The sequence below is a fragment of the Sinohyriopsis cumingii genome, chromosome 7 (genome assembly GCF_028554795.1).
Source record: "Sinohyriopsis cumingii isolate HCF-2022 chromosome 7, ASM2855479v2, whole genome shotgun sequence".
NCBI lineage: Eukaryota > Metazoa > Mollusca > Bivalvia > Unionida > Unionidae > Sinohyriopsis > Sinohyriopsis cumingii.
This window is the reverse complement of record NC_142967.1, coordinates 107,600,309-107,672,397: the sequence shown is the minus strand read 5'-3', so window position 1 is coordinate 107,672,397 and position 72,089 is coordinate 107,600,309. Positions and strand designations below refer to the sequence as shown.

The window sequence follows — 72,089 nt, the reverse complement described above, 5'->3', positions numbered from 1 at the left end:
TGAACAATAAATTAGAACTTATGTTACTGTTCATTATTGTTATTGTCTATGTAGTGTTTGTAATATTACTTTAATACGCAAAACAGATTGCATTTGATAGGGACGATTACGACTCATTGCATCATTAGTACGTTGTACTCTCGCTCGATTCGCATCAAAATTCACTTGTCCATTTCGTTCATTTCTACTTAATCATAGATTTGAATGTACAAAAAAAGACTAAAAATTAAAACGCACACCACGGGCATTGAGAGGACAACTTAATTCTATCCAAATTTTGTGTTCAGAGGCATTTTAACATGCAGTTTGAACAGTTGACTTGGTTACTGTCATGACGAGTACTGAGAAGGACAAGCTTTGATTGGCTAACTACGGTCATGTGATGTGAATCGGCGTCATTAAAGATGAATGCAGACAATTCAGCGGCAGATAGCTGTCAGAGCAGCAAAGTATGAACATCTAAGTAGGAAAGAATTTCGGCCATATATTCTAAATCCAATCGAAAACCATCGATATTTATTTTACATCGCCGATATTAATTTTGACACTATAAAATTCCTAAACTAAATCAAATTGTTATGATAAATTTTAAGTAGATTTATTACATGATAGCCATTGCATTTAAATACCTTATAATTATTAAGTAATAATTCTTTAAAAAGTCGCTGCTTTCACCCACCACACTGTTCAAGAACACTAGCACTTAAGAGATCAGCAACTATTCAGAATTTGTTACAGTCCATATATTAAAGTATATGTTATTATGCATAGATATTAAATAGTACAATTAATTTCACCATAGTATGGTGTATTATATTGCTGCCTTTTGGCTTCTGAAGGAACAAATCTACTTTATATTATCAGAAGCATTTAGTGTTGTGATGAACACTGTGTTGATGTAAAGTCATTATGCAGTGTTGAAAGGCATGTGCTATCTCACCTGTGTTATTTATAAAAATCATTTAAGTCCTGAACTCTGGACTTTTTGATATAACAGACGGGGTGTTACAACTTACTTTTACAACTATATGGTCATAAACTAAATAACATAAAGAAGCGAAACCAACATGTTTAAAAAAAAATTAACAAAGAATTTTTTATTGTCAAACTGATAAATGAACATGTGAGAGGAACTTACATTATTATAATGCGAATATAGAATAATCTTGATAAAGTTCTTTGAAAGTCCTAAATGAAGGAAAATTTCTATATGAAATTCAAAACCGGAAATGTTCTAAGAATGGTGACGTTTTCAAGATGGCTTCGTTCAGAACACATTCAAGTAATTCACAACAGTTCCAGAATATTTTGGCCAAATAATGAGCACCTTCTGATTTCACTGAACAGTCTAAACAAATGCTTTTCATCTCGAATAATATCTAAGTACAACATAAAACACGTCTGCAGACTTACAAAAGGAAAAAAGGAAATGAGGATGATTCCAAAATCAGAATGAATTTGATTGCTTAGTTCTTTCCTTATATACACCAACTATTGCAACCGAATTTCGTAATATACCGCACGCGACGGATCTTTATAATTTTGCATCGAATGTGCCTATTCCTGTGACCCAGACCAACCAAATGGAAGTTACTGAATTTTTCTAGAAACGTCGAAACCCCGTCAGCCTTTGAGAACTTAATTCAAAAGTGCCATTAGTCTTATTATTAAAATTATGATTAATAATTGTCTACATATACGTAAACATCTATTTATAGATTGCGTAATCCTTTGTAATTTTTACTCATAACAAACTCGGGTCACGTCGGCAAAATCTAATTATTGGTATTCTCTACAATTTACGACCATGAATATAAAAAAAATAAAATTAAATAAAATCATGTAAAAGGAGTTACAAAAATATAGATATGCATAACAATACCAACCTTGCATCAAGTCTTTTGACCAAACAAATTATGTAGTACACGTACGAAATTTGCATTTGTATTTGCGATTCGGTATGCGTGTAAACAAGGTCCAAAGAGTGCTTGAATTTCGAAAGCACGCTTGGAATGTACCGCATATCCAGATGAATACAGACCTACGCACAAAGGCTTGGATTGTACCGCATATCCAGATGAATACGGACCTACGCACAAAGGCTTGGATTGTACCGCATATCCAGATGAATACGGACCTACGCACAAAGGCTTGGATTGTACCGCATATCCAGGTTAATACGGACCTACGCACAAAGGCTTGGATTGTACCGCATATCCAGATGAATACGGACCTACGCACAAATGGCACCAGTGATTTTGAAAATGACTTCTTCAAGTTTATGCGCAATGCTGAGTTTGGAAGAAGAAAAAAGAACATGTAAAATCTGCTTAAATGAATCCTTGTAGGTCTTGTCCTTAATAGTGTGCAAGACAAACTTCGAAGCCTTAACGCTTACTCGGCCTTAGTAGTATAGTAAAATGGTGGTTCTGGACCACTTTTATAACAACGTGATAAAAGAGTGGTAGAGTGTTCCCATGGATCTATACTACCGTGGTTCTTGACCTCTCCTCACTCTCTGTTTTCCATAGCTCACATTTTAAGTCTTTGTGCCCATGAGCGAGTGTATGAATGTCATCGATGGAGTAACGTTTATTATCAAATGGGCATAATCCTCTTTTGTTATTGAGTGTTACGAATAGCTGGTGTCGTTGTGAACGGAAACTTCTCATAGAGTAGTACTGGAAACATCCAAGCAGTGATTGTGTGTAATTTTGGATGGTGGTTATTTTGGTAGTGACGTTATTTTTCTTCTCAGTCCTTTGGCTTTTTTCATGATGATGCCATCGTCATGGATGATGCAGTACATTTAGTGAATTTAGTGATGGGAACGCCATGAATCTCATCTTTGAACTTTCCCAGCACCTTTTATTTTGTCCTCACAGTGGAATGGATAGTCTCGTGGATAATCGCTGAGGTCGAATAGTTCACAATGTTGATACATGCCAGCGTAGACGTCGTCGGTATGAATCTCGTAGACGAGCGAGTCGGTATCAGTCATGAGCAGCGTGGCTTTATAGCCGTACTTATGTTTGATGAAATCGTAATGAAACGTCAGCATGAGCATTTTGGAGAGACCGAGAACGGCTGTACCGACGTAGTTAGGTTTGTCAAGCAAGAAATCAGTTTTTTTTTTAATTCGATGGCGACTAGTTCTTCGTCAAAGATTTCCGTGTTGACAAAGGCATCTTTGGACACGAGCTTATCTCGTCGACGTTGGTTATTGACGATTTCGATGTTGTTTCGATATCTGATGTTTTTCATGGTTTTTCCGAAGACACTATTGCTCATGAGTTAGAAGAAATCTTTCTCAAGGTCGGTGGTGGATTTGGCGCGTAGTGTCGTGTTGAGGTCGATGTAGGATTTCATCCACGGAGAACGACGAATGTTGAGAGCCCGATAAACTTTATCGAGAACGAGTTCGTGCTTTTGAGTTTGTTCGAACAGTCGGTAATGCATCTTGTACTGGGTTTTGTGGGTGACATTGGGTATGAGTTTTATTACCTTGGCATTTCCGAGTCTGAACTGCTTCTTTTGTTTCAGCTGCTTCGGAGAGAGCATCTAGTTGGTGACAAGAATTTGTTCAGCACAGAAGGAATAATCGTTATGAGCGTCGAGGGATACATAAAATCAGGTTCCACAAAATTTCCCCAGTCACCATCATATCCTGCCTGTCTTTCTTGTAGGAATTGCTTTTCGCTGATCCAGTGAAAATCTCCCTCAGTAAGGAGTTGTGCCATGGCCCAGTCACAGAGATTATTGGTGTCATGTTTTGGTTGGGTCGTATTGTTTCATGTATTTGTGGTTGGGTATGGTGTATTTTTTGCTGATGATTGATATACCTTCTCGTACCATTTGCTCTGTGAACATAAACATGTCTGGAATGGTGAAGAGTTTTAGTGTCATACCGGTTTGTTTCAGCATGGTGTCTCAGGATAGTTCTGATGATGAGAAATACCAGAGTGGATCGAGTTGGTAATGACTTAAGCATGTGCATCTGAAATTTTCAAAGACGTCCGCGAGCAGGAGCAGATCCGTTTTGAGATAAAGTTCGTGATAAACTACCAGTATTTTGCAGGCGAATTCGTTCCATGTCTTGTTCGCGTACTTATTTTCATCATTGGTGATTCCTGTCAAGCTTAGATGGGAATAAAAGTCTTTTTGGGATGGTAGCGTTGTTTCGTCAAAGCATGAGGTGGAATCTATGTATTCATAGAGATAGGATCCCTTTTTGCTTGAGAAGATCGGTTTTGTTGCCAAATTTCTTTTCGAGTTGTGTGAACTTAGTTCTTCCAGCGATCCCGGCATAAAATGGATTGAATCAATGAATCGGAAAGTTCCAATCGTGAACGGCATGTACTTTTCGAAATTGTTGGGGATGCATTTGATCGGTGTTCCCACTTTAGCGAGAATCTGTTTGATGCGTGAATGATTGAGCGTTGCCACGATGAAATGTTTGTCGTATCCTCATAGATTATGAGCAATCACCGGGATGAAACCTGGATCTTTGAAGCGCAGTTTGCAATCCGAGTGGGTAGCTCCTTGATATTGATCAGTGATGTGGTACTGGTCACTGACTTTTTTTCTTCATGCGGCTTAAAGTACTCTTCGGACATTTGGCATCGTTGAGCTGACTTGTGTTTCCGCAGTTGTTGTTGGATGAGTGAAATGATCTTTGCTGAATTTTTTCGTAGGGCTTGGATGCATTCCAATTCTGCTGTGATTTGCTCAAAGAACCATGGGATGCAATCATCGCCTCGATGCTGACGATACGGAGAAGACAAACGTTCATAGACAGAACAGCAGGTTTTATAGCCAATCGAGCACGGGACATGTTTATGTTCCACCGGGGTGAAATAATGGTTTCCATCTGGAGAGGGTCCCTCTACCTTTTTCTCGCAGTCAAAAGGGATATTAAACTTATGCGCGTATTTTTGTGGCGATCTTCAAACGTCTCATAGCGTGGCATCTGAACAGTTTGTAGCTCTTGGCAGTATCCTGACTTGATGTGATAGTGCAATTGTTTCTGTTGAGGAAAGTATTGTATAAACGACCAGGTGATGTGGACGATGTTACTGAAATTGTCACTGTGATACGCGATGAGCGATTTGGCTCTGATCCACACGTCGATGCTCTTGTGTTCCTTTGCCAAATGAACGTTGAGAGCTTCTCCAAGTTTGATGGCTGTGTGTGTGCGCAGTTCTGTTTTTATGGTAGCTTGTAGAATGCGCTAAAGTTTTTTGTCGACTCCACGCTGAAGTACGTTGTAATGATCGTAAATAAATTCGTTATCAGCGCCTCCATACGCTTTTTCGGTACGTCTGGGGTTCGGAAGACGCGTGATGTAATCTCGTTGCCGTTGAAATGCTTGTGGATCGACTTTGGGCATGTTTTTCTGGATACCAGCTCACATAGACCTGCTCATGATTTCATGCTGAAGTCGAAGTAATTCAGAAGGATGAGCAGTATAAGTGCTTTGTATTTGTCTCGCAGTTGTTTTCTGTACTGCTGTGTGGCTAGGATATCTCGTCCCGCCTGTGCTTTGTATTCATTGACGTGCTTCAGGAGGACAGTGTCTCTTGGCATTGTCTTGAGGTCTAATCTAACTCATGTAGAGCGCCATTCGATCTGGGATACGATGTGTGGGTACCTTGCAGTGATTAAGCGATGATCCTGAGTCGACGAGAAATATCATACTGCAGAATAAACTCTTTTCCTGAAACTGCCATGCTCAACATTCTATGTTATATTGATAATGGGCAAGATTCTGATGTATCCTTGCGATGATAGAGATGCTATATAATACATACACGTGTTTTATTTCTTTAATTGCTTGTTCATTTATAATTTATTTAATTGCATAGCAAAAAATTAGTCTATTTAATCTATTATATAGCACAATGCCTCTACATGAGAACATACGTGTTTGTGGTTGCCTCAGGGCAGCACGAAAAGTGTAACAAGTCCTGCATGAGAAAGTACTGCGCACTTCATCATGCTCTTATCAAGCGTGGAAACCCATGTATGAAACCCTGTCTGGGTTGTCAGAAAGGTGTTTGAAGTCAGCTCCAGGCGTGTCAACGCTGCGGTGGACGAAACATCAGGACGACTAAATATTACTATAAAAAAGCGAGAACTACCCAAAGATCCAAAAACCATTTAGCGGTGTTGAACTAGTTCTTTGCTAAGATTAAGCATGATGTGGAAAGTTCATCTCGTGTTTAGTCGTTACGAATCAAACACGGATTGAGAGGTGCATAGTGTAATCAGGAGATCAGACACGTGTTGAGGTTTAGCCCTACTGGTAACTCCATCGTTGATACGTTTGTCAATGGAGTTAGGGCTACGATATACCGTCATCGTTTTGTGTTTGAAGCTCAAAGAGGAGTCGATCCCATCGGATATTCCTTCTTTCATCTCAACGGAGATACTTCCGATAATAGGCTATGTAACTTGGAGATAAGACCTGACGGATAAAACAAAATATTTGAGAAAACCATTAACAATTTATTTTTACTCTGCTGATCTGTACAACAACTGGAGGAGTTCTTCTCGATGCATGCAAGAGATGCAGTGTATGAAAAGGAGTTCTTTATTTTTGACGATGCTGAACGCGCAATTGTCCTAAAGCTCTTTTTGCAATACGAAATCGTTTCCTATTCCCACTACTCTTGTGATCGCGAGAGTTACTTTGATGTCCATGTTGAGAAGGAAAGCATTCATGATGGCATCCTCAAGATCTTTCCGATTTTCGACGATGATGGGCTTTCCCGAAGCATCATTGAGCGTGTAGGTGACTGAGATGGTATTTAAATGTTATCGACGACAAAGGCTTCGTCAGTGCTGTTATCCCCTTTCGAAGGTATTGTTTTTTTGTCTACTGATTCTCACGTGGTCACCTACTTTAAATTTAGATCTAAACAATAAGGCGTATGTGACTTGCTGTTTTTTTGTCCACTAAAGATGCTTCCGAAGGAGGCATTTTAATGTTGCTGTGCCATATATGTTTGTATTGGTCAACGATTTCTGGGAAAAAAAATCTAAGTATCGGTTGGTATTATCGTTGGTGAATCTCTTCCACGTGCGATTTTTGAGAGTTCTGTTAAACCGCTCTTTGAGGCCGCTTTGATTTGATTGTGTGTGCTGTACAAGACAATATTATTTTTTTTTGAAGCCAGTCTGAGACGGTTTTATTATAAAATTCACTACCATGATCTGCTCATAATTTATTGGGTCTGTATTAACTAACAATGCTATCAAACGCTTCATCGATAGAATTTCCCTTTTTGTCTTTCAGAGGAACTGCCCATGCATATTTACTGAGCACATCGATGACCGTCATGAGATATTTGAAACGATCGTTGTACACACTGTAATCTCTCATGTTGACGAGATCTGCAGACGATATATCGTCTGCTGCGACCGCGACTGCGTCTTAGAAAATGTATACGCGCAGATTTATGCAGTTCTTCTGCTAGCGTCGTCAGTGCCGAAAGATCTTCTACCTCAGCAGACTGTTTCATTTTACCTGACACGCATATACCCAACATATGTTTAGTTCCTATGATACCACCTACAACAGCCCGGTCTACTCGCTGTCTGAGCTTTTTTGGCTTGAGTTCTCTTAATTCCCTTGGCATCACTTTATTGTATTCAGCTTTGTCGTCGATATGATCTCTGTAACAGATATCATGTCTCATCGCGATTGTATCTACTTCGTTATAGGCTTTCTGACGAGGCAACTTCTGGTCGTTTTCATCCAGTTTTTTCTAATGGCTTTCACGGTCCAGTATATTTATGTCCTGGTAACGTCCATCCTCTGCAAAGAATTGGGAGTTTTGCGATCAGTGCAGGGATATTCACAGCGCCACCGAGAATTTGTAGGTGTCCACATCATTTACAGTCTCCCACGCACAGAGTCCTCTCTACGCAGCTCTGGTCCAGTTTGCAGTATATGCAGTGCATATTTTTATGCAGAGAAATGACACTAAGTAGTCGTTGATGTCTGTATCGCTTTACCTGTGACAATTTGTGATTTGTTTTAACCATTTACTGCACACCTCGATTTAATCATGAGGCGATTATGTTTGGCCACCACGTCTGTGGGTATGATATCCCCCGTTCTAGTTTTACACTTGAGGCACCTGAAGTTCATGTTGGCTGTTATATGTTATAGTTTACACTTTTTTTTTTAGGAAACTCTGTTGTCCGAAGCAAGTGATGAAATAGTCTTTAGAAATGTTAAACATTTCCAAACAGTGACATCACTGTTTTCAAAGTGATTAGATGATTTTCCACTGTATCTGTGTTTGATGTAATCGATGCAATACCATCCACAGGTGCTGTAGTTTGACGTTTTGAAGGGGTATTGATTTGTAGACTGCATCTTTAGATGGTTGCTGCATATAAGGTATGATCAGGAGGAGGTAAACCAAACGAATCGAAACACTCGACCTCACCGTAGTGTGGATCGTTCACCACCAGTGACCTCCAGATCCATCATCATAATTTTGCAGGTTAATCACACTGCTCTCGTTGGGTGCTATTTGATCAGGAAGCTGATTTTCAGAAAATACACCCCTGAAATATTTGACGCTCGGTGCAAAATTTTGTTCGATGTCAAGGTTAATGTGGTCAAGGGAATGTGGTTGCCGGAAACGTTGTTTCATCTTTTAATTTATTTTTCGTGAGAAACGCCCTTGTCCCATGTGGTTCCATGAAGTTGGAGTCCTTTTCACAATCCTGGAAGTAACGTTCCTGCGATTTCTGCTAACAAGGGTGCTATGAATCCTTCTTGCTTGGACACCTGTGACGCCGACAAATTAAGAACAATTCCTTTTCGTGCTACTGATGTGGCTTGACGATGGATCAGCATAAACCTATCAGGCTCTATTAACGCCGACGATTAAAGTTTGATCGATATGGACATTTTGTGTGTTGCCGCCACAGCAATACTTTTCTTTTGCTGCAGTGATAGCGTTAAATCTACTGGCAAATATGACATTGTTTTGTTGAATATTAAAACACATGCTATTATTATTTTCTTCTTTTGATTGGTTTATTTCGATAACCTGTCAACGATGTCACGATGGCAAGTTTTTGACGAGAAAGACCATTGTCCATCACCGCTTTATGTTTGGATCCAGTAATGGTCCCTGTCGCCGCAACAAGTCCAAATGTTGCAAGAACCGACGCAAATATTCTTGGAGCCATTTTTTTCACGAATGGAACAATAGCGCTTGCAATAGAACCACCAGTTGTGGTTCAAGAACCACCTTGTCGCTTGGTTAAGGAACCACTGGTACCATAACCATTCTAGCGTGACCTCTGCTTTTTTAGGCATTGTCTAAACAATGATGTTCATTTTTCCATTCAGCACGTCCATCATCATGCATCGGTCTGATGCCACTCGGACGTGACACACGTATCGCCAATAATCCACCTGATTTCGATATCAGAAAGTGAATCTTTGAGGCGTTCGGAATGTTTAGATACATCGAAATGGAAAATAGGATAGAAATTGGAGAAATCACCCAGCAATACCTGCGTGCCCGTATCCACATCCTGGTATTTTTGCATGGCTTCCATGATTAGTTTCTTGTAGCCACATCAACATTACATTCGAGTTCTCGTTCTGGATATTGTCTAGAATGTATGCTGTCGTGTATGAGAGATAAACTCAAATTGTCAAAAATGTGCTTGTTTCCAGTTTGGTTTTCTCGCCGTGCTGATAATTGAAATTCCACGGATACATGTCTTGGAAGTTTGCTCCCCGGATTGGTTGCTACACACCACAATTTACTGAGCCATCACAAACTGTTGCATGTAAATACTGTCTTGCTCAAAGTAAAGTTTTTTGGTAAATCCGGCCAATGTGAATTCTAATTCGAGTATGTGAGCAGTTGAAGGTGTACTTTTTGTCATCCACAATGAAAGCCACGTCATAGTGAACTGTCCATCGGCTGCAGCTCCGGCTACAGCTGATCTATACATTTCCAAGAGTATGCTTAACCACTCTGAACACGGTACGAATATCACGACACACCCAAAAAATATATTGCTCAATGGAAGAATCATGCAAATATTGCGACTGGAATCCGTGAGAGCACGTCGAACAGCGAATCCCATATTGTATGCTGCGTTACGAGCGAAAGCAAAATGAATTCTGAAACGCTCTCTGGTAAGTTCAGTAGCATTAGCAACAGCATCCACAGTACGCATATCAGAATCGGCAGGGAATTTAGAACTCACAACAGCTCCAATGTTTGTATCTCTAAACCACCATATGTTGATGGCGCACGTTCGCATGTAGTCACCGCTGAGCATGATCAGATTCAGGATCGTGCTGGCTTGTGGTAAGTGGCCATTGATTTCTTCCACAGACTGATTGTTCAGCTGGTACTGTATCAACTTAAATAAGGACCATCCCTTGATTTGGAGAGTGACTCGAGATCCTGCAGCATAATCTCCTCCGCAGGTTGTATTTTCGCTTTATGAGAAAGCAAGTCCACATCTTACTCATGCGTCTAGATTTATTCTACGCGTGCTCGCATTGAGGGTGGTGATGTTTGTGTCCTAATATTCAACGTACTCGTACTCCGTCGTGGAAACGTTAAATGAAGTGTCATCTTTCAGCATGGGGTAATCGGGAGTAAATCTCGAGTACATGGTTTTTTGTATACTGTGAGAGTGTTATTAAAATGGCACAGATATAAAAATACCTTATATTGTTTTGTCACCATAATCTTTTTAATCCATAACCAGATATGATTGCACCATTGGATGCCATTGGTGGAGCTCATACACCACTCACTATCTCGCAAGATACTGTAAAATCTTTTCTGATCTTGCACTGAGAACTTTCGCATTCTTTGATCAAATCCTTTTCGATATCGTTCAGGGACCGTTTCCGCTTTGCGATGAAACATTACAAAATCATGTTTGCATCCCTACGTCGGAACGGCGTAGATGTCTTTGAATTCTTTCGCGGTGATGCCTCTGCAATAGTCTCTCGCGATCGCTTGAATGTTTCTATTGTCAAGACGGAAATCAGCACAAAACATCCCGTGATACGACGAATATATTTAGGCACATCGTAGTACGACTGAATGAGATAAATGCTGTTACAGTGCTTGTTTTGGTACAATGAAAAATACTTTCAAAGTTTGTTCATTTTATCGCGGTCAATTTTAACATCGTCAAACATGATGTTTTTATGCACGTACGAATCCAGCTCCTCCACGGGCTGTATCTCTTTTTGGATCTGCTATGGTAAATATTGAGTCGGTGCTGTCAGAATTTCTTTCAGGGAATGGCTGACATCGCACAGTCCTGTATTTATCCTGATGATGATTTAACGTATAAATGATCACCACGACCTGTCGGACCCACTATCATGTGATGGCAATCCGGCATCAAAAAATGAAGCTGTTATTTTTTTTTGTTTTCGTTCTCATGTCGAATGTCGAAGTTCATGATGTTAATTTTCTATATAAATAAGGTGCTACACTTCGATTGGAACGCTTATCAGTTCAGACAGTTCCGATTCTGCCAGTTAGGATGAGCCGGATAAAAAAGTCGATCGCGCCGGGGACTCAATGCAGGGTAATCACAACATGAACGGTCATATCATCACCAATCACCGACACCGCGCTATGGTCGCACGTAAATAGACTAGCAAAGACTAATTTGTCGCTGACCAGAGGAGAAATGACAGGAAATACTCTCATGGGAGGACACATTTTGTATGGTTTACCAGCTCCAATAGAACAGGCTCTTGTATCTTTTCAGGCCGCCTCGTCAGCAGATCTTGATGTAGCTACCACTTATGATAAAACCGGTAGTGTGATACGTGAAAATTTGTCCCTGACTGGCCAAGTTACTAGCGATCTTTACATGTCCGTCACCTCCACCTGGAACAGCATCGAAGAATTCTAGTCGAGTTGGAGTGTATACCGGGCTTAACACGAGAACGACTATGATCTACTACTTTGGCACCATGGATCGTTTTATTAGGAGCGACCAAAATGCCAGAGAAAACTATACGCCTTTCGTAGTCCAGACCATTGAAGGATTCAGAGTTAACAATGATGGTTATGATCAACGTTTGACCATCAATAATACCAAGATTAGCTTGTACATTAGTTTGTACAAAAACTGATTAGAGAACTTATTTTTGCAGACGACGACGCCCTTGTTGCCCACACGGAAGCTGCCTCACAGCGCGTAACATCCTGCTTTGCAGAAACTGGCTAGCTCTTTGGTATTGAGCTCAGCCTAAAGAAAACTGAGGTACTTCACCAGCCTGCTCCCAAGGAAGAGTACCAGCCACCAAGCTTCTTCATTGACCAGACAGAGCTGAACGTAGACCACCAGTTCACCTACCTGGGCTGTGTGATATCCTCTGATGCCAAGATCGACAAAGAAATAGACAACAGACTGGTCAAGGCAAATTGCGTCTTCGGCATGCTCCATAAACGAGTCTGGTATAACATCAGTCTCAAGAGAGATTCAACGATCAGTATCTACATAATCCTTGGTCAAATACAACCGCCACCTCCGCCTCCTTGAACGCTTCGTCACCAACACTGGAGTCCTCAAACAAGCAGGGATCACCAGCGTTGTGGCCACGCTCATTAAGATAAAGCTACGCTGGGCAGGGCACGTGTCCAGGATGGAGGATCATCGCCTGCCAAAGATCGCGCTGTATGGTGAGGTGTCAACTGGCCACCGTGAAGAGAAGCACAACGAAAGAGATATAAAGACTCCTTGAAAAAGACCTCACCACTTGTGGCATCGATCACCGCCAATGGGTATTACAAGCTACTGCCAATGAAAGCTGACGACGTACAGTTCACCAGGTCACTAGCACTTTTGAACGAAACAGACGGGTCATCTTGGAGGAAAAACTCACCACAACCCAGACATTCCCCTGCAGCCTCTGTGGACGGACGTGCCTGTCACGTATTGGGCTTGTCAGCCACCAACTCGTGTGCAATAGACATGGACATACCCCTTCCTAATCTTTGCAAGCGAAGTCAATCAAATAAAACAACAGCCTGTACAGAACAACATCGATGGAAAACCAAATATTATACGGACTTCCTATCACTTGGCCGATGACGGATAACACCCAGACGATATGGTTACCAGGCCTATCATGTTTTTGCAAATCACCTGCGGTGTCCGATGCTGGAAACGAGTGGGCCACGGCTGCAATTGCATCTAATTTCTGGCCTGAGGTGCCGTTACCTGCTGCACTTGCCATCTTGAAATTTCAAGTACATGGGCGCAGCTCTGGAAAAGCGCATTCTTACGTGGAGATTAGATGGAATAAAACCAGATAGCACTGCTGATGATCTTTATTACGGTACCTCTCCTATTGGTTCCACAACGCTTGAATTTTACATATCCATCGCAAGCATGAAGTATTCCACGTTTAAGTTCACTGCGCTCACTACAGATCTTTCTAATCTTGGGTTAAGTTATTTCGAAATTTTTACAGTCGACAACCTAATATAAGTCGATTTTGTTTCATTATCCAACTAATATAGTTTAAAAGTGGCGGAAATTGTCCGAATAGCTATCGAACTTTACCAATTGTGGTTCGACGATACTTAGAAGAGGACGGGCTCAAGCAGACCACAGGGATTTACTGGGATATCAATCTGGAGAGAAATGTGTCTAAAAGAAATGTGTCTAAGTTATTAGTAGAAAATGCACAAGAACAGTTGAAACACAATGAGATAAAACTGTCTTATATTTCAGGTGGACATAATGCGACATCAGTTCAGAGAAGTTAGAGACAAGTATTTTGTCATATTTAAATTTTGTCGCACGGGAGAATCTACAGGGCTGGCGAAAAGCATCGAAGGAATTGTTCACACGATTATCATAGAACTGCATCCAAATCTAGTTGATGCCATAGTGAAAACTGGATACATTTAACGACGACGATTTGCACGAAAGGAAGATGATAACGTGCACAGAATAAAAGATCACGAGTGCATGGACAAAATAGTATCCAAAAAGTAGCTGCCGTCCTTAAATGAAATTTTTTCAACATGTCGGAATAGACGTGGATGTCATCATGAAAGTGATGGCCCTCGAAGAACGATCCCGATCAACCGATGTTTGAAATCAAGGCCATGAAAACACTATTTACGTTGATCATGTATAATGTGCATGGAAAATATCGTTCCAGATGTGGCTACGGCGTTATATACATATTTGTAAAAAATTTCACCCTGATGCAATTGAGCAAAGGCATCTCAGGAACTTCTGGATAAAAGTATTGATCGAAAAAAGTACTGGAGTTAGTGGGCTTTCAGGAACAGAGATATTATGTTACTAACGATAAAAGACTTTGAAAAAGCAAATATCGACGTGGAAACAATCGCCCTGTCCTTTTATTCAATTTACAAATGTCATGGAGAAGTACATTATTCCGCTGAAGATTTCAAGCTGTTACATGTTTTAGAAACATAGCGATATCTGGACCATCTTGAACTGAAAGCGACCCCTGACTCGTTAGCAGACCTTGTAAAATTAAATCAAATGACGAAAATCGCAAAATGATTACATAGATATAACGTTGGGTTGTTGGATAGTGAAATTAAGGTCAGCAAGGATAAAATTAACGTGCATGTTAAGTTTTTAAGCGAGCGTTTATCACAGCTTGAACTGCTGATGCAAAGTTTAATCGACGAAGAAGCACAGAGTGAAGCCCATCATGGACTTTAATCACATGGACGAGAATTTGTCGAAGAGGACCATCGTGAACTAGAATCGTATTACCACTATTACCACCAAAAAGTATACCTGTACAAAATAACGCGTACAGACGTTATAAGCGGATTTTGAGATTTAAGTCAGTAGCACCACTAGCGGTGACCGCCGCAGGTGTAGTGTCCACTGGCGAGCGGGCCAATCGGATAATACTGATTCTGCCCATAGTCGGACTGGCCTTACAAGCGATGGTAAGGCGCATCGAACCTAAACTGTAGGCAAAATAAATAGCACCAAACAGCCATGATGGCGTATCAGCAAATACAAAATAAAATTCGTTCCTATTATCGTGGTGCTCAACTTGATATCTCGTTGTTGATTTGCGAAATGAGAACCGTCTACGACCTCATCATCGATATGGTCCCGGTGTCACTCAGCCGATTTGAAAAGTTCTACGACAAAAAATACAGGCCTGGTGTCTCTTCGTATAAAATATGTCTTATCAGGATGACGACAAGGTATTCGTAACCGACGTGATTATGCAAAAACACAGAACCACTCGATGACGCTATTGCGACGGTGATGAGAAATAATGTTCGTGTGGCGCTAGAACTCATCGCGACGAAATATTTAGGAACAGCATATATTGCTCACGCGAGCAGCGGGAGGAGTTATCAGAAACAACATCGTTAGGATCATGTGCGACGAGAACCTCATCAGACAGCACTGTGTGGTATTATGGGCAGACGATACTTTAAAAAACTCTTAAAATTATCTCAGTCCTGAAATAGAGGAAACATGGCTGACCACAGAATAGTCAATGAAGTTGACCTGGTGAACCCAACCAACACAACTGATCATACGCGATATCTCATCCGTGGAAAAAATCGTAAAGATCTCGAGTATGCCATCGTGAACGCATACCATCATAACATAGACATAAGTGTGCATCTCGCGCTCATCAAAGTGGTCGGCATAGGATCAGACCTCGTATTACTCTCAGCATCACAGCAAAAGAGCTCTACGATAAAGGCATGCTCAACATGGTCTACGAAAAAGGCCAAACACATCATCTCTTGCATTCATCGAGAAGAACTCATTAAACTCATACATGGATAAATAAAAAAAAAATACAAGCACAAACACATAATCACTTATTTTTTTCCCACCCGATCCACCACGTGGACTACGTGGTCGAAACACGTATTTGGTTTTACATCCAGCAAAAAATTAATTTAAGGCTGTTTTACAATCTCTGAATTGTCAAATCGGTTATCCAACCCTTCCTCGTTGAGATGAATGACCATGTATCCGATGGGAACGATGCCTCAATTAGCTACAAACACAAAACGATGGCGCTACATCGTAGCTCTGATACCACCTACGTACAATGGAGTAGCCAGTTCTGCTGCATCTTTAAAGACGAGCATCTTTTTATTGTGCACACTACCCACATCTCCATTAGTGTTAACTTCGCAACGATTAAACACTGGATGAACTTTCCAATTGTCGACATGCGATTGCACCATTTTTAATCTGCCTCATATATTCGTTGATCACGGCTTTGGTTTTCTTGATCTTCTGCTTGTTCTCGCTTTTTCGTAATGATATTTGGTTGCTCTGATAATGGGACCAACACAATTTTTACACACGGATAAATCACCACGAACACCTACTCCACACCCTATACAATGTTTAAGTCCTTTACTTCTTTTTTATAATGACATTATGTTGCGCACAGTACTTTCCTCTGCATATCTTATCATACCTCTCCGTGCTGTGCTGAAACGGCCCCTGTTCTTTCCTCATGGAGGGATTCCATATAATAAGGTTAATAATTTTATCTCTGATTAGTTGAAAACAACAAGCTGTGTCTCCAGCAAAAATAACAAGCAATTAAAGAAATAATCGACAGCCTATATATATATATATATATATATATATATATATATATATATATATATATATATACGAGATTAAAAATGGAGAAAATAAAACTTCGCTCTAAGATAATGCTTGATCCAGGAATTTTTTAAATCCTGCGACACGAGCTCGTCCGCAGAGATATCTACGCCAGGATCACTGAAACAAAAGCACGTTATCCAAGATGCAGCACTACATGAATTTATCGAACAGGTCAAAGAAGAGACCATCAAAGCACTTTCAGGCGTCGGTTCGTCAATCAATACAAAGCAGTGGCTGGACGAGACATCATTACGACGCAAGAGTACGCGAATCAGCTACTTGATTAGTATAAAACACTCATGGGAAAAACTGCTCCATTCTCAAAGCTTCTGTAACTGTAGCACGAGATCATGAGTCGATCGAGGCGAGCTGACTGTCATGAAAAACTATTCAAAATCGAAACAGGCTATTCGACGCTAACGTGACTTAGTCATGCCAATGCTGACACCCCGACGAATTGAAAAAGCATACGGAGGTGCCGTTAAAGGATTTGTTTACGATCATCCTCATATGCTTCAACGAGGAGTGGATAAAGAACTTCAACGTATACTAAAACCTACCGTCACGCAGAACTGAAAACACTCAAAGCTATCAACGTTCATTTCACGCGAGAACCGAAAAAAACATCGACGTGTGGCTCAGATCAAAATCGCTGATCGTTTATCCAATTAACGATTTCAGCAACATCGTCGATATTGCGTGGTCGTTTATCCAAAGTCACATCGAAGAATATCAACACAACGATGACTTCTGTCTCGTCTGGGCGTTCCTTTCCTCGTTACATCCCTCTGAAGATAAAGCCGATCGCGTATACAAATACAAACCATCACCACCATAGGTATATCCTTCCCAGCACAAGTCAAAGACGTACCTAAACTTGAGGTAATCAACAATTTCTAAAACATTTTCGGACTAGAGAACAATAAATTGGGCGATAAACAGTTTGTGATCTATCCATTGCTCATTTCCGAAAAAGCGTCATAACGCAATATCAATTTAGTTTATTATCAACATTATTTCGTGCACATCAAGGATTTTAGCAGATTATGCCGATCGCAATACATACAAAACAAAAGTCCTGGATATTTATGTTATCGGTGTTTACAATGCTTTCCCAAACTCGAACCATTTAATTACATCGTCACGTCAGGATACTGTCAAGAACTACAGACCATTCAGATGCCACGCGATGGAAGATTACAGTTTGAAAAAAGATACAAAATAATGCGCCCAGACATTTCATATCGTCTTTGACTCGGAGGCGATCCTGACTCCTGTAGAAGGACATGCACCTGATCCTGAACATTCTTTCACCAAGGTGGAACTAAAATACTTACCCTGCGCGATCGGCTATAAAACCGGCTGTTCACCGATGGAAGTTTGTCATCGGAGTATACACAACATTGCGGCGAAGATTGAGTGTTTTGGTTCTTTACACAGCTCGTCGCAGAGTACTAACGCATCACCGAGGTCCAAACAAAACAACAACGATGATTCCACTTACCCCACAACAACTGTGACAACACAAATCAGCACAACGATGCCACATCTGCGAAGAATACTTTAAACCGCATGACAAAAAAGTCAGAGATTGCCAAATCACGGGACGTTATCGATGAGCAGCTCACGCTGACTGTAATCTACGTTTCGAATATCCCGATTTCGTTCCGGTGGTCGAGCATAATCTAAGAGGGTACCATGACATTTTATCGTCGCAACATTCAGTCATCCTCACGTCAAACAACTTCTGAAATGCATCCCTAATAATTCTGAAAAGTATATGTCGTTCTCGACTGGACGTTTCCGATTCATCGATGTATTCAACAATTTCAGAAAAACGTGCATGGACCATTACCAAACTCGATCCACTCTGGTACTTCTCAGCGCCAGGTCTCTTATGGGATGCAATCCTCAAAAGGAGTCAAATCCAACTGTTCACCGATCCAGAGATGTTTCTATTCACCGAACACATAGTTCTAAGCAATTTCCGTCGTCAGCAAACTCACACCGTCGCCAACAGCAAATTCATGACCAACTACGATCCTATAAAGCTGTCCACGTACATTATTTACCTGAATCTCTATGGATGGGTTATGTCATTATCCCTTTCCACAGGCGGATTTCACTGGATCAACAGAGAACAGTTCCTTCAAGAAAAAAGAGCAGGATTCGCCGCCAACGTAGGCTATTTCGTCTACGTCGATCTCGTTTATCCAGAACATCTCCACGATGCTCACAACGAGTATATATTCTGCGCTGAACGACTTCTTATCACTAACGAAATGCTCTCTGGGGAACAGAGCGAACAAAAAAACTAAGTTTGGTCTGGGAGTGAAAAAGTACACAATCTCATCAATAAAAACAAGCACGTTTTGCACCATCATCTACTCGAATAAGCTATCCAACACGGACTCGTGGTCGATAAAGTTCATCGCGCTCTCAAGTTTCAATAATTATTACGACTCTATGGTCACAAAGTTAAATAAAAGAAAAGAAGCAAAACCAACAAGTTTAGTAAAAATAAACAAACGATTTGGTTATTAAAGTGACAAATAAAAATATGAGAGGAGCTTACAGTATAATGAAGTGAATCCAAATTTGTCCTTATAAAGGTCTTTGAAAGTTCTAAACGAATGATGTTGTTCTTAACGCCATTTTTCAGAATAAGATAGGCTATACCCGGGAAAACCACTGAAAGAACCACCGACCCACGAGAAACTACCGGCAAGCTTTCTCACATACCCTTATTAGCCGAGCACGAGACTCGAACCCACGCAGACAGATGTGAGATGGCAGTGATCTGTAACGGTGAACGCTTTAGACCACTCGGCCACTCGGCGCCCCCTTAGGCAATGAAAATTCCCATATAATTTCTATACCGGAAATGTACTGGTCCTCCAAGAACCGTGACGTTGTCAAGATGGCGTTGTCCAGATTCCTTTCTAATAATTTATAACAGATCCAGAATAATATTATTGTCCAAATATTGAGTACTTTCTATTACCACTGAACAGTCCAAACAAATATTTTTCCTCTCGAAAAATATCGAAGTAGAACTTAAAATACGTCTGCAGACTTACATCAGGAATTCAAAGAGTATGAATGACTCCTAAAAATCGCAATGAAACTGAATGCTTAACTTCCTCCTTATATACACCATAAATTGCGACTGTATTTCGTAATGGACAGCAAAATGACAACATACACTATTGATTTACGACATACTAAGTCACGACGACCTATATTCACATGACCTCACGCAACCGATGGGGAAGTCAAAGAATTCTTCTCGAAACTTACATATCCCATCAGTCACTGAGAAACTACGGTATAGGTGCCATATTAAGTCTTATTGCTGCGATTATTATTACTTATTGTCAACACGTAGGTAAAACACTATTTATAGATCCTACGTGATTTGTGTTTTCAACAGAGGCAAATAATGCACACAGTTTTTAACGAAAAATATTCTACACGGTTTAAGACCATGAATAAAACTTACGAATGGATGAAAGCCTACATCGACTTTAACACGAAACAAAGGGCAAAAGGTACCACAGACTTCGACAAAAAAAATTCCAAACTCATGAAGAGCGTTTTCGGAAGAAAAAAACAACATGGAAAACATTCCACATCGTAAAAAGATTGAAATTGTTAACAGCGCCAAACGACCAGATAAAAACTGGTCGCCAATGATGCCTTTCTCCACATGAAAATCTTTGATGAAGATCTAGTCGTGATCGAATCCAGAAAAACTAATCTCAGACTCGATAAACCCATCTACGTCGGCGCTGCCAAACTCGATCTTGCGTACTAGTTACATTATTATTTCATCAAAAACAAACACGGAGGTAGCGTTACTCTGCTCATGACCGATACAGACTCGATCGTGTACGAAATTCATACCGAAGATTTTTGCCAAGGCATGTTCGACCATTATCCCATGCAAAGTCCTTTCCACTGCACCGACAACAGAAAAAAGTCATGGGAAAGTTCAAAGACGAAACTAATGGAATATCCATCGTCGAATTCATCGGTCTAAGATCCAAAATGTACTTCATCGCTCGCGACGATGGCACCGGGAAGAAAAAAGCTAAAGGTGCCAAAGAACCTGTCGACGGTAAAATCACTACCATCGATCTCTACAAACAAGCACTACACGGACATCTACACTATTACACCATGAGAATATTCAAATCACATCAACACAAAATATCCACACTACTCATTAATAAAACAGGACTATGCCCCTTTGACGATAAACGATACTCCACCGATGGCATTCACACATTCGCCATAGGACACACACATGCACATAAAAACGAAAACCTATATAACATACACAATGACACAGAAAACACACACTCTCACGCACACACAAAAAAGCTGAGGCAGAAACCCCCACACCCTGGTAGCATATACTGAAGGGAAATCTCACTTTTTTCACGCATTGGAAAAAGTGAGACAGAACCCCCATTTATATATACCACTTATATGAATTTAGTTTGACATTTCTAATAGGAACATTTTCTGATTTATGTTTTTTGCATTCAAATCGACCACCATGAGCGGCACATAAAGGTATTTTTCCACGAAAGCCAGTATGGACATACTTTACACGGAACGTGGCCATCTCCCTTTTTAATTCTGTCAGCGTGTATCCAAGAGAACTCGCCGACACATTTGTGATCACAAAATGTTGTCTTCCTCATATGAAGCCATTCACACTTGTTTTCTTTCCATTAATAGTTATATAACTTGTAACTTTCTAATTAATTTTATCGAGATGACCCAGGGCGAATCTGGTACCAACACGTTACATTGGTCGTAAGCTAATCAGAGACCACGTGGAGTTTCACCGGGAATCGTGCTTGGGTCAAACAGAAGATCATTGGCCTGTGTCCGCTCCCACTGATAGGTATAAATGTCCTGGTATCCTACACTCCTTGCTGCTTATTTTGTTTATTGATTATATCACGCGACCATCTTAATACAAACTGTAACATATTAGCTTATATATGTATAATTTAACACAAGATTGACCGTTGATTGCCTGAACACTTTAGAAGACGACAGTTTAGAATACGCTAATGACAAGTGCCCTTAAGATAGATTTAATGGTATTTTAAGTTTTAGATTACTTTTGGTCTTAACTACTCTTCATTATAGATGCGCTTTTAGTCTCTATTATATATTATTTTAGCGTTATAATATTACTCTATGTGAAGGCCAAAGTACCAAATTGTTCGAGTCAGAACAAATGATGCATATATCTCCATTACTTTAAGGGCAATTAATTTTTTCTTTAATTCCTTAAAAATTCTCTCTCTCTCTCTCTCTCTCTCTCTCTGTTTATATGAAACAGCAAAATGGAGATCAGACATCACAAAAAGAACGAAACATTGAAAAGCGACAACTCTCTCTCTCTCTCTCTCTCTCTCTCTCTCTCTCTCTATATATATATATATATATATATATATATATATATATATATATATATATATATATATATATATATATATTGCTCAGCTAGACATGTTTGGACCACATATAATGAACACTTGTAGGTTCCCAACAGCTTAATGTATCTGTACTTGATCCCGACCAGGACATTTTAATAAATTACCCACTAAAAAATCCCCAATTTTTCTTTCTAGTGCATTTTTCTAAGCCAGCAAGCATTAAATTATTTATGACTGATATGTTTTCTATTATTTGAGGAGATACGCGTAACCCGGTGTTTCAGAATGTGGTAGCAGATCTGTTAGAGTGTCCTCCCTATTTTCCGTATACACTGTCATTTTAATCTGATAATAAAAAGATCTATTTAAGTTGCACGTGCAAATTCCTCCGACCATGTATCACTGAATCACACTCTACTTTTGACATTTTCGTTCATTGAATATTACATATTTTACCTATTATTACTAAAGTAAGCAATTTATACCAGACAATAAACAAATGCTTTTATAAAATCAACAAAAAATAAACAAAAACAAAAGCAAAAAAAACAAACAAAAGGACCTAAATTAATATAATGATGTATCTATCCATGCAATGTACAAATGTAATCAGCTATCGACATAGTTTTCATAAAACCAGCTTTAAGAAATATTATTCTCCATCCAATTATGGAATCTTTATATGCAGTGACATGAAGCAGTGTATAATGATACCAGGAGGAGTAGTACGACTACATTGTTTACACGATTTTTGTATGAATCGGATAAACAATACCGTTAGGATAAATGTCTGGAAAGCAACAAGTATTGAACATGAAACTACAGTTATAGAGTAGATATGGTTCACAATCTCTACCTGAAGCCAACAGTTTACTACATAGATTATCACCGTAATTGTTTTTACCATTCTTGAACTCTTTCATTGCTCTTTTCAGTTCCCCTATCGAAATGGCAATATTTTGTTAATTTAACCAAATTTTCACGCAACAAAAATAGATATTTCAGCCGTCTCATTAGTATAGTACATTAAAATGCTTCAACCTACCAGTGCGTTTTGACGGAATCCAGATATCATTGCAATGCTGTCCAAATATTGTTGTAACGCTAAATTATATTGATGCAATAACGATAAATACAGTTGCAACTAAATTTTAACATAAGTGCGACATTACGTTTGTTGTTGCAGACATTTATTTTATCGTTGCAAATGTAATGCTACTGATGAAACTCAGACATATAATTTTGGAGTTGTCACCGTAAATAGTACATATACTGTAGTGGTATTAACTATACAACAACAAGATAAACTATTGCAATACAAAATTAGCACAACTATAGTTCTTGAAATATTTTCCAACAAGATGTGAATATCATTGGAAATGGAATATCATAACTGCTGCAACGACAAATGCTTAAACCAAAATATAGTTGCAAAAATGACTGTTCCATCTATTTGCATGTTGTCGATAACTGAATACCATCCTAAAGGGAAACGGTAGTTTGTCATTTTCATATGGTTACAATTGTTATGAATTCATTGCATTTTGTGTCCTGTGTTTGGCATAAAGGGACAAATGATATTGCTCTGTAATTGTTAAGACACGGGTAAAATATGGGGCATAGTTTTTATTCTGAGTAGATTTTCCGTGTTTGGCGATCAAGCGATGTCTCAAGCAACAGCTTACAACATCACAATAACGTAAACAACAACGACGCACACATATATGTGTATTATGTACGTGTACCTTCATTTGCTGTTTTAATTCTTTTTAATTTTTCCACTATTCCAGACCCGTGTTTCCCAAACAACACTATTTGCTTGTCTTATGAACACCTGCTGAATAAGGTTATCTAAATCACTAAGCAAGGTATCTTATTTGTGGACTTGAAGATGTTCTTTTTTTTACTCTGGAGAAGGTCATTTACCTGTATATCTCAAATTGCAACTCTAGGTGTTAACATCCAGCATTTCTAGATTTGAGATATAATTTTAAAAAATCAAACATGGCCAAAATTTTGTTTTTCCTTTTCTGTATTACTTGTACTCTCATCATAATAAATAAAAACTAAGACTGTATACAAAGAGGATGGTAATAATCAAAAAACTACTACTGGTAAAAGTACGTCCAATTATACAGCTAGCTGTTCAACCGACTCGTTACTAGCGTGTCGAAGGCAAATTTATCATTTCATAGGAACAAACTTGTTCTGTGCTACCTATGTAGTATATTGCTGGCTGAAATATATGCAGCGAAACCAAATCCAGGTCCAATAACCTTCAAGTTTCCTTGCGGGATCTGGAACAAGGCCTGTAAATGGACAACACCTTGTGTGAGCTTTGTTTCATATGAAGTATTTTCTCATTAAGACAACAAAGGTATGCCAAATGCAGTGTTGAAAGCCCTCTCCAAAGTAAGCTGAAAATGCGTTTAATGTGGAGTGCCAAATTTCTCTACCGCTTTATCTATACCTCTTTCTTTGATACTAGCAACAGCTACATCTAACCAACCAGACAGTGATATAAGATTAAGCAACCCAACTGCTATTTCATCTCCACAGATGCATGGCACATTGATGATAGATATGCATTGTCTTTGATAAATATTTGCAAGGCAGAAAACAATAGGACAGATCAGATATAGATGCTTTACTACATATCATGAGCCCAATGTTTAGAGTAGTATATATTCAACCTTAAAAGGTTGGTCACACTGAGCAAGACCATCAACCTAAGAAGCAGAAAAGATTTTGAAATTATATCAAATCCCTAACTTGCCCGCCCCCCCCCCCTCCACATCGCCTCCGTTTAAAGAAAACGAGAAGCTACATTTAAAGGTTTAAAATGACAACTAGACGTAGGGCCTTGAATGACTAGATGTTAGGGAAATGTACCTGGGGCATGATCATCCACCCCGAGAAATCTGGAATCCTTCGAATTTGCAGGAGGAAAGCACCAATACTGTATGACTTTCCAATGCTGTACGACTACACCCTACAAGGGGGAAAAGCTAGCAAATAGAGACGCAACAAAGTATATTGGGGTGAAATTTTCTAAAGAGCTCTCATGGACATACCAGATAAACAAGATGGAGAAGAAGGGGAACAGCACCCATGGTTTTCTTTGAGGCAGCTTGCTAGTCCACAATGAAGAAGACAAAAGTTCCACATATTTCTCTGTTGTGCGACTTGACATTCAAAACTGTACTAGAGTGTGATATCCGCATATCAGGGCACAATAAACAAGATAGAGATGGTTTAACAGGAGGACTGCTACATACTCTTTCAACAGATATTGGAACACTAGCAGCATCAAAGTCAAGCATGATCATCTCCAGTGGGAGTCGCTCGAGTCCAGGTTAATCAAGGTCTAATTGAAATGATGTTAAAGATCACCAGCAACCTAGTATACATATCCGATTAGAAATATCTGACCCTAACAGCTGATTCATCCAGGTATTATCACTGCAGAAGGTTACGACACATATATGCAGCTGCAAATTATTAGTTGTTCAGCTTCTGCAACATAATACAAGGACATGGAACAATCTTTCGACCACCTTTATGTGACATGGTATCCTATACTCTTACGACCACCGTTACGTGACATGGTATCCTACAATCTGGAGCTACCCATCATCATATTCTAAATGTAGTCGTCAGTTGCAAATAGAGTCCTAGTGATTCTCAATGATATGCTGGTTGAAGTACACTTACTTCTTCGCAACTACAAAAGCCAGGTTAGTCTAAATTTTAATTGGAGAAATGTAGCATGACAATCGTTTCACATTATTTCTACCTTTGATATTCTCATTATTGTACTTACCCTATCACTACTGTAGTTATCATTAAATTGACCGAGCACCACCTGCTGCTTTACAGTCATGGATGAGTAAGTTAACTTATGATGTAGATGTAGAAGCAAAATTAGCACTTCAATAAATAAATAACCATGATCGTTTAATAGTAACCAAATTAAGCCTGATAATTTCTAGTGCTGCTTAGTAAATGTGTGTTTCGTCATTTAATTGCAGAATGGATGGATTAATTTTGAATTATAAGAAATATTGCTCAGAACACTCTGATGTGAACCGTGATGACAGTCACACGGCGAGATCTTCATAGCTTTAAAGTCATATGACAGATCGATGGCCATTTGATTCACCTGACTAAATCCATCAATCTGAATTCGCATCTTATTCATTTATCAACATTGATAGCAGACTTAGAAGGTAGACTTACTTTATTCCTCTAGGATTTCCAGCTTGTTAAACATCTATTCTCGTACTAATATGCATATTTCAAAGAAGTTAATTAGCATGCATCGTTCTTTAGTAACAGTAGTTTCGTCAGTTGTACAAATTAATAAAAAATATTATGTTCCACTTTGTCTTAATTATTATATCAAAATGAACATTGCTTCCTTCTCTCTCTCTCTCTCTCTCTCTCACACACACACACACACACACACACACACACATTCAAACACACACACACATTAAATACAGTGTCTCTACTAATGTTCTAATCAATCATCTTTCCTCTTTAATCAGTAAAATAATAAAACATCAATGCCATAATAACGATTGAATGATCGCCGAAAGGATAGACACATTGACATTATAGCATTTTGGACTGATTTTCACTTCTGTAAGTTTGTATTTATAATGGTGGCATTTACAATAATCATAATAAGTTGCAGTAATTTTGACAGTTCTTTCATGCTACTAAACTCCGTTCCAAATACTTTCCTTCCGTTTGATACTTTTCCATATAAGTTTATAAAAGTTGTTTAAGGGTCATACACGCCTCTTATTTATATGTTTAAATAACTTTACGAGCTGCTTCGTAAGATTTGATTTAAGCATTTGGTTGTTCCTATCCTTGCCCGTCCTTCTTCCTGTCTGTTTTATTTAATTACATATTCTCTCTCTCTCTCTCTCTCTCTCACACACACACACACACACACACACACACACACACGCACATGCACACGCGCGCACACACACACATATACGCGCGCGCACGCAAATAGATGCACACATATATCAGTTTCATCACAAAAATCTAAATTAAATGGCATGCATGAACGCGATCCTTAAATGCCATTTGGAAATGTTCTTTAACTGGGACCAACCAAAATATACATAGGCATAAATTATTCCATAATCAGTCGATGAATGGACAGTGTCACAAAGCAGTTTTCAGAGTTTAAACTGTTTCAAAGCAGAGACATTTTGTCGTTGGTTGCAGGTGAAAGTTGGATAAATTTTGCGTCATTTCTGGACCTATAAACTGAGAATGAATTATCTGACTGGCTGACTGAAATGGCCAGAAATAGTGTTAATTCATTTCGCAGGAAAAGGGATTTAAATTTATAGAACTGCTTTAGAAGTTTTCGACTGGGTGGTTTATCTGCACTGTTGTCAGTGTTGTCTTCATTTCTCCAGTACACTATTTATACATGTCAGATAGAGAATTATTGGTTCATTTGGTATATATGTTGATGGAGCGATTCTACATGAAGGCATTATTTAATAACCACAATAACGATTAGTAGGGAAATAACAAGAAAAAGAAAATTATGTCTTTAATAATCTTTGGGAAGTGGGTCGAATTTAATATATACTCTCTTCTGATGAGCCTTTGTGATGCTGCGTGAAATCAAATTTGGCGTACTATCCTACTAATGCAAGAAAGCTAATTACATTCTAGGTGTTTAGAAATGAGGCTTTCTTAACACTGGGGAAAAGGCACAAAATAAAATATGCTCAGGAATAGCCGTTAGTATTGGGCAGATGTTACTATAATTAATGACAAAAAATTCCGTCAACTCATAAATCATCCGACGAAATGGGACGAAGAAATACCACACGCCAATATGATAGAGACTACACATTTAGGAACCAGTCTAAATGAGGAACATCGATACCATACAGTTGTTCATTGTATATTTAACTGCTTGTCTGGTAGAACCATTATATATATATATGAAAACTACAATGACGGATACAACTACATTTTTACAGATAGATGTCTTTTCAAAATTAGCTTTATTTGAGAAAGTGAACGCAAGGAGGCAGATGACACGTTCGATACTTTCATAGAAGTATTATCCGGGGCAAAACCTAGAAATTGTTACAAGGATGTGAAATATTAGTGTGTTTAAAATGCAATGATTGAGAACTCTTCAACTAACTCAGAAAAAGAAATGAATGTGGAGAAAACGTGTAACAGGAACAAAAACTAGAATTTTAAAGTGTTTTACTTACAAGGAAATCAGAAAGAATTCACCTTTTGAAGAAAATGATTGAGTAACACAACGCTATTCCACACATCGATGGATATGAGACTAGATGAAGAAAACATTTAAAGAAGCAGGATTAATATATTCGTTTATTTTTTAATTGAAACATCTGGAGCATCTTAATTCAAAATTGCCAGAATATAAATACCTTTAACCAATAACAATCCATTAAAATTATATGAAAATAACATTGATGTGAAATAATTTAATGCGACTTTCATCACTTATATAATTCAGCCACATCGTTAGTTGAGATACCTCAAAAGAAAAGACAAATGCTTAATACAAAAATAGGTCAGAAGAACACAAAACAACTGTTTCAAGGGTTTACAGAACTTATGCTTGCTATCATACTAGCTGCTTAGCAAAGTAGATGTTTTTACTATAATGACTCAATTAATTTGTCAGCTGATGAAATAGTAAACAAAGACCAGCAGACAGATTAGATATATGTTTGCAAAAAGATCATTAACTTCCAAATTAAAGGAATCATTAGGTTCAATGAAGGCACAGGTCTTATATAATTAATGTGTTCTTTAGGCGTATATTTTGAAATTGGAAAACCTTATTTCGACAACAACAGACACTGTCCAAAAGATAATGGAAGTATTAAGTTAAGGATATCACAAATCTAAGGTAAACTTTTAGCTATGCACATCAAATTGAGATCAAAATGTTATTTTTGGTGAATGTGTCTTGCTGCTACCATGTTACATAGATATAAACATGGACATTACCGTTTCATACAACAATTTTCCGTACTTTATATATATATATATATATATATATATATATATATATATATATATATATATATATATATATAGAGAGAGAGAGAGAGAGAGAGAGAGAGAGAGAGAGAGATAATGCAAAGTGAAAAGTAAAAGAGAACTTAGGGTATTGAGAATTAAATTCCAAAATAATCCTAGAATTACAGACACATGTGTAGAATATAAAAGTTCTGAACCAATTTTAGTAGAATCAACATTAAATCAGGCGATGAAATTGCTGATGTGCATGTAATAATCTGTATGATGCTGATATGCCAACTGTCTTTTGTTCGATGACAATAATACAGTCCGAGAATATATCCCTTTGTATATTTTCTTTACTATATATCTAAGTCTCTATTTCTAAGAATGTTATCAGAGCACTTTTATATTTCCAGAGAAAAATCACTTACATTGAATGATTTGAAGAAATGATTTGCAGCTCAAATGAACTTTTGGAAACAAAAATAATACAAATTGATTCTGCTAGATTTTAAGCACGAATGAATGATCATTCCAGTAACAAGATTATATAGTCTTCTACTTGACCTCAGGTCACAATTAGCATTTTCTATTTAAAAAATTTACTTAGTGGAAACAAACCTTCTTGAAAGTGCTTAATATTTACGAAATAAAATGTTAGCCATAATTAGCAGAAATGTTAATATTATAATATAAAATGTGTAGTAAACAATAGGTGACCTTAGCAATTCATAAAGAATTTTCCAAAGTTCAAAACACAGATTGAGATAAACATAGTTACTACAAAACCAAAATCAATAATTTAGATCAGGTGGAAATTGAACTTAATTTTGTACAATGTCAAGTCTATCATACAGTGTTATATTATTATAGTATATAATGAATAAAAAAAATTGTAACTATAGACACATCGTTTCTCTACAATTCTGTCTAAACCTTTCACATAATGGAAATATTTGTCGCATTTTATAGTTTATTTTCACCATATTCATCTCCAACTGCGTTGAATATCAATCTACCTGCGCTTTGATCATTTCAACCCCTTCAGAAATGTTCTGGTAGTGAAGTCGTTCTGTTTCGGTTCTTTTATTTGCTGATGTCAGTTTTAGTTTTGACAGCATTTACTCAACATCCCAATTCTCTTTTCGGTATGTGAAACCTTTATGGCTATTTTACATGTTCACAAAACGTTTATATGATATATAAGAGCTTGCTGCTCTATTTTAACTGCAGCCTTTGCAAACTAATAGGTTCCGTTAAATATTTGAGTTCCACATTATTGCAACCATGATCCATAATATCACAAGGAAGTACTTCATTTGATCCATGCAAGTTTGATGGGAAATGCTCTTTTAAGTACTACAGTGAAAGTTACGTAAATTTGTTGTTACCTTCATGACAAATTTGAATAATTGTTTTCTTAATGTTTTTAACAAAAACGAGTCTTGTTTCGCATTCAAAGGTTGTTTATTCCAAATCAGTACAGTAATTCATTGGTGTCAATCATTTTTTATGTTTTCTAGAATGTGACAGGATATACTGGTTTCGTCACTTAGAGCAACATCTTTGAAACGTCAAAAAAACCTTGACATACAAAACCTCGAGAATCAAAAGGACCATCAACTTTGTGAATCTTCATCATAATCATTGTAATCAGGAACCTACGTTTCTATTTCAAACTCAAACCTTAAACCGTGAGAATGGCTCAAAACCTAATCATTTATGTGTTTTGCAAATGGCGACATCTTTCCACAAAAAGCTAGGCCAATAGGGACAACTCCATGTTTGATTTATTTAATAAGTGAAAGAAAATGGATATACAGTTACAGTCTGAAAAAGGACTATGATTTAATCAAACCAAAATCACTCCTTTTGTATCCAGACACTAAGTGCACATTTAATTTTATGTAGCTGCTGACAATGCAAAAAAGAAATAAATCGATAAATCATATGAAATCTTTGTAAAAGCTTGAGCTATTCAAATTTCCTAATCATTAATTGATTATGTAATTTTGCTCCGTGACGTGAATGCTAAGTAGATTTATTCTAATCAATATCTTGGAAAATTTGTAAATTGAATTCAACGCTGATTACATGCTGTACTGGATTCTTGCTTGTAATTGTGGACCAACAAGGTGTTCTCCACATATCCATTTTTTATATGACTAGTGGCTACCAACAATCGTTTCACAAACAAAAAAGAGGCAGAGAGCAACTAAAGGGTACAGTCTTTGCAAAGCAAGAGACCTATATTGTTTTCTCCCTGATAACGAACATATTTTCAATCCAATTAATAGAAAAAATGATAAATTATCCTTTTCATTACAAATGCTTCTAATAAGATTGAATGAACTCAGAAAAGCTTGCTACAATGTGAACTTTATATACAAAATGTAAAGACTGAATGACTGGAAAAGGCACAGATGACGAAAGTTTTATGTCGAGTGTTTGAAACAGGCTTAAAAGTTTCACTCAATGAAAAGATATTTACATCGTTCTCATCAACAACAAAAATGATAAATACTATACAGAAACGAGCCGAATCTAATGCAGATTGTGTTTTTTTTAAAAAAAAAAAAAAAAAAAAAAAAAAAACATCTGAACATGTCCGTCAGTCAACAAATGTATGTTGATGTATATTTTATTTATGCTTCACATATGTTTTATCAGTTAATTATGTCATTGTTAATTTAAACTTTGTTTCATATAACGCTAATGGCATTGCAACCAATTACAAAGGCGTACAATTAATATAGCGAATATCAGCATCACACGACGGAATATATGTCTAAAATGAAAATATAAATAACAGGGTTCGAGCATATGATAGAAAAAATGTCTCCTTTCGGTCTTAGCGTGCTCTTACCTTTGGCTACTGAGTCATGTATACATGCATATATTTGATTGTCAGTTTGTATACATGTCTGAATGTGTGTAATTTGCTGTATATGTATGTATGTATGCATGTATATACGTTTGTTTGTATGTTTGTATGTGTGTGCGTGCGCGTGAGTCCATGCATGCATACAGGTAGGTATGTAGGTAGGAAGGTAGGTAGGTGTTTTGTGCGATATTTTACGTATGCATCTATGTTAAAGTCTGTAAACTTGCTCCAGAAGGCAAATTTTTCATAATATAAATTCAAGCAGACTCCAAATGAAATTTATTATGCCTAATTTTCAATGTCATGCCAACGTGGTTCTTAGATTAAGTTCCTGGGTTAAAAGTTGGAATGTGCATAGTATTAGCGTTCCATACCAATGATTGTACACTTATAGTGTTAGCGTTCTATACCAATGATTGTACACTTATAGTGTTAGCATTCTATACCAATGATTGTACACTTATAGTGTTAGCGTTCTATACCAATGATTGTACACTTATAGTGTTAGCGTTCCATACCAATGATTGCACACTTACAGTGTTAGCGTTCTATACCAATGATTGTACACTTACAGTGTTAGCATTCTATACCAACGATTGTACACTTTTACAAACATGTACTTCAAATTTAAAATGAAAGAGTAAAACGTGATATAGTAACGGCCATAATAATGCCCAGCAAGTGTAGATAATGTAAAAGGCTTTTCGTTGCACAATTTAAGACACAGAGGCCTTTGAATCGCAATCTTCCAATCCTGTGATTCGTTATTGTTTTCGTAATTCTAAAACTAGAACCCACTTTCTACAATACGTTAAATGAAAATTTGCATCACTATTTTCTCCGGAAATTTAATGTTAATTTCATCAACTGATTAAGATTATGGTTTTTGTAGAGGTTATAGGAATTTAACATTACGATTGGGGTGATATGGTATTATTTAACATGAGGTTCAGTCTATCTATAAGAGTAATTTAACATTTATTCTTAATCCTAAAACTAGGACCTACTTTCTACAAGACGTTGAGTCACAATTTGCAACACTATTTTCTCCGGAAAGGCTATAACAAGATTTTGCCATGAGGATCTTGCTTGAAATAACTAGCAGATTAATAATGATGATTAGTATGTAACACATATCAATGCCTGCGTTGCGGTGGCTTCACACTACAATAATTCTGGTCTAGATAGTTTGAATATATGTGCAGTGATTCATACGTGTCGCCTTCAGGAAGTCTGAAAGAAGAAATAAAACTAATTACTAGATTAATTATGATGCAAACACGCATACACATATAATAGTTATGAGGCCACTTAAGCGGTAAATGGGGCACAATTTGAATTTAACATTAAACCACCATCTTGGATTTGGTTACTTTGGTAGCTATAGAATACAGTATTGTAAAGATCTATTTTTGGATGAACCCTGTGGGTTTATTGCGGATATATTAATTTAACATTACGACTGTACGGATATGGCTGTTAGAGAAATTAAATGTTAAAACCAACAACTGATTAAGATCACATATTTTATCGAGGTTAATGGAATTTAACATTGCGATTGGAGTGATCTAATGGCTTACAATGGGAGCCTAAAACACTTAATGGCAATTCAATTAAAGATACAGGCCTCTAAAACTTGAGATCATGATGACTATATATATTAGACCATATCCTCCACCAAAGAGACTTTGTATTTATCATACTAAGGAGTAGCTGCTCTCATAAATATATTATATGATGCCGTTGGTCAACATGCATTTATTTTATCTTTATTGATAAACTAGTGGGGCCCCGAGTGGCCGAGTGGTCTAAAGCGCTCTCCGTTACGGATCATTGCCATCTCACCTCTGTCTTCGTGGGTTCGAGTCTAGGATTCGGCTAACGTGGGTATGTGAGTAGCTTCTCGTGGGTCGGTGGTTCTTCCCCAGGTTTTCCAGGGTTCTTCCTCCACCATTAATACTGGCCGCCATGCATAGCCTATCGTGTGCTGAAAAATGGCGTTAAACCCCACAACAACAACATTGATAAACTAGTACCTGTAACATATACTTTTTCTTTTTTAACTCTGCTAGTAAATTTGCATCATCTATCTATAGCAGTAATCGAAGGGATCAACAAATAGTTTAACATTAATATCCCGATATTTCTAAAAACTTGCAAACTTAAAAAATGATAATTTAAAAAAAAAATAAAAATAAAAAATACGTAAAACAAGATTTTGAAAAATCAACTAAAAGGCTAAAGATAATAGTACTACACGAATAGGAAATAGTACTGTACGAAAAGGAAATAGTACTGTACAAATATGAAATAGTACTGTACGAATAGGAAATAGTACTATACGAATAGGTAATAGTAATAAACGAGTAGAAAATAGTACTGTACGAATGGGAAATAGTACTGTACGAATAGGAAATATTACTATATTTCTCAAATAGTTTAATCATTAAAGATTAAGCAAAAGTAAAACAAGAATGCAAAAACTAAGAAAAAAATAAACAACATCAAGGGGACCTCAAACTTTGATGACAAATATAAAATTGAAAATAACATTTTGTTTCGAGAATATTGCAAAATAATTTAAGAAATAAAACAAATTTAAAACCAAAACAATTCAAACAAACTCAGTTGTTGTGGAAATGAGGATGAGTCACACTGATGTAAAGGAAATTGTTTATTACAGCGTCAAGACAATAAATCGAAATAGAGAGAATGGAAGAGTATTAGGTAAGGAGTAAAAACAAATAACTGATGAAACCATAATTAAAAGCAACTGTTTCACAGAGCAACATCTTTTTGTAATAAACCACATTTGACAGACATGAGCAAAACCTCTAAAATGGATTACGGTAGTTCCTCCTTTTAGTACATGGTAACTTGTTTCTAAAATCAATGCATATGCAGCAATTTAAGAACGAAAGAATTGACAATCGTAAGAAAACTGGTAAGTAAGACCAGGGTTTCAATGACCTGTGATGATTTTATCTATATCTTCGACGGCACGCCATAGAAAATATTGTTTAGACAATTGTACACAATTTATCAGAGAAAAATGTCAAATAAAAAAATTAATAATATATAATTAAAAGTACAAAATTTGAAGAAACTCTAAAAGTTTAAGAAACAGTAGAAAATTCCAAAATTTAACAAAATTACACTAAATCAAACATTATTTTCTAAATTGCATACTAAAATTAAAGACAAAATTAAAAGCCATAAAGACAGATGAATGAAGTTTAAAACTAAACAAAATTGCATAAACAAATTTAACAATAATTAAAACGATGAAAGTACAACATTTGGAAGAATTACGAAGTTTTAAGCTAAAACAATGCCCCTCCCAATATTGATCTGTTTGATGATACAATGAACATGGTTCTGCTTGTGTCTATAAGTTACTAAACAAAAGTCTATAATAATAATAATAATAATAATAATAAGGTATTTTAGATTGTCACTTGGTATATTATCGGGGAAAAGGAACAACGAATGTGTATTTTTGAATTTTTTACTAAGTCTCTCACCAGAAATATGACTTTATTTTCTTCTTCCATATTCAGACGTTTATTGAAATCGAATGAGACTGTACTCACGCGTCTGGTCTATACATGGTGTACGTGAGCGCGAGGGTACCATAAATTCAAACTTGATATATCATGTGGGTTATTTATTGTGAGATGACCACAAAAGCCCTATCAGAAAGATTCAAGAACACATAGTACTAATTATACGGTGAACCAGTCTAGAAGGGGGTGAACATAACGTAGAGTATATACGGGTTTGGTGGTCCATAACTGGTTAATAATGATAAGTAAAATTTTAGCAAAACTATATTTTGAGAACTTAACCTATCTGTAATTTTTTTAAAATTATTAAAACAGAATTATATTGGTACAATTGTAGTATTATTACAGACTTGACGTATGAGCACTCAATAATGAAAGTAGCACCTGATTCATTAGGCGCAGACTGGATAACGTTTTTTCATGTTAAGTGTGAAGATCAAAACCATGCCGCGGCTCATATGGTGTTCTTCAAAAAGAGGCTTTCACCAAAGATAGTTGTGCACGGAAAAATATAGTTCTGATCAGGATCACCTAGAAATTTTTAGTTCTTAAAGTTTAAAGATCATGGTATTTCTGAATGTTTATTATGGGAGTTGAATTAGTACAGTGAGTCTTCAGTTGAAGCACACGACGGCATATATTGACGGACAAGAGTAGGCGCATTACATCGATCGAGCTGTACCAGTCACTTTCAAAACAGCAAATATCATCTGAGAGTGAGAAAAAAACCTCTAAATTCCAAACCAAAAGAAATAAAAGGAAAAACGAAAACAAATGTATTTGTATATTTAGAGAAACGTAACTAAATATGCTCGTATGGAGTCATCATGTAAGAATGTAGGAGGTAATCATTACATACATATAACAAATACACTAATCAAGGAAAGAGAACAATTTTGCACCCAAAAAAATTTTTCTTTCTTTAAAAACGGGCTAGGCTCGTGCGACAAGCAAGTTTGTTCACTTTATCAGAATGCAAGTCACAACTTTCAAAATTTAGGCAGAAGGCTTCTTGCATTTTTATCTTTAATTGGGAGTTATGTCTCCTGTGTGTTTTGTTTACACCAGCAACGACAGGTACATTTTTCTTGCACACTGAGTGTACGTGTTTTTCAATACAAGACCAATTTTATACTTAGCTTACAAATATTGTGGAAAGATTTAAAAAGTCAATTAATAAATGAAAATGGAAGAATATTTGTATCCTTAAAACTAAAAAAAGGGGGGGGGGGGCTTTAAAACGTTATACATTCCTAGGACTATTGACAGATTCAAACTTAGTTTCTCATGATTCTCGAATAATTTCAAGAAACATTTCAAAAAATTTAAGTCTGACCTTTCGTGAAAGAAATAGTCGTTTGTCGTTGAATTGTTTCAGTTCTTGTTAGCTAGAACTGAAATAACAGGACTATATAAGTGACTTTATGCTAGAAAATGCGGAGTGAATCTTGTCACATGAAAAGAAAACCAATTTATAAGTGCGATTACTTTTATTGCAATATTTCTAAGGTTTTGCAATTACAACATCGAAAACTTTACAATATTAAGGTAGACCTTTCTTTGTCGAGCTCAAGTAAGATCTGTAGTGCTCGTACAAGGCTGTACCAACATTAAAAACCGCTCCGGTGGCCTAGTGGTTAGGGCGTCCGCCTCGGATGCGGGAGTTCGTGGGTTCGATCCCCGGCCGAGTCCTACAAAAGACTTATAAAAATGGTATATACATCTGCCTCGCTTGGTGCTCAGCATTAAGGGGTTAGTGTTAGAAATGGTCGGCCTGGTGTCAGGATAATGTGACGGGGTGGGACATCGTGCTACATGTTGCGGCATGATGCCCCAGTGCTAGACATCACTATAAACTGCCAGACTGCAGACATCGTAGCGATATGACTGAAAAATTGTTAAAGCTACCTTAAAAATCCAAATCACACAAACACACACACACCAACATTAAATTCACACAGTCAGTAAGAAACCTATGTGTTACTCTCGACAGTAATTTCACATTGCACCAACATGTCATAAACATATCCAAGGCTGCATGTCAAAACACAGCTGTTCGGATCATCCTTACAGTACCACGATCCGAGCACTCCTCCCCCACCCCCTGCTCTGTATCCTACACTGGCTATCCATTCTATCCAGAATCAAATACGAAATTTGTTCCGTGTGCTACGTTTTATTGAAGGACTTAAGTCCAACATACCTATCCGACCTCACCCACGTGTACACACCAGCAAGATACTTACGCTCCTCTTCTGACAATCGTATACTCATTATTCCCACTATAAAAACGAAGTCATATGGACAACTTTATTTTGCATACCAGGGCCCATCAACGTGGAACGAATTGCCCACTGAACGTAGACACAAAGACACAATGATATCATTGAAGAGGATTTTTTTTTTACGTTTTTGGTGTTTAATGTTGTAAAGCGCTTAGAGCTTCTAAAGATTAGGCGCTATACAAAGTCATTATTATTATTATTATTATTATTACCTGTACCTTGGTGAAATTCTTTCTATGTTCGTAAATTGTTTCCTCTGTATCGCCCTAAATGCTGCAAGCGTGTAACGTTATGTTCATATTGATCATTAATAACTTAACGTATTAGTTTATCCTCGTAGCATGCTAAAGTGCGCTTTGTCATATGAAATAACAACTTTCAAAACGTATCCTGCATTATGTACTATACATCACCCACCTGATTTTCTTTTAAACTAGGACTTTCGGACATATCAAATTAAGAATGATACATTGCCCTTCACATTTGTACGCGACAGCTATAGAATATACTATATAGGTAAACCTGTTCGCGTCCTTCTTTTACACATCAACCACATGTTTCATTATATATAACACAGGTGTGTGTATAGAATGTTGTGTAGATAGATTTGCCAACAGCATATTGAAACAAGCTTTTCCAAAAACGATTTGTATTGTTTATTACTCGTTACAACGTCTTATCTTATTCTTTTCATTGATTTGGGAGTGGGGTGGGTAGATAGCATAGCATAATAATATTGCTAAGTCATATTTTGTAATTCACATTTTCGTAGACTCACCTGGAATTGTTCTTGGTACTGTAATCTGGTTCGACATCTGCAATATATATATATATATATATATATATATATATATATATATATATATATATATATATATATATATATATATATATATATATATTTATTTATTTATAGTATTGTATATCGTAGAGAGAGAAAGAAACGACACAGTTATAATTACTTTTAGAAAGAATGCACAAATTATCAAACTGACATATTTCACTAATAAGATTATTGTGTTATAAAAAGCAACCGGATTAGTATTTGGTTTGTTATAACCCACTCTTTCAACATCTCAGTTAGAATTGAAAAAAAAGAAATACATTTCTTACATCTTTGTAACATTTTATCACATTTTTGATGCATGAATTTTTCGTCCGCTTAATTCAGTAAACTAATTTTGGTGTACAAAGTCGTGAAAGTCGGAATAACACATAGCGTGTTTAAACGACTAGAGTAAAATGTTTGCGCAAACTCTTCGAATAATACATAGCATGATACAACTGGTTCTTCTTTTATATTTGTATCTCATGTAGAACTCAGTAAAATATTGTTTATTAAATTAATGATAATGATTTATTCTGCAGTTTATTTTTAATTCGTTTGTTATAGCTAGTTTTAGTCTGAGTTCCTGCATTGAGACATAAAAAACATATAATGACAAAAAATCTTTAAGTATTGCCATATTTTATGCCTCGTGAACAAATATGAGAAATGTTTTGTCATCAATAAAATGCATAGTATTAAGCTGCCATTACCTTTGTTTTTGGAAGACTTGACGTTATGAAACGTCGTGCATGCCATTTTCCAACTTCCTTGAAACTTTGGAACGCTTAAAACACATTTTAATCGTTGCTTGCTTTTAAGAGTCATCTAGATTCAAGGCAATGATGGTTGCAGAAATATAATAAATAATTAGTTTTACATAAATTCCATAACGGTAAAGTATGCAGGCCAAAACCTTTGACATACCATAAACTTCTAAGTACGGATTCTCATTAGCTTTCAATTGCAGACCTTCATGTTCCCCAATGACCTCAGTCACTCGGACAGAGTTTGTATTTACTGGATTTATTTCTGCTCTGTTAAAAGAAACGTAAATGGCAATAATAAAACGAAATATGAAAATATAGGTTGCCAATAACTTTGCATGTACTCATTATTGTATTTCCTCGTTGTTTCCTCTTTGCGTGAATTGTACCCTGAAGCAATCCGTGTTGGAAAGCTTGTTCAGAATACGCGCAAGGTAATTACCCCGATATTAATATAACAAAGATTATGCCAGATTCTGATATTACGAGGCTGAATGGGTCCAGTGGAATAATTTATATTAGTGATTACATGATAATTAGTAAGTCTAATTGAACAATTCATAATATACCCGTCCCAAGGAATAATCTGTATAATAGATTGCACACATTAAAGCAGGTCTAGAACATAATCTCACAATCAATTTTATGATTTGAAGATGAAATTTGGTTCAGTATTGTCGCTAATCAGGGTTTTAAGAAGATGCGGGTTTCTGGAATTAAATCTGAAGGTTAAATGATAGGGAATAAAAAGTGTATTATAGTTAATCCATCTCTAGAAATGTCTCCATGAAATGCTAAACACTTGGCAGAAACTGCCATATAACGCATCTCCTGAATGCAGATAAGACTGTTTAGATTTTATGAAATGTGTAATAGTTGTAATTCTAATGCAGTGTTGAAGATACAAAATGTACAATGCACAGTGTGTTTAGTCTGTTTTACTGTTCATGGATGTTAACTCAATAACTAAGCCTTACCTCATGGGCAGCAGTAGGGTGTACTTTTGTCTTTACTGTTAATAAACTACGTCATTTTGATTGTGCAAAATATCAGGTAGTTTAAGTTCTGGTGTAGTCTGACATGGATTATTATGTGTTTCAGCAACTCTAAAATAGCTCAATAGGTTTGCAACTGCCTTAGAAGCAGATTGCGCAAAAACAAAATCTCAAAAAATGCCGTAGCGAAGTGTTTTTGTTTCAATACGGCCACGTAGGCCCTCAGTTGTTGCCATGTAAAACTCTAAATAGGAAGTAGGTTTGTCACTAGTAGGATGAATAATGAATCAGGTAACGTTTCAGATATTTTAAGTTTTATCTTATTAATTATGAAACAAACTCCAATGCGAAAAAAATATATAAATTGAGGCAGATCCTCAGAATCAATGTCTAATTATTTTGCATAAGTATACACAAGAAATAACATTTCATATACACTAGAACTTTATGTAATAACTGAATGCATTACGTTCCAAAAATTAGATTTATGACGAATAGTTGTTTACAATTTGTAAAACTTAAAACTAGCCACATAAATATTCAAGTTATTCAATTTAGAATTTTTGGTTCGCCTTTAAGATAACTCGAAAACCTCAAGTCCTACATATATTATCCAATCAACGGTTAAATACCATAAAAGATTCTCACAGAGTATATATATCATATAAGAGAGCTGCTTCATCGAGTGATATTTTGTCGAAGGAAAAAGTTTTTGAGGTGAAACAAAAGTTAACCTGATGGTTTATGTGTGTAATTCTGCAATTAATACTAGCTGATAAATTGTCTTACATTTTTGGAACGGAAACTATGTATTTTCGTAGTGGTGCCGTGGCTTGGTTTCTAAAATGAAGTACACTTAACCCAAAAGTGGTGGGTTCTTATCCTGCATAGATCAGCACTGGTCGAATGCTGTAGAGTGTGTCTATGCAAGGTAATTTACATCGACTGCTTCTTTACTGAATAGTCTTTATTATAGTAATGTACGGTTGAATATCAACAATGCAAATATGTATAATTTCTTCTTAAAGGTTCGACGACTAGAAATAATACTAAACGTCAAGAGAAAATAAAACTTGTCTGCCACAATCGATCTTACCTATCGTCGTTACTTCGACTTGACTGCATGCCTGCAAATACCAAAATAATGAGGATTATGAAGTTAATACACGCCATGTGTCTGGAACAAGCATTGTATTTTAAACAAAAGTGGTGCATAATAAGAAACATTACTAAGTAGTTTTGTTGTTGATTTTGTTATATATTTTGTTTCTTTAATGACCTAAACAGTATCTTCTGCACCACACGGATCAGGTATGATGCATATGTCCTTTAGATTTAGTGCACAATATAGTTTATATGAGTCATAACCGTAAAAGAATTAAAAAATGTATAAATCTGAACAAAAATAAATAAATAATGTAACTTCTCAAAACATGCAGAAGGCTTTAAAGGTCTGGCTGACTTGAATACCACATTATCAACATGGTAATGCGTATGGTTTAGGGAGAACATAGCAAAATTACTGATTTTGATATCGTGATGTTGACCTTAGATTTTCCTTTGTCATTCATATTGTCAAGCTTCCAGTTTGCAAAATGATGATTGATTTTTTTTTTAAAATCATCTCTGTATAATATACTACTGCTAATACTGTGATTAATAAATTCACAAACCTTGTTGCCTGGTGGTACCATTACGATACCGTGATCTCTTTACAAGGAAAACAACTATTGCCACGACAGTTAAAACAACAAGTACTGCAACCACTCCTACAAACAAAAGTCTCATTTCTGTTTCATTTCCTTCTGAAAATAAACAAATGCAATGTTCTTTTCATGCAATAATGTTGCAAAGACAGAAGAACAAACAAAGATGTTCACATAGATATAAACCACTGGTTCAAATATTAAAAATGTTTGGCATAAACATGTGGAGAAATCAAAGTTTGAAGCAAAATCTTCTTGCTTATACGGATATTTTAACAGTAAGCATAAAACTTTGTTTCTAAACATAATATTCGGTGCAGGCTAAACGATTTGTTATCAAACTATAAATAAGAAACACGACATTGATGATAATAGTTTAAAATATTTCTTGAGCACAATGTTACTTAAATATGTTTCAAAAATTGTACAATGCTGCAGCTTGTATCTGTAGTGAAATTTTACTTGAGGAAAACGTTTTATATTAGAGTTACGTATCACACTAACAACGTAAAGAATTATAACACGCTTTATCTGCAACGCTGTATTTCTCATTAGAATTGACATGATTTCTCTAAGTCTTTCCTTTATGTTAAATTAGGAAATAGTAGGCCATACAGTATGCAATTGCTCCATTTGTTAAAATAATGAGTACTTAGTCAGGGTATAAGTGTATTCCTAGGTAATGTAGTCGGAGACGAAAATCAGTTGAATCATTGCTTGTGCGTCTGAGTGAAATTCTACTTTGGGTCTGTGTGCATGAGTTTTGTAATATATCTCACCACTGGGCGTATACACGATGATGGCCTCTGTCATATTACTTATCGAATGTGTATTATTCGCCGTCATGTAAATTTCGTATTTTTTGTTAGGAGTTAGATCGTCTATAATAGCAGTCCCAATTTTTCTGTATCCAGGATCAGCCGCATACACACTTCGTGTGAAGTCACTTGCCGACGCTACAACATGATATGTCTGTTCTGGTCCTCCACTGTGTCCTGCCAACCACTGCACTACCACTCTCTCATGTGTCACTTCTACAACTGTCACGTTCAAAGGAGTCTCAGGAACATCTGGAGAGAAACATATTTTTGTGTGTAAACTTTCCAATTTCTAGTTGTAGTCCGAAGAATTACAGATATATAAATTTTAAAGCTATGCGAAGATGAAATCGATTATATGCAACGCATGCTGCCATTCAATTTAAAACATTTTTGTTTCCAATATATTTATTCGTACTGAAAAAGTTTCGAGTTGAATAAGCACTTGCTGATGGAGATTCAGAGCATAAGACTCAAACGTGCTCAATCCAATTATTTATTCCTGTGAAATGTCATCATCTAAATTCGTTGGGTTTCTTTTATTGTGGGAAAGCAATTACAGGATACAATTATTGGAACTCGGTAATCTATTTAAATAGTATTATATCTTTCCGTTGTTATTCATTAAAATTTGATAATGATACATTTTTTGTAACTTTCAATTGTAACATTAACAGAAATGTTAATTTACATTGTTTTTTGTATAGCTAGGGAAATAGTTCAAGACAGCTAAATTAATTATCCATTACCTTATCAAATGAGCACTGACATAACGTCACAAGGCCAAAAGTAAATATACTGTTCAGATTATTGACATCACTGAAGTAAGCAATGTCCTACAAAAAATAACTAATTTTCTGCGGTTAACATACAAATGAGTGTTGAAATGTATCTTTAAGATTGTATTTAATACTGTGAAGATCCTTGGCAATAAAACAACTGTACCTGAAATTATTAGTTCAAATACGCAAGTTGCAGATGGCGGAAATGGATTTGTAGCGATGACTGAATAAAACCCAAAGTCATTGACGTCTAGATTTGTAAATATCAATGTAGACGTCCGATATTCATCCTTTTGGGTTGCAGAATACGGTAGTGCTTTTATTTCGCTTCCATTGCCTGTAAATATCCATTCAAATTTGGGATATGGATACGATATTACCGTGTACGTCAAAGCTGCATCTCCACCAAGTTTACTGTAAACTGTAGTCACTGAAGGAGATCGAAAATCAGTTCTAGGATGACCTGTGAGAAAAGGGGTTATACTTTGTTACAATATGTTTGGACCTGAAAATGATAAATTAGGATATGAAACTTACTGTAATATGTTTGGTATGAAAAACAAAGCATTTATTCTTCGCGTCATGCTGATATGACATACAAAGAAAACACTTAGATGCATGTACTACACGTAATTACATTTTCATGTAATGCTTTTCATCCTCTCTCTCTCTCTCTCATATATATAACAGATGATATCTTTGCAGACAATCATTGTTTAATTTATAAATATTTACATATTTAACAATTTGTAAGGAGTTTTAAAAAATATAGAATTAAACATTAAGCCCATTTTTTCATTTTTCTATTATTCCTTCCTTCTCGTCTTACTCCAGACATTATCGATTAAATGTATTGATTTCGATATATTGCCTTTAACTTTAATATGATTATCTATACTGTTGATTAAAAAATAGATATTAGGTAGAGTACAATGTTAAACGGAAGCCACTCCAACTATTTTATAACCATTATGTTAACAAAAGTTTAATTAAAATTAATTTAACTCATGTTACTGTTATTTTAAAGCGTGTCCAACATTTGGCAATTTTTTAATGGGTAAAAAATTCTTTCAGTTGAAACAGTATATAAGTACTCAGGGTCTATATAATATTTATTACATTTTTGTCCTGGGTTATAATTTTTATAACTTTGCTTTATTCAAACTAGTTTATTTCATAAATACTATTTTGTACTTCAAGTATCTTCTTCGCTTTAATGGCACAACCATGTAATAACATTCCAAATTTGTAATCTGGTGACAATCAATTGATTAAATTCAGATGAAAAATAAGCTACAAGTTGTTTATCGCTCAAGTAATGTTTTTCCTGCTGTTATCGCCTCTTCGACTGCATTTTTTGCGATCATGGCAAATTTATGAGTATTCTAACAAAAATAATAATAAAACAAATATTGAAGAATGTGTATAATTCGTTATTAGCTGAATCCCGTCAAACAGATGAAAATGCGATAAAACCTTCACAACACTATCTGTGGTTATTATTGATGCTTAATAAAAATAAAATTAATTCAATTATATTTCATGCGTATGCTAAAGAAATTACCGATTTTCTCTCTTACACAGTGTATACCAAACAATACTAACAAAATCACTCCTCTCCTTTGAACCGTTTACTCTGTTTCAATTCCAAAATGGAACGGTTATCATTCGCACATAAAGATTAGTTTAGAAAAGACACTGTTTAGAAACTGAACCAATATGCAGTTCCTAAAGAATACTCTAAAAATATCATTTCCTTTACTACACAGTGCTATGTGTCTATTAATCTCTATTAATCTCGACGTGTCGTGGGATATAACCAAAACTCGAATCGGCTCTCTTACAGTGTCTGCTCTTACCTAATCTAAATTTTAAGAGAAAACCTAATAAAGTGTCTTCTCTACTCTCGTACACTGTGTCTGCTCTAAACTTTTCTTTTGATTTCCATGGAATGCTACCAAATAAGTATTTTACTCTGTTACACAGCGATTAATAGGAATTCAGTCTTCATGCCCCACAGCATACTTTCAGACACAGTTGCTTGTATGAACTACCAAATAACTCTACTTATCTCTGATGCAGTGCTTATGCTGATCCATTCACAAAGTTCCAAGGAACGCTACTAATATTATCCATCCTATTTTTAATGTATATGTCCTGAATAAAATTGCAAGCTTATCTAATAATTAAATTCCAATCTTACACAATGGCTACGCTGAATGAACGTTCAAGTAGCTGAGAGTACTACAGAAATGACTCGTCTTCTCTCAAGCACAGTGCCAATTCAGAATCAATCACTACGTTCAAGATAATTCTACCAGATAACTTCTCACCACTATTACAAGATGCATACTCTAAACCAGTTTAAACATCTCAAAGAATGCTACCAACTCACTCGTCTGCTCTCTTAAACAGTGTCTAATATGACCCAATCTTCAGCTAACATAATAATCAAACAAAGGATCTCTTCTGTTATACAGTGTCTCTTCTGATACAACATACCAAGTCCAATAGAATACAAAAACAGAAACAAATGACTCTCCTATCTGACACAATGCCTACTCTGAACCAATATTTAGATCCCAGAGTATTACCAGCTAACTCATCCGGTCTCTTAAACGCTGTCTGCCCTGAACCAAACTCTTCACCAAAGGAATATTGCCAAAATGACTCTTCTTGAACCTTATCCAGTCTCTATCTCATCCATTCCCTAAGTAGCAAGTATAGAACAATCAAACGAGTTTCATTGTACCTTAAAAGGCTTCTTGGTCTTAACAGAGTAACTTTTCTGTGTATATTTGTTTCTTTATTTCTAATCATGGCATATTATCGACCAATTAAATAATCAATGCTAGGTCGGACACTCTTACAAAGAGATTATTCATCCTCCTGAAAGATTTGTTTTGTACGAACCTGTAAAGACAATTTACACTTTGGAATACCAAACTGAATCATTTTCATTGCTCGACTTACAATTAACATGTAATGAAATCCTTCTGTTTACAGGGCTACCCAGGCCATTGCTTGCTTCACACGTATAGTTTGATGCGTCTAGGCATTGAGCACAATTAAAGGCAAGGTGACTCTGAAGCGCATAATAATCTGTTTTCAAAGGAACTCCAGACCCTTCTTTGCTCCAAGTGATGTTAGATTCCGGGTTGCTGTCCACGAAGCAGCTGAGCGATGCAGTTTCGTTCTCATTCAAAATGTCACTCTTACTTACTGACAGGCCAGTTATTTTGGCAGCATCTGCATGGAATTAAAACTTGTTTTAATATCACACTAACAGTTATTATATATGCCGTGCTTGTATGTTAGCATGAGAGATAAATTACATCTAATCGATCAATTCAACCGTTATGTATATTTAATTTAATTGTTGGTTTGTTTAATTTTTTATATATATTTCATTATATGCTATTGTAATGTAACATTGTATGCTGGACTTGTCCAAATTTGAGTTTATTTCTGCTCGACCTGATTTACTTTTTTATTTTATTTTATGCACCTAACTAATAATAACTTTATTATTCTTTTTAATTATGGATTTACTATCTGGATTTTTATTTAGGTAAACAAGAAGGAGTAAATGTTAAAGTAAATGTTTATTAGGGTAGATGTTTTGGAATTTCCTAAGCTAATTTTACAGGTTTTTGTGTTATAAGTAAACAGGGCTGATTAGATGGTTCTACAAGGTTATTTTCCATTAGGTATTGTGGTTTTTGTATATAGAAAATGCTAATTGTGACCTGAGGTCAAGTAAAGAGTATATAATCTTGTGACTGTGGTTGACTTGGTCATTCGTACTTTAGCATCCAGCACTTTTAAGTTGTAGTATTATGTTGTGGCCAGGAGTTTTGGGCTGGAACATTTTTTTGTTCAAATTATTGAGATCAAGTGATTATTTTCTCTGGAAATACAAAAGTGCTCTGATAAAATTCTTGGATAAAGACATTCACTGCAATTTATAGCATATTAAAATATTGAATTATATTACTGTGATTTAATAAAATACTGTTGACACATCAGCACTCCATAAGCTATAACAGACACGTCATCGCCTTCAGTTTTGGATCTCTTTGGGATTTGTACTTGGATTATTTTGGGGTTTAATTCGCAATACTGTAAGTTCTTTTTCTCATTTTCACTTTGTATTCTAGGGAAATAAATTATTTATTAAATTATTTATTAAAATTTACAAAGCTTGTTGTCTTTTATTCTTTTCTGTTACTTATTTTAAGAGCATAGACTTGTAACACAACCATTACCAATTATTGTTCGCATTTGCAGAACGAAGTGTAGTTCTACGGGGAGTGAAAATAGGAAAATTGTGTTGTCATTCGCCGATTAAATGCTTATTACGTTCCCGCGTTCATCCGTCAGGACACGAATATGTGATATAAGAATAGTCAAATAATTCTGCAACATGTTCCATTATTCACTTAATTTCTTTTGTACAAGACTGCAATTAAACATGGCAGTATACGCAATTTTATTCTTTTATATATCTGGCGAGGTCTATGACATAACTATCTGACAGCTATGTGAAGTGGCAAATTTTATGTCGATCTAACAAGAATACATTAGTTGAGACCAGAGAACCATTAATTAGATTTATGAAGACAAGCGCGTATCATATCGCCATACTACCGTGTACGGTAATGTCCTTTAGAGGGAGAATCTCGTTCCTAATTAAACATTTGTTTATACAGCAGCCAGTCGGACAATTTAGGACAAGGAAAACTTCATTTTCATGGTAAAGTTGTTACAAATTGAGAGAACGCAGAAACTCTGTTACTCAAACTACCAGGGTCAAGTTGACCCTGACTTTGGCGCCTCTGGAAAAAGGCGGCAGAGATATTTGATTCTGATTGGTACGTTAAATGAGAGGGCGTGTTCCAACACAAAATTTCATAGGTTTTAATATCGCCCGCATCGAATTTTAATCAGTCTAAGCTTTTCCTAAAAGAGGAGACCAAAAGGTTACGACTCCGGGAATTTGCAAGAAATTTCCGTAAAACTGTTGTCCAAAAAGGGGACGATTGTCGAAAGGAACCGACGAACTAATTTACCAATTAGAGGGAGGAACGTTGAAAGCAAAGGTAGTGTGACAATTCCATGTAATTTGTTGATGCCATATATAATGCTTTGCTGAAGTTATTTTTTCTACATTCGTGTAATAATTTGCTTTATGAAGTATAACTGTGTTGAGTTTATGCATAGGAAGTTGTACATTAATCCTCTTTAGATAAGTTTGACGAATTGTTTGAATTTGTCGTCTTGTTTGCATAAGAAGTATGTTCTAAGAATTTAATACATTATATTACTTAATATGATTACAAGAATCCGTGTGAATTCGCCGAATTTAGAAGATTTCACGTATGATTAAGAATAATTGTGTATTGACGGAATTGATCTAGTAATTGATTGATGTGATGTATCCTATCTATTCGCTGTGTAAATCGAGGCTGGCTCAGAACCCCAGGCCTCACGTATGTGTTAATGTGTAAGGTCAAGGCGTAACGAATTAGCCATTTGACTAACTAGAGTCATTATAGGACATGTGGAGTCGATTCATAGCCATAGCGTCTGTTTAGCACTGATAGTAGAATCTGATAACGAGGGAGAATAATGAAGAATTAACTGTTTCATAAATAACGGGAAATTTAGGTTGTCTCTATTTATATTTATTTAAAAGGGAGAGAAAAGCTCCTGAGACGTATGTGACATATGGGACACATGGGACGTATGAGACGGATTATCCTATGACCCAATCATGCGACGTATTAATTTCTGAAGACGTATTCTGAGAATATCCTGAGACGGATGTTAGAAAGTTCATCCTGAGATCCAAGGGTCTGAACAACGACAGAGGAAGCAAAACAGACTGAGGACGAGCAGGTTACGAAATCGTACAAGACGTTGACTTCGATTGTTCACTCGATCCTATGATGAATTAAATCTATCAGTAAACATATCGACTATTTTATTTAAATCTATTTGCGTCTTTTCTTTGTATTTCGGTGAAAGTTAAATTTCTAAAAGCAGGGTACCTTCCTGATGTTATGAATTTTCACAGTGTTTGTATGTAATTGATTAAATTGTTTGTTTACATGTACGGGGGCTCGTGTTGGTTTGTTCTATATACCTGCACAGATCTCTATCTATTCCACCTATAAGTTTCACCACTTATAGTTACAATTACCCGAACCGGGCAATAACATCGAGGGCGGTCAACCCGTAGATAACGAAAACCAAATACAGAGGGACAATCACTCCCCCCCCCCCCCCGTGCAACAAGCTATAACTAGCATGAATTGAATGGCAACTGAAATAAGGTTGAAATAAATGATGATGATGACAAATTTAAACCAATATCTCCAAGTACATTTTCAATTACTAAAAATACAAATTGAACACAAAATATGAGACAGTTAAATGCACGGATGTTTCAAGAGTCCAACATAACAAGTCAGCATCAACCGACCAATGATAATCATCTGAGTGAAGTTTTGTGCATTTGACTTCCACTGGACTCTGGAAACTTAAAATTGCGGCCATCAAACATATAAGACGATCAAAATATTTATTTAAGCCTGAAATTAATCTTCCTTTGAATACTCCTGATCTGCTAACCTAAGTGAAATGCGACTGAGTATTGTCTGGTTTAATGACTGCTGTAAATTCAGCTAAGCTTGAATATGAAACGGACACACAGATGCCAAGAGAAATTATATTTAAGTAGTAAAACAACGTCTGACACTTCAACTGTCAAGAGTTTATAAATCAGTAGGATGCGGCAGTTATCTCCATAGGACTGTCAGCATAAAACTCTCTAACCAATACAACTCAACCGAATAGGACACATTTTAAATACAAAGAAAGATGAAACAACCATACTCTCAAAATGTAATATCTTTGAACTCCTCTTACACATCACAATCCTTTCGGCTGTTCCAGCGCCTATGTTTATTTTTTAAAACTATTTTATATTAGCCTTTTCTCCTGTTACGTACTGTCAAAAGTCAATGTAGCTCTCTGAATGTGGGTTGCGCTTGTTGCAGATATCTGCCTCGATATTACTTGATTAATCAAGCAACTCTAAATAGAACACACCTTTATTATTACTAAAAAAGCAAAATAGTGTTGCAAAGAATTCCTCTGCCATATATATCTTAAACTGTACTAATGCTCATAGACATGCAAAAAGATTGCGTGGTGTTATATAGCTTTGTTCTCAACAAGCTTGTTTGGGATTTCAGCCAGTTTTTAATGCGTTGATACATTTCCAAATTTGTATTTCGACGTTTTATGATATGTATATATATATATATATATATATATATATATATATATATATATATATATATATATATATATATATATATATAACAGATTGCACAACATTCGTACAACTGATTTGAATGGAGCCAAGACCACTTACATTGCACATTGATCATCACAGCTTCGGATGACCCGATTCCGTAGGCATTTCTAGCCTTACACTGGTACTGACCAGCATGAAACCTCTGTACTTCTTGAATCATGTAGGATGATGACCTTTCGTTCGGTATCACTTTTCCTCTGTGCAGCCATGCAAAGCCATCTATATATTGCTGGGGATTCGATTCAATGACATGACATGTTAGGCTAAAATTCTGACTCCCCTCATTTACTTTGATATAAGAACTGTTTGGAAAAAGAGTAACTACTGGAGGATCTGAAATTAAATCAGAAGAACCTTGCAATTCACGGCCTAGAATATATATATATATATATATATATATATATATATATATATATATATATATATATATATATTACGTTCCTTTGAAATTACAAATGAGTTTCTGTAATATACATTATCTTCTAGTAAATACATATTTAAAAATATATAGAGAAAGGGTCACCATAGCATAAATTAAATTGTGCCTCATTTGCGCTTACAAGCCATATCAGTTGAAATAGAGTTTCGAGCAAAGAATATTCAAATATTCGTCGTATTAAAACTATTAGTAGTAATTTACAAATTGTTTAAGATGAATAATTACATACACCCGATATTTATCTGAACTTCCAGAGACTGAACATAGGTCCCTGTATGTGTCCTGTCTTGTGCTGCGCATATCACGCTAATATTCTGATATGACTTCTCAAACGATAATGACAAAGTGTTGTATGAGACCAAAATGTCTGCGTCAGGTTCTCCAGGCACCGATGCCAAGACCGAGGTTGTGAAAATGGACTGGTCCTCAGTCACATTCAAAATCTGACCGTCTTTTCGTTTGTACCAGCGAAATGAGGCACTAGGTCTGCTGCCACTAGGGGATGTATCACACCGGAAGTTTGTTCTAGATCCGTTTTCAACGGTTACTGGGCTAAATAAAGGTAGTCCAGAGTCATCGGTCAGACGAACTGTCGTCACTGGAACTGGAAGATGTACATAACGTCGTAGAAAACAGACAACCAAAATATATATTTCACTGGAATTACTACAACATTTACCTTTTATTGCTTCTGTGCGTATTTCCCTTGCTACAAAATAACAATATTCAACAATTTTTAATTTTTAATTTTCACAGCTGCCAGCAAAAATGCTGCCCAAAATTAAGACTAAAAAATGATCACACGGTGATGAGCAGAGACTCTTGAAGAAGCAGCTAAACAGAGACCCAAAAAGCCAAATAGCATCTATATCAGAAATCGCGCAGGGGTTCATGTACGATATTACCTGACATTGATTATATATGTTGAGTAGCATTACAGTCATTGTAGTATTTCGTACTTTACTACACAGCGAAAGAAGTAAGCTATTTAGTACCGAGGCAAATGTAGCAAAGTACCTTCCGCAAGTGCACACTACGGCAGCCGACCCTCACTGATCTTTCATTAGGATTCAATCCCACACCATATTGGTCGCGAGTCAATAACGCTAACCACGGATCTATTATGGTAAATATGCCATAAATTGTTACCATCGTTAACGATTTGTTATTTCACCTTCTCATTAATTTTTCAGCCTAACTTAAATTAAATTTGCCTGAGACCACTGTACCATTCGGATGATTATTAATATTACAAATAATAATGTTTGCTGCCGCTAAATACAGCAGATATTTACCATATTAAGAGCTCTTACAACACTGCTTTCTAAACTAATTAGACATATTCAATATGGATATGTATGCTTTTGCACAGGCCACTATATGATAGTCATGCTAATGGGTCAGCAAATGTAATACGTTACGTTCTTTCTTCGCGTAGAGTACCTCTGCATACTGTAACACAATTAGACGGGTTTGTTTCTTTTATCTTCTGAGTGATGTAATGCGTAACAGTTATTGCCTAAACTAAAGGTCTCGTTCTTATATATATATATATATATATATATATATATATATATATATATATATATATATATATATATATATATATGAAGCAGGGTGTTTGCACGGTTGGGCCGTAACATTGCTGGCTACCTATAGTAATTATTGTCTTTGTCTTGAGGTCACTTTATCATGATGTTCGTGGAAACCATAGAGTTTATTTTAACCATTTTCTTCATGTACCTTTAGTAAGCATATGTTCAACAGTTTCAAGAGCTAGATAATCAAAGCTGCATAAATTGGAGCTCCTCGTACAGTTCTTATCAACGGTTGCATTTGATGCCAAAAATTTTTCATGTCATTCACGTGATCTTAAATTGTAATAGTCTTTAATAGATCGCAAATAAATTTCATTGTATATTTTCTAACTAATACGATGCACGTGATGAAAACAAAGTTGATAGTTTCTTACCTGTGGAAAATACGATCCACATTTCTGTAACAGTATTTTACATCATATCACGAGAGAAAGAGAGAGAGAGAGAAACACACACACACACACACACACACACACACACACATATATATATATATATATATATATATATATATATATATATATATATATATATATATATATATATATATATATCCTTCATTTAAATTCATTACTTACCCCTTCGAAAGAAAGTGAGAACTTTACTGATGCATGGGTTGTTCACACCAAAACATTGTCCAACTTTAAAGGATGCTACTGAACACTTCCATGTTGTCTTGTTGTCACTGACACTGACTCCATGGATTACCAAAATGTATATCCCTGGATGCTTACATGTCATGCTGTAAGTACTGAGATCCGAATTAATCGTTTTATGAAATTCACACGTTGATGAATTTCTGAGCCAGATCCGGTTGAACTCATCTTTCTTAAACCAGACGCTAGACGGTCCTACATCCTGGTTTATTTCACAAACCAATTCTAAGGATTGGCCGTCAGTTAAATAAACTGATCTGTTGGTGAAGAGTGTCACTACAGGGGAGGCATCTGAAATAAAGGAGTTGCAATAAGCTTCTCATATGATACAAAGATTAACGGTAAAACACTCCCTCGGCATGGCTGTCAGCGTCGCGTTTTTTGGGTAGGACGGTAGTTATCGTACTGGGGTCAAGTTAAAATATATTTACCGACGTTTTGGAAACTATACAATGGGGCATAACGTGTTTGACTTTTATCCTTGAAAGTAAATAAAAGTCAGAAACTTTCGATGGTGCTTTTATAGTTTTTTGAACATTCATTTTATCATTCGTAAAAGATGTTCTGTAATTTAAATGCAGTCCCCAAGTTTATAGACTTTAACATTCTCGTCGTTTGTGAATGACCAACTATACTTTAGATTCACATGTAATAATATAAGACATCGACGGTCCCAACTTCCGGTTTCTAAGCAAATTAAATCTTTATGGCAAATTTGAAGGTTAGATATCCGCAAATAAACGTATTGCACATGTAATAGAGGTATTTTTATAATAAATTAACGAGTCCCGTTATAGGGAATATTCATCTTCATTCTTTGATTTGTTCCTTATCCAAGTCAGTGAGTTAAATCCACCATTTGTTTCTTCCATTATTAGGTCAATCTTAACCAAACTGACCAGCAAAACTTGTCGAACCTATTTTGGTCATATGACCAGGGCGGACCATACTTTGAACACAAATATCCCTTATAATACAATTATTTCAGTACAGGTGAAGTAGAAGATTAATGATTTTGTTCTAACACCACGATTTCCATAAGCTTGACTCTGCGTGATTAGTAATATAGGTGAAATGAGACCCAAATGAAGCTGCTAGACCCAAACGGGAAGATCTGTGTTAAATTTGTTCATAGGATTATCATCGAAGAGGCTGCTAAACCCAAACGAGAAATTAACGTGAGTGACACCATGGCACTTGAGGAACAATGGTAACATTGTCACAAGTGCCTGACCTTAGTAACTCAATACATCCCTACAGGGAAGGTTAGGGAATCGTATATGAATGGGGTCCAAAGGTTAAACATGGGAATGGTCTGATTGGTCCGAAGGGGTGATGGGGATGAAGCAGAATAGGCATGGGTTTCAAGTTGGACTTGAAATCATATACATACACAAACACAAAAACGAGTACAGACAGACAAAACAGTGCCAAAACACACAAAAAAATTATGGCAAGAATGGCAGAGTATCTTTTCGAGGCATGGGAGTGGCCCTAAATGGGGCCGTTTGGGGTTTCTTCTATTTTCTCCGGTTCATCCACCATTTCTTCAGTTTGTCAAGGAGCTTCACTTTCTAATTCTTTCCATCTTAAGGCATCCATGCTGGATGTACCATCTTTCTAAACTGGACCTTGATGCAGTTTACATTTATTTGTTCCAAATCATTTTATCCTATTCCTTTCTCTACTTATTCTATACTGCTTTCATCTTCTTATTAAACTCTTCCGTCACTTCCTTAATTAGTTTCTTAGCTGTTTCAAGCGCAGACGCTTCACTTCTCATTCAGCTAAGGGTGTAGCATTGAGTCTGAACTTGCTCTAGTAGCTGCCCAATGTAAGGTCGAGCAAGGAGAGGAAGGTGGCTAGGGAAACGCCACAACGCCACCGCCTGAAGTTCATTGTCCTTGGACACTATTTTATTCCTTTCCAAAGGTCTAATTATATCATCTTGCCGGAATTTTTTCATATAGATTCTCTATACAGTAATTGTTTATCTGCGATGTGGTACGCTGGTTGGAGAGCTTTATTAATGGGTAAGTTGTTGGCTTTTACTTTTGACACGGCTTGGAAATTATAGTTTTCAAGTGAAGAATTCGGAAATGTGCCATCTTTTTTGTCTGGGTCGGATATCACCTTATTACATCTAATTTTATGGACCAGATTTTAATTAACACTAATAGGTCAAAATAGGAAAATGAGGTGTGATCAGTGCGATAGGTAATTATAGCTAACATTTATTCAAGGCAGGATTGGTGAAAAGCTAGAATAAAATCAGGTCCATTGTGTAGCCTGGCATGACAATCTTGGGTTTTGAGTAACTTCTAATGGTCTTCTGGGATGTTTATTTTCTAAAGTAATTTTATGGGATCTTAATTATTGGCACCTTGTGTAGCTGGGTCTAAAGGGGCAGGGCCAGTTGTCATAATTGTGAAATTTATACTTACACCATTTCCAGTATAAGGTTGACAGTAGGAAGATGAATAGGAAGTTGTGATTAATAGTTCAGGTTAAGTGATTTGTTTGACATTGTTACTATAAACATAACCTAGAATCAATCATCTCATCTGTTAGATATGGACTTGTAACTATATGGCATTGACGAACCATTCTTTTATGTAGCTGTATTATGTTCTATTACCATTTACATTCCTTTCTTTCTTTCCCTCTCCCATCTTTGAGTATAACCAGGCCCGAGTGACATGCTGTCTCCTGCCCTTCATCAGCCGATCTATCATCCCTGCCCTCTCGCAAGGTCCGCCAGTCCCGTGTTTAACAGATGTGATGGCGTATATGTATGTATGGCTATAATGTCGGAAGGGCCAGTAATAGGGTGCCTACTTGGAATGGTATCGGTAGTGCGCCGGCGTTTGGTTCTACTCTTCCTTTGTACCTATCTCTATGACTAAATTCAGAAAACTGAGATGGGTAAGCTCCTTATTTTTTGTAGATGCGCTTGTGTCCTCTTCTGATTTCATTGAATATTTTCATCTTTGTGGAGAAGAATTGCCATTCGTTCAAAAGATGATTTAGGTCTTCTACCATCGGCAGATGGGCGGCTGGTTCCCCTTAATATGTTAATTGGAAGATAATGCTGCCTGCCAGAAGTGTTTTGCCTGTTAGTATTCGGTTAATAATTCTTAAGTCTTGATTTTTCCTCAGTTTCGGGACAGGAATGTTTCAGTTAATCTTTGGTTGAACTAAGTACACTTTTAGTCTTTTGTTATTGCTATTCCAGCTTGTTGGCCATCTGGTATATGTTTTCCCCATATATGTTGCATATTTCATGTATGCTGAATTCATGGTGATGTAGGATGGCTCTTGCACTTTTAATCTAGCCTCTTTGTCTGCTCTTTTGTTCCCTGGTACATCTATGTGGGATAGGCTCCACAGAAATTCTATTTGCTTTTCTTGTTCTAATCATTTAAGTATAAGATTTATTTTTTTAATTGGAAGTTTGGTCAACTATTCGAGTTTTTGTCTTCAAGCCATCTTAGTACACTCTAGAAGCCGCTAAGTGTGATTGTTTTCTTCTGGTTTGTTGTTTCGTGTTCATTTAAGGACTTCGATTGTTGCCCAAAATTCTGTAGAGTATATAGAGTGTTTGGGTCTGTCGATCTGGATCCATCCGTGAATATCTTTTAGCCGATTTCTGATAATATTTTCGTTTTTTGACGCAGTAGCTGTTTTATATATATTTTTGGCGTTTTGCATAACCACGTGGCAATATTGTAGATTGGTTCTGCTTAGATGCTGTTTATACTTAGTTTCTTTATTAGTTTGTGGATCAATTTACCGGCCAGTTTTTGATGGAATGTCACTGGCTAAAATTTATTGTTTATTTTTCGATTCTCTGCCCGGTTGAGTGCGTCTTATCATCGACGAAAAATTTTGCTGTGTATCTAGGACGGATTCACTTTCTTCAAAGTTGTAGTAGTGGTTCTCTGCTAGATTTTAAGTTCTTCAACTGGTGTGTTTCTTAGTGCCCATGTGCACGTTATGAGCGCCTTGGACTGCAAGCTGTCTAGTTTTATTAGGAGATTTGGCTGGCTGATATGTACTCTTGACACGTAATCCAACTTTGATCTAATTAATGATCTGTATAGTGTCAGTAGTGTGTTTTAGTCTGTCCCAAGGTTGTTCCTCTCAGGTTATTTAGGATATGTAATTATATGTTGCCTCTTTTGATTAGATCTTCTACAAGATGTTTCCATGTAAGATGTTTATCAAAATAATGCACATGAATTTGGCCACTTTTTCAGAACGTATTTGGGTGTTATTCAAGGGTAATATTGAAGGGTCCCTATTTCTATTGGTCTTTCGGGAAAAGAGAACCCCCATTGGTTGGTGTTATTTTAAAACCCCAACTAAACCCTCGAAGATGGTGCCAAACACAGTCCAGTTAGATTTATCTTATCTCCATTTATGTGGCATACTTTGGGTGAAGATATGCTACTGGAGATGTTAAGGGTATTTGGGAAGTGGTCACTTCCGAGAATGATATTGTGATCCACTTCACAGTCTGCATACCGTTAAATAAATTGCAGATATTGCTCTTTTTCTGGATTGATTCTGGTCTTTTTCCGATATTCAGAATAACCAGGTTAACCGTAGTGATCCATTTGTCAATGTATGTCCTCTTTTGTCAACGTTGTTTCCGCCCCACCAATTGTTGTACGCGTTGAAGTCCGCCCAAATATTATTGAATTATAAGCGTAGATAGTGGTCCAATGTTTCCCTCCAGGGTCATATACGTTAAAATATTTAAATTCTGACTGATTGGTAACAATGTTTGTGGTTCAGTAATTTTTAAACCAGGTGCTAATTTTTTATTATTTTTCTGGTCATCTAGAAATCAAGACTATAACTTTCTTTCCGTATCATTTTTTTCTTTTTCTTGCTCTGGCGCAAAGACATCATCGTCCTCCATCTCCAAACAGGCTCCGTATTCCAAAAAGGCTAGTATCACTCCATTGCGTTTACTAATCTCGAATCGCTTCTCTAAAGCTATTGAATTCCATAGTATTATCAAATTCTGCATACAATATGACGTTTACCAAATGGGAAAGACCGATAGTAAACTGACGATCTACACAAAGTTAGCCTGCTTTTATAGGTTGGAAATGTCCCTCGTTACTACCCTGGTCAGGAATGAAATCAAAAGCACACAAAACATAACCTCCTAAAAATTCGTCGTGAAAAATGCTGTTGCTGCTGTTGGTTCCTACTGTTCCGTTGCTTCAGACAGGGACAAGAAAAATTCCAAATAACTTTTCTTGTCAAAGTTAGGTTCAAAGGTTCTGGTACACAAGGTCTGAACATCTCGATTGACTTTTATCTTGGACACGTCGTAGTGTTGAAACTCGAACGAATTTTCTTCGATGTTCCGTTGAAGGCTGCATTGCTGACGATGCAAAAGATTAAACGCTTGTATAACTGTCTTTATAAAAGATTATCTTCGCTTTTTGATTGGTGTTCAGTGCAAGTGTTGAAGGTTTTCATTTCCACAAGTCGTATCGGATATTTGGTGGATAAATTTGCACACTCAAAGCGTAACTGATTTCGTTTCCCACTTTAGGTGATACTTGCCATGGCGCACGGAGAGTCAATGATGGCTTTGTACTGGGTAACAGGTGGTGATATCAAATTGAAAGGTGGTACTGGTTTTATGCGGACATCAACTCCGTTAAAAAATACTTGTCTTGCAACCACATGTCTACATGCAAACGCTTCATCAGTTCTAAAATGGACCCTTATTGATTTTCCTTCGATCGGCTTTGAATCCTACATTTTGATTTGGTTTCTTATCTGTAATGAGGTCTGTTTTGTCGAACTTGCCCGGCGTGTCATGTTTCTATAGCATGCAAACATCCAGATGCGTATTCTTGGCTTCTTTTCCATACGTCAAGAGATTCTCTATGTACGCTCATTAAGAGTAAGTATCCATGCTGCTGCTAGCCACTGTATTATTCAAGTACACATCTACTTCGCTGAACAACGAATGTATGAAATTGTTGAATGGAGCTACTTTGTCCTCGTTTTCTTGTTTCCAACCATCCAAATCGACAAGTTTGAATTTCAGGTATAATTAACTGTTATTCGGATAGATGTAATCTTCGGTCTGTTGTTTGATTTCCAATTCTAAAGAGGCTGAGGCACTCAAAAACGAGATGGGGTGACATTCTACCCTTTGGGAGTCTTGCATGTTATCAAGGACGGCGTTATGGCAAAAATTTAGTTCTGACTTGAAATATCCTAAATAATCTCGGGACATCATTTTCTACTAACAATCGCAGATGTCTAAGTATTGGCTGTCTATCTTTTCTTAGTCTTTCTTGGAACGTAGTTATGAGCTCTGGATGGGCGTCCGGGTCTCTTTATGATTTTACCTTGCTGAGACGTGAATAAGGAATGTATGCTGTGGCCAGCAGCATACAGCGCATTTATAGGACTCTTTTCCAGTTTGAACCAGCAAATATTTGCCAGCTCCACGAAGGCTACTTTGTTCATAATGACATTTTGGAGAAATTATTTTCATTGAGCCAAAGCGGCAGCTTTCAATCCTTGTGTCAAGATCAGTTTTAAAAAATGGGGGTCACCCTACGAAAAGTGGATTAGAACATATCTCCTAAACCATGTCCTCGTCGAGAAACACCTAAGTACACAGGATGCGTGAATTACAAGTCACTAGAGAATCTTTTTCGAAAACGTAGTTTCACCGTGACCTTTCCTTTCGAGAACGGATTATTTTGTCCCTCATCTAGATTTATACCAATTTTGACACTGTCGAAATACGATTAATGACAGATTTACACATTCACGTGATGTTGTTTCCACCTTCCTTATAATCAGCAATTGCCAAACTACTTGGTAAGGAATTGCTTTCAAAGCAGCTGTTTCCCACCACGTTGTACTACACCATACTGGAGTACACAAAGATTAAATTCAACCCTTCGTTCATTTCCACATGGTAAAGAAAATACTTGTAAAATCGATCGTTGTTGATGGTGTTTTTGGATTTCGGGGCTAATTTGGTGTCTCTGCGCAAAATATCAAGCAAACTGGAAGACAAAGTTATAGTCAACGTTTAGTCGTCTCAAAAATTCATATGCAGGCTGCAAGTTATTTTATGATACTCGTTTAGTACACTTCATTTAGTTTTGTCCAGAGCTTTACCAAACTGATCATTGAAATTAACGTTAATGGTTTCAACCAGATTTTAAGCGTTAAAATAACAGCCTGCAGGAACTTGTTATGTTATAGATGCTCAGTTGAGAATTGGCTGACAATGGTCTTTTGTATTTGCAAAAGCAATGATCCTTTGTATCCAAGGCCTGTTGCATTTGTTTCTCCAGGATTTTGATGGTAAACCACTTTTAACTTCCACTGATATGCAGGACTTGAGTATTATGAAAGATTTGTGCAAAAGCGACTTCCCAATGAGCTCCGTGACTCAAATGGATGGCATGAGACAATTTGGCCGTAAAACATCATAAGGTGTTGTTGAAAAACACATCCAAAGAACTGTCACTGGACTAAGTTAGGTAGAACTGGTTATTCGTAAATCTTTGGTTCTGTTTTCCGATTAGTCACTCGATGTCAAAAGAATTGCCAAAGGTCACAGAAAGGGTTGTTGCTGTTGCTGTTTTAGTGGTAATGAATTTGGCAGCCAGGTCACCGTTGTTACTTGAATATTTCAAGGAAGAATTGGGAAGAAGGTTACCGAAGCAACTGCTGAATCAAATGGTCCACAATTGTTCCTTTCTCTGTTTGACATAGGAGAGGGTAAATCTCACGCTCAGTGGGGGCTCAAAGACATGACACGGGCGAATTTGGAAAAGACGTCGATGACAGAAAGCAAATATCTGTAACCGCAATTGTAGATGCCCAAATGACAGACGTCAGCTAAATCGACTTCATATTGATTGTCGTTACACCCCATTTTGGTTTGTCGCACATCGAGTAAGGTATATTTTTCAGCTCGATTCTGGTTATTATTATTATCATTATTATTATTATTATTATTATTATTATATATATATATATATATATATATATATATATATATATATATATATATATATATATATGAAGCAGGGTGTTTGCACGGTTGGGCCGTAACATTACTGGCTACCTATAGTAATCATTGGCTTTGTCTTGAGGTCACTTTATCATGATGTTCGTGGAAACCATAGAGTTTATTTTAACCATTTTCTTTATGTACCTTTAGTAAGCATATGTTCAACAGTTTCAAGAGCTAGATAATCAAAGCTGCATAAATTGGAGCTCCTCGTACAGTTCTTATCAACGGATGCATTTGATGCCAAAAAGAATGTCAAATTTTTCATGTAATTCACGTGATCTTAAATTGTAATAGTCTTTAATAAATCGCAAATATACCCATGAGATAAAAGTCAGGATACTTGCCATGTCTGTCAGGATGAAGGACATTTTGCTCCAAAAATGCCCACATCGTCAAAGCAGTGGAAAGACAGTAACAAAAAGAGACAAAGGTTAGGAAAAAGGACATTGGTCTTCAAAGTGCTCTGAGAATAAAAGAGAACAAACAAAAGAAAAGCAAGAAGAAGAGGAGTAGAGGTCGTCCGAAATTAAGAATAATCCATGCTCGTCCTGAAAGTTATGAAATCAAGACCACGAAAAAGAGTGAAGAAGAAGAAGAAGAACCCGTGACATTGAAGAAATTCAGATGGAAAGAGAAAGAGAGAGAGAGAGTGAGAAAAAAATGAACTTGTGTGATGTTTTGTGAAATTTCAATGTGACTTCTAAAAGAGAATGTACCAAAAGAAAACGTAAATGCGTCTGTGTCTTCATTATTATACTACGGATAAAAACACATACATGCACTCACACAGGTACACAATTCCATGATTGGGAAAAATATTTAAATTTTACTTGATTTGACATATCACTGAGTAATATCTATTTTCTAGAGAGGTGGGTATCCCTCAAAAGGACCATTGGGCGTTTGTTCTTTTAATGACTCATGGACTGGACTTGATGAGCTTTAAAGGTCTTAATTCCTTATCGCGAACAAGTCTTGCTTCTTCTCCTGCTACTGGTAATGGTCACCGCTGCTACTGGCATCCCATGAGTATTCAGCGCAGAGGTAATGATAGCTGTGTTGAAGGCCGCTTTTCTTTTGTCGTTGTAACAATTTCTACAATTTACCTTCTGTCTCGTTCTAAAAATCTTCTAGACAAGATAGCGAGAAAGAAGGCGATAAAGGTACTAGTGCCTGTAACAATTCTTGCGATGACGAACAAAATCTACTAAATTAAAATGATCCTCTTCAGGAAGTATGACTTTGGCTTTCATCATTCCATCACTCCTCGTCTCCACTGCAGGTGCATCTCAATACATCGTCCTCCTAGCTTAGCCATACTCAATCTCTGAAGCACCTAAGTACTGAATATAATGTGGCAAGGAGCTCTCTTTTGATTGGAAGAGAGACTCCATGTTCTGACTGAATTTTGTAATGCGACTTTGGATTGGTAAAAAGTGTAAATCCGTTTTGATCCGATTTTAAACAATAAATACCAACGACTCGTCTCATGATTTCACCTGTTCGCATCCACGATCAAGATACATAGAATATTGACCGTTGGAGAGCCTAAGCTCCATACCATGTTAGAAAGCGTGGAAGCATCCAATCCGAACTATCTGATCTTTGTGAAATCATCGTGGACCATTATCAGCATGGCTGATATAGCCCTATGGAGGACAATAATATATGTGGAGACACAATATTATCTGAAGTACGGGCCTACTGTAAGATAGACATTAAGGAAAAGAAAATGCCGAGTAAGATGTTAGCTATGTTAACTCGATTGGGTTAAAACACACGAATGGCTCTTTTCAGGGCCACTTTCATGTCTCAAGAAATTACTTTTTTCACTCTTGCCTAAGTGTTATTATCTTGTTTATGTCTATGCATGTGTATGTTTATGTTTATGTTTTCAACTCAAACTTTTAACCCATTCCCCTTTAACCACAGCACTCCTTCTGTTCTATCAACCCATTCCCATATTTAACCTATGGACCTCATTCACTTAGGATTTTAACCTTCCCTATAGTGTCGTATTGTGATCAACTGAGGTCGGCCACTTCTAACACTACTCACATTCTTCCCCAAGTGTCCTTACGTCAACCATGTCAATTACCCGATTGAGTCTAGCAGCCTTCTCCATGTTAGCCTACATATTATTTCTTTTTAGGATCTAGCAACATCTTTGGATCTAAAATCACCCATGTTACTACTTGCGTGAATAAAATAAATTCTGGATAAGTATCTTTGTTTGCATTGTCACCAGTTGTTATAGTCTTACATGGACTTGTCCTTCATTGAACAAAAGGTGTCCTTATGATCAAATGTGCTTGAATACTGATTAAGCAGAAGAGTAAATGATCTCACAAGATTCCCATGTGTTGTACTTTGTTTGGAAAAAATTAAGTGTCTATATTCGTACTGCCCATAGTGTTTTCAATCTAGTCAGTGGTGAGTATAACTTTTTACGTTTTTGGTTAAAGTCGGCAACATGAAGTGTACCATCTTGACATCTGGATGAAGTTAGAATGCTCTAAATTGATATTTTCAAGAGTCGATCTATGTTAGCGGTTCTAATTTCTTCATTTTTGGCGCTGCAAACAGAATTTCCACATTTACATATACAACAAGGGTGTAATTAATCAGAATTTGTACCTTGAGACGCGCGAGCATGTCTTGAACAACAGATGGGATAACATGCATTTCCTTTGATGGAAGAAGAAATTGAAACTGAGATAACATGTTTTGGTTTTATGTCAATAGTTACAAATATTACAAAATAACCCACGAACAAGAATTCTTAAAAAAGATTTGGTTTATGATTTATAACAGCCTACATACGTACCTGAATATTTACCGGCGCACAGAAATGTGACAAATATTCCCAAACGGCGCAAAGCAGGGAACATTGTAATTTTGCGGTGACACTTCAGTTGTATTATCGACTCAGGGCGCCATGGCACCTGCAAGATATATATATATATATATATATATATATATATATATATATATATATATATTAGTATGTACGCCGTAGCCTTGGCCTTGATGTACCACGAATTGTATATATTTTTCATGAAAATGAAACAAGGCTTGCAACAATATATACTGGATGGGTTTCAACGCAAAGTGACTTGAACAGAATTACGACATAAAGTTAAAACAAAAGATGTATATAAATTATAATTTGTCTGCATTGGGTGCTTTTTAAAACTTTTTTCACTGAAGTTTCTCCTTTATGTAGTTGTGATCATATGTCTTATGAACGCATGAAATTCTTGCGTTCATATCTGTTTTTATCTGTAAGAACATATGATGTACATTCCATGATGGCCATATGTTATGTTGATCAGCTGTATTGTGGTGTAGTTACGTTCCGACAATCTGTTCGATGTTACCAGTTTCTTTGTTTCATGATCGAACGTTTCCAATGTATTGTCGTTTCTAACCAGTGTCTCTTGACAGATTAGTACTCGATTATTTTCGCCATGATGTCTTGTCAAAACTAGGTTATTTCAAACAGTGGAAAGTCTTGAAGACTTGAAAATGCTACGCAACTAAAAATCGAATAAAATTTTCAAGTGGTCCTTTGCTGTTTTATCTGGCTAAACAACATGCATGGATCACTATTAGGTGAATCTTCATTTTTAAAAGTTTGTAAATTTAGTTTTGCTTCATGATTATAAAGCAAAATACCTATCAAGATCACAGAGAATTTGCCGGCAAGTTCTAAGCACTTGCTAATTAAATATATTGTTGCGACACTATGGTCTTCAACTGAGTAACAGAAAGAATTAAAACCAACTGTTGTGTAAAACGTAACAAATGATTTAATTCTCTGCTTTACAAAATGAAAACGTTAGATGAACTTAAGAGTATGTAAAACTAATTCCGAACTAATCCTAAAAGTTTTGCTACAAGGAGCAAAGTGGTCGGAATGAACTTCATGTCCTGAATGTGGTGATCTACCAATATCTTTAAATGTGCTGAAGTGCCAACAGAGTTGAATGTGTTCAAGTACAAAAAGTCTTGAACATTCTGAAGTGTCATCATTAGTCGTACTTTATGACAATGCCATTGTCCAGAACGTCTTTGAATGAATCCACAATACTCCCAAAATGTTACTATAGTTCTTATCCTTACAAACATGGGAAAATAATCGTTATCCGACTACTCATTTTATTCATTCGGGGTGGGGTGGGGTGATTTTGTTCAATAAAAGGGTGAAATGATGCGCTAATAATGAGCCGTACTCAATTTTTGGATAATGCGTTTTAGAGACCTGGCTATTTCTTAAGATATTGATTAAATTTCTAAGATGGCTGATTACAATATTTACAAGCTCTATACAAACCTATAGGTATCCATATCTGCAAGAACAAAGTACAGAAAACTTAGAAAGTAAGGCTAGGAGCTGCTAACTATAAAACTGTTATAGAAACTGTCCTATTAACTGTATATGGAAAATAAACTTTGAATGCACTTGAATTCCTTTATTTTTACATTAATTGCACATAGGAAAACATTAATACTTCTGATCAGTCTGATCAGATGTTTGATTTATAAACGTTGTGCCAGATTAAGCTTTGGACGTACTCGTATGAGATTGAGATGATTTCTTTACCAAATAGCGTTCTAAGAGTAACAATTACTGACAAATGAAACTGTGTGAGTCAAGGAGTCGCCAGTTGTTCAATTTTCATTTTCCAACGTTCGTACCTTTTGCTCATCAAGATGAATATTGACAATACTATGGTTGCAATTCTTGAATGTTTAAACTAATTTGATTTGTCTGAGAAATAGTAATATACTTCAACCTTCTTGACTATACACCAGTTATCACATATGTGTTATTTGGTCTGCAAAGTCGACGTGGCTTTGTCGATTGTCTTTTCTAAAATTTCTAAACCTTACTCGTCATGCCTTAGATACTAAGGCATAACCGTTGAAAATATATTAATTAGCTATATCATACTCATCACTCTGTTTTACCTGCAAGGATATATAGACTTTAAGACATTTGCAAAATAAGTACACTTTGTTATAGCAAAGTGCAATGCTCTTTTTACCTGTTCAAATTTTCCGCGATTGTCTTAAACTTCGGCTTTTTTATAAGATGGTATTAATCAAATATATCCGGTACCATCAAAACCCGAATTTGTGTATATACGAGTGTGGAGAGCGCGATCTTCCTGACAGTTATAATTATTTTAACCTATGTTGTATTTCCGTATTTCTTCCACTTCTCTCTGCATTTGTATTTCTATCTCCTTTTCTCTCATTCTCTCTCCCTCTTTTCATTTACATAGGCCTCTTATCTTTCGTTCTCTTCATTTGCATTTCCACCATTTTCCAGGATATGGGTCACACTGTCGCTTCCAGAACATTCTGTGTTTGTAACTAGGGCTGGATATGGAACCCTAATATCAGTAAACAAATTATTTATAATATATAAGTATTACAAAACTTAGGCACACTCAAAACTATGTCTTCAGTCATGGATAAAAATCAAGCACACGATATAAATTAAATATATTTAACTGTATCATCACTTGTTTCCTGCAAGAATCATGTCTAGTGCATTCAACATATTTTAGACTGAAGTCTACATAACATTTTTGTTCTTTATCTTGCCAGGTAAATTTCTCTGATATCAATCAGCATTACAATAAATGACATTGTCTCTTTCTGAGAGATTAATTGACAGTTAAAAAGCTGAACCTTTTCTTACTTATTATTTTTATTGCAATTGTTCATCTTGATTGTTTCCAAGTAAGCAGTAAAATATCTTGATTCATTTTATGATCTAATGCTTCAATTATAAACTCATTTTTAGCATAACTAAGGCAAGGAGCCATCTTTTTATAATATAAATGTTTAGTCTGAGCCTTAAGTATGATCATTTCTCTTCTTGTCTGAAAACTAATTAAGGGAGGATTTCAGATTTCGGCAAGTTGTATCAATCGCATATTTGCCATTGTTAGAGCAAATTGTTTAGTTAAATTTAAGAGTGAAATTTATTTTTTTCATAAATGAATTATCAGTCCATTTTTACATTTAATTATTTCATGGTCCTGTCGTTTCCTTCCTTATAATACCAACTTTATTCAGTAATATCTACTATCTATAAAATTACTTTATGCATTTTGTGCTGAGTCACAATTACGTTATGTACATTTCTCATTCATTCATCTCGCTTAGTTGGGAGGGGGGTAATTTTACATTTTTATATAAAATGATAGTGCATTTGTTTGTCATTTGCTTTTTACTGTTGAAATTCATTAAAATAATATAATGGGACAATATTTAACCTACTTCCTAAGATTAGTATTATGTACTTTCCCGCGTTATTATAATCTGCTTACAAGGTTTCTGGGCAGAAATTCTCAATATTACTGACAAGGACAATTGAAGCTGTGTTACCGTCTGAATATTTGTACAGAACCAGCATACGAATTGAGAACTTTCTAGTGGTATTATTTCGTCATACAAGAAGTCACTTATTAATTTGTTAGATTTTATTATACGATGGCTTGCTAAACTCTGCAGCAAACATTTATGCAAATTCCATTTACTGCAACTACAAAATATTTTCAGTGCGTTCACAACTATTTAAATAAACAAATTTAGGCGCTTTACAGCTTGCACAGTCATTTTTCCCCATTCAATGTTTTCGTTTTCATTTTTATCAACCTTCAACACCTCATATCTATACGACTACATTGTCTTAAACACATATTAGGTGAAGTATTTCCACATTGTCATCTTAAGATTTATATTAAATATTCTAATTGCAGACACTGTTTAGCTTACCAAATGTGTATGTATATATACCAAATAATTTATCTGTCATGTGTATCGATATGTCAAACGTAAATTAATACTCTTTGGGTAATGGAATATTGTTGTGGCTATTTGGTCTTAAACTAAATAACAGATCAAGCAACAACTAACAAATATTGTAACAGTCAATCAATAGTTTATTTTTCTAGAACACAAAGTGAAAATTCAACAGAACTGACAGTATTGGGAACTAAGTGACAAATAGTTCAAAAGTTTATTTGATCACAAGTCTTAAAGTATAAAGTGTTCCAAATAAATTTCAATGGTTTTGCGAATGAGTTCCAATTTTGAATGAGCTGATATACCAGTAACCATATAATGTGCTAAAGTGCCGACAGTCCAAATGTATCACAATGATATAATCCAACATATGCCTGAATGAATTAACAATAATTCCAAAATAGTGCTCTAGTCTTAAATTCAATTAGCACTTTTTAGTTCCAAAAAATATTTTCAATAAATAGATCCTCTCAAATTACACTTAATGCAACTAACATTGATTCCACAAAAACTGATGTTAAGATATGGAATGGGCAATTAGAATGTAAAGAGTCTTTATAAAAAACCTAAAACAGAATAAGATGACCAGTATGAAAGTTAAAAGTTGACTTCCAGAGCATACCAAATTTTAAATAAGGTCATGTCTTTTAATTACAGTTTAGTAAAGAATATGGCAAATATCATGTAGACCAGGAATTCCCAAGGGTAAACCCATTTTGACCAGAACTCAAATGTAAGTAAGCATGTTTACCTACAAGCGATAATTATTTTAAGTATAATATACAATCATAGATGAAAATCAGCTATGTAATATGTTCTTTACAAATTGACCCTTACAATCTACAATCATGGGCTAAAAGAATTAAATATCCGATATAGATATACATAAGAATATCAAAGGATTACACAAAATCATTAATCATTACATATAACTATTTTTAGGTAACAAATCTGTGTAAATCACTTGCCATTCCTAATATAAAGAAGATGCACAACGTTGTCATTTGCTCTAGGATAAGGTCTAAATATACGGAATTGCACAGACACAAACCTCTCAGGTAAGTTATGATTTTGTTCATCTAACTTGAGGCAATGTCTATCCAAATACCGCTTTAGACCTAAGCAAAGGACACACCACACATCACACATATCTTATAAAGAGATATTTAATTCACAGCTGTGTGAAACAGTGCCAGCTTATTTGCATAGGCGAGTGGATTTGTTCCAAGTCGTTTGAAGTCGTAGCGTATGAATTTTAGTACACAGAAAGTTAATCTTTTCTATGCTTAATTACTCTCTAAACAACATTAATCGTATAATAATATATAATATTACTGCACGTTTAAGTTTGAATTAATAATACATCGGAGGAATTGTATATTTATAGTGTAACACGTTTTGGTCATTAACCTTAATATAGTTGCTGTTTTGTTAGGACTTATATTGATGTGTAGTTACCTCAACATGTCAGCAGGACAACATGCAAACATGAAAAATTAATTAGTCCACTTTAATGTCCAAACTGTATTTAACGTCCTTTTTAAAGGACGTATATGAGGGTGAGACCACCAACTATTTTACTATTCGTTACCTACATGCATTTCACCAAATTGAACTCAGACCAATATACCAATGACACTAGGATTCATATTTGTGACATTACTATTATAGTACATTAACATGAAGTACTTCCACTACACTGCTTTCACAACCACAGTATAAGGCATCTCAAAAAAGAAAAGAATCATTTCATGGTAAAATTCAGTCCCAGTCATAAATATTTCGTAATGAAAGGCACAGCCAAACAACAGCTCTAAATGTAGATAGAACTAACCGGAAATATTTAATCCTAGTCTGACTCTTGTATACATTGCGGAAAATGAATTGAGTGTATGAAAGCAACACTTACTACTCGTTTTTTATCCTTGATATGCCGTCTCGTATCAAAATAGTTGGGATCACGACGATTAAGTACTGAGTGTCAGACCTGCTAATGGTCAGCTATCACTTCGGTGGACAACGACTGTGTAGATTACGATTGAGTGGGCGACTATTAAATACCAATAGTTAATTGCTAATCTGGATTTACGAGCGGAAGACCTTATTTTATCTTAATAAATTCTAATAGTATAGTATTAATTACTGATCGTTACGCTTTGAAGTTTATGCTGAACGGGTTTAAACACATTTATTAGGGTTATATTTACATCCTCAATGCTTGGCTTTGCTAGCAATTTATATTTGTTTAGTGGTGGTTGGTGGTAGAGTATTCAATTTTGCAAAATGAAAGTAGGGTAATTTTTGGAAGAGCAAAGAATCATAATGTCTACAAATATGTATCATGGGTGATATGTTGTTGGGTTTATTTTATTGGTTTTATTTCTCATGTGTGAAAATAATTTTTGTCAAGTGTGGGATGGGGTAAGAGGTACTCAAAAATATATTCATTACGAAAATTGTGAGTATTTCTATCGTTGGGGATGGCGGTGTTCTGTGAAATAATGTTTATAAATAAACGCACCATGATTAAATATAAAGTTGGTGCATATTAAAATCGCTTACAAGACTGTAAACAAATCAGATCGAGCTGTAAAAAGGGTGAAACGCTACTACAACCTTGTAATGCATTTATTTAAAATCTATTCTACAAAACCATGCATTTAAGCTCCATTAAACATGTATATACCTTACCTCTTCAAGGTAATTATACCCAATGTTCTGAGCGGCCCCGTGGTCTAAGCTCTCTTCGTTACAGTTCACTGCCATCTCACCTCTGCGTGGGTTCGAGTCTCGGATTCGGCCAATGTGGTTATGTGAGAAAGCTTGCCAGTAGCTTCTCGTGGGTCAGTTATTCTTTCTTGGGTTTTCCCGGGTTCTTCATCCACCATTAATACTGGCCGCCAAGTATAGCAGTAGTTCGTCTTTTAAAACTGAAAAATAGCATTAAACCCTACAAAAACAACAACAACAACAACCCAATTTTCCCTAATGTATGAAGCATAGGCTTGTATGTGTAGACAATACTTACCATTCTAAGTTGTGTAATATGATTTGGATTTTATACAAAATTGTAATGTCCTGCACAACTCGCAGCTCATACAAACCTTAAATCATTATGCCTGTTTTAAGATTGATGATTGCGACAACTCGTAGATTTTAGCTTCTGTCTTCAGATTTGACTCGTAAATGATCGTATAATGGTATGAATCGTGCAGGTCAGATTTCCCAAAATATGTGAGCTACTCTTCTTCTTTTTTATATGCTT

The 72,089-nt window shown here is 36.2% G+C and overlaps 1 protein-coding gene across 1 annotated transcript; it reads right to left on the bottom strand.

The window, feature by feature from the left end:
- Positions 1-32,860: 32,860 nt before the first annotated feature.
- On the bottom strand, positions 32,861-52,001 carry LOC149795905 (leucine-rich repeat, immunoglobulin-like domain and transmembrane domain-containing protein 2). The gene is made up of 9 exons (XM_089963882.1): positions 51,895-52,001; positions 51,284-51,559; positions 46,813-47,088; positions 43,019-43,309; positions 42,207-42,338; positions 41,630-41,660; positions 39,699-39,808; positions 38,724-38,760; positions 32,861-33,327 (listed from the first exon to the last, which is right to left on the bottom strand). Exons 2-9 carry the CDS (start codon positions 51,384-51,386, stop codon positions 33,231-33,233), a joined length of 1,077 nt encoding a protein of 358 aa, XP_089820008.1. The 5' UTR covers positions 51,387-51,559; positions 51,895-52,001; the 3' UTR covers positions 32,861-33,230.
- Between the last annotated feature and the right edge of the window lie 20,088 nt (positions 52,002-72,089).

Coding starts and splice junctions, on each gene's coding strand:
- LOC149795905 (XM_089963882.1), bottom strand. CDS start 51,386: ATGATTCAAGAAGTACAGAGGTTTCATGCTGGTCAGTACCAGTGTAAG. Junction 42,339..43,018: donor CATCGTGTATACGCCCAGTG/GTGAGATATATT, acceptor GTTTATTTTCAG/AAGGAAATGAAACAGAAATG. Junction 33,328..38,723: donor AGTACCAAGAACAATTCCAG/GTGAGTCTACGA, acceptor TTCTTCTTTCAG/ACTTCCTGAAGGCGACACGT.